This window comes from Bactrocera oleae, chromosome 3, assembly GCF_042242935.1.
Source record: "Bactrocera oleae isolate idBacOlea1 chromosome 3, idBacOlea1, whole genome shotgun sequence".
In the NCBI taxonomy this organism is placed as follows: Eukaryota; Metazoa; Arthropoda; class Insecta; order Diptera; family Tephritidae; genus Bactrocera; species Bactrocera oleae.
This window is the reverse complement of record NC_091537.1, coordinates 13,429,746-13,501,834: the sequence shown is the minus strand read 5'-3', so window position 1 is coordinate 13,501,834 and position 72,089 is coordinate 13,429,746. Positions and strand designations below refer to the sequence as shown.

The 72,089-nt window shown below is 36.0% G+C and overlaps 1 pseudogene; it reads left to right on the top strand.

Moving 5' to 3' along the window:
- The first annotated feature begins 35,600 nt into the window (after nucleotides 1-35,600).
- On the top strand, nucleotides 35,601-47,803 carry LOC138855902 (uncharacterized; annotated as a pseudogene).
- The last annotated feature ends 24,286 nt before the right edge of the window (nucleotides 47,804-72,089 follow it).

The following is a 72,089-nucleotide window of genomic DNA, read 5'->3' as shown; positions in this document are numbered from 1 at the left end:
TATGCAGACAAAGCAACTGAATGCGCTCCAACCACTCAATGTAATGTTGCAATATAAATCTGTAATGGTTTACTTGCTGAAGCTGTAATAAGTAATTGCGTTGAAAGCGAAAAATGCACAAAGTAGAACTGGAGCAGAGTTTATGCGCAATAAATCACCATTAGCTGGTGAAAGAAGTAGTCAAAGAGCGACTAGTTTGGCGAAGAAATTGTGAAGTTTTTAAGTAGGATTTGTCTGCTAAGTGTTTGAGAAGTACGGAAATTAGCTATGAATTAAAGGTTTTTTTTCTATTTTATTCCTTTTTTTGCGTTTAAGCAAAAATAGTTTGCGATGCCTACAATTCAAAGATTTCAAATCAGCAAAATTCTTATATATTTCTGATTATATAAATACAATACTAAATGTACTAAATGCCTTTTTGATTAGTATTTTAACCATATTATATATATTTTATTTATTTATTGGTTTAGGTAGCCTATTATAATTTCATCCTAACCTACTGGGTAGCTCTACAAATGCGAAAATGATTTGCAAAATGCTTTGTATGCATGTTTACGTGTTTTTATGCATCTTTTAGTCTGCTACAGTTATACAGCATTTTTAATCAATTACTGTTTACTCTTTTTTTCATCTAAAAGCAATTATTGTTATTTTTTGTGTGACAAAATAGTATGAGCTCAAGATAATTGGACAGGAAAAAGAAGTGAAGAGAACAAGGTAAACTTAAAGAAAAAGGTAACTACATTAAGCTGATAACATATAAAATTATTCATTTTCTTAAATAAAAAAAAAAATATTTGCCTAAAAGTATTAGAAATGTCACTGTTGCTCAGACAACATCTGAACAAAACTCTCTCACCTCCTCTATAGGAGGGATCTACTGAAGCTGATTTTATGTGCGGCCCATTATTGAACACTAAAATACAGCTGATTAGTATTGTATGCCGAATAGCTTAGCGCACGCAAAAAAAAAAAAAAGCACAGCTACTTTCATATATCAACTTGCTACAAACTAAAGAAGTTTCTGTTTTATTTGATATTTTTTTGATTTTCATATTTCAGCTTATATTGGAGCAATATGCTTTAATTATCCGATCTGAACAATTTCTTCGGAGATTGTACCGTTGCTAAAGACAGTAATACATGCCAAATTTTGTGAAGATATCGTGTGAAATAAAAACGTTTTCCTATGGCAGCTGTATGCTGTATTAGTCCGATGTGAAAAATTTTTTAAGAGGTGATACCTTTGCTTTAAACAATGATCTCTGTCAAATTTTGTGAAGATATCTTAACAATGAAAAATTTTCCATACCAAAAGTTGATTTTGAACGTTCAGTTCGTATGACAGCTATATGCTATAGTAGTCCGATCTGAACAATTTATTCGAAAATTGTAGCAATGTCTGAGATTAGAATCTGTATCAAATTTCGTGAACATATCTCATCAAATAAACAAGTTTTCCATACAAGAACTTGAGTTTGATCCATCACTTTGTATGAAAGCTATATGCTATAGTACTCCAATATATGCAGTTCCAAGAAATGAGCAGCTTCTTGAAAAGAAAATAACGCGAGCAAAATTTCAGTTCGTTATCTCAAAAACTGTATATAGACGGACAGACACGGAAATAACTAAATCGACTCAGCTCGTCACTCGGAACATTTATACTATATGCACTTTATAAGGCCTCTGATGTTTCCTACAGCATGTTTCAAACTTTGTGGCAAACTCAATAAACCCTGTTCAGGTATTACAAATAACTACTATACTTTTAGTGATGACTGTAAGCGTGAGTGCACAACTTCGGGCGCATCATGCGCCACCAATCAGTAGCTAACGACATATAAATTATCTCATTGCAACACAATATTCATTACATTTAACAAATGTTGCACGTACATATGCATGTGTGTACATGTGCTATGTGCATGTGTTTGGTACATATGTTTTGTTTGTGCAACTATGAAGGTATTGCAAAACATACCAACACTTCAAATGCAACATTTGCGCGCATTTCTTCATCTCTAGTACATACGCGTACATGTAAGCATGTATGTATGTGCGTTTGCAAAAAAACTGCTGCTCATTCATTTCGCGAACGTTTTAAGAGTTGTGCTGGCGTACCACCAACCAACGAACGAACCAATCTATAGCATTTTACTCGAATCCATTGCGCCACCGCAGAAGTACGTTGCAACATTTTGCTGCCAATGCCACTTTCACAGCCACCGCCACCGGCACCGTCATGGCCAACACATTTTCACTAGCTGCCTGCTGCCTGCTACGTGGCCTGCTGGTGCGCACAAACAAAGACCGAACTGAAAATTGAATGATGAATTAGCGTTTTTAGTGCGCACATTTCGTTACACTTCGCCATTTTCTGCTTGCTTGCGCTGTTTGTTGCAAGCGCCGTGCAGCACGAGTGTTCACAGTTACCGCTCGACGCTATCTGGCCGTCGCTTTTTGTTTTATGGGCGTCTTTTAAGTTCGCTTTAAATTTTTTTCCAACATAGTTGCGCTATTTTTCCCACTTTTTGCTGTTTGTGTGTGTGTGTCTTATTTTTATAACTCTCTTTGTATATATTGTGTGCGTGTGTGTGCCTCACAGTTGAAGGATGGCTAGATAATTTCGTTTCGCTGGCAAAAACATACGGGTTTCTTTGCAGCGCCATTTGCAGATTAGAGTAGCAGTATGTAACTGTATGTGTGTGTATGTGTGTGTGTGTGCGGTGTCTATGCAAAGGTGGCTATCAATTGATTCTTTCTTATGCTTTCGTAGCTTTTTCGTTTTTCACGTTCTTTTTATGCACACTTATTTTCGCCGTTTGACGCTAATGATGCGTAAACGTGCTGAACATTTTCGAGACGAAAAATATGGTAGTAAAAGTAAGGAAATGGAATATAAAGTTATATGAAAAAAATTGGGTATTGAGTGGTGTGCTTGATTTGCGGAGGAAGCCGCGTGGTGAATGCCGATCAAATGCGTTTTTTTGAAAGTAAAGGGCTTTGAATTTTTTTTTTTTAGCTTCGAAAAAAGACTAGAGTCTTTGAAACTTCTACTTACCGAAGAATATTAACTATAAGATCAATTTATAGGCTCTTTTGGTTTTCAAGGTCAGATGTTCAGTGTATAAGTGCGCAAAAATATATACAAAATATTTAATTTTTTGAAATTTTTTGGTCAAAAATACTTTATTTTTATTTTTCCAGTACTCATTACATTACGTGCATGAGCTCATCACAAAAACAAATAACGTTTTCATGGCTATCGGGGTCCACAAAGGGATCGAATTTATAGCTACATGTCTGCAATAGCAAAACCTGCTACGCATACAAACATACATACATTAAACATTAATCAAAGGTCTAAAGATACCTTCCTTCAGTCGAATAGCTTAACGCTTCAAGTGAATTCGCTCCGGTGGCCCAAAATGCTGCACACATCCTAGCGCCACTTGCATTGCCTGCATTTGCTGCATAAGCTTATCACAGTCCAATAAATACATCGAAAACAGCATTCCTATGACCCAAATGCACAAATTCATGGCAAATAGTAGGCAGAGGGATGCCGCTGCGTATACGTTTTATCGTCTAAGTGAACAACCGTGGGGAAAAGGAATAAATTTGTGTCGAAAAGAAATGAGAAAAGGTGACCTTATGTGAAAAAGTGCAGAGCAGAGCAATAAGAGGAAAATATTGGCAGAACTAAGCCCATATTTGGCATGCACACACACACACACACCGACACATACACATATCTATGTAGGCACGTTTGTATGTGGTGAGATGCTTCACAGTACTTGTCAGTTCGATAGCAGAAACAAAATTAGCGAAATGCAAAGAAAATCGTTTGACTGCGGGCAACATGAGTGGAAAGCGGAAAGTAAGCGCACTGCTTGTTAATATGCCGTCTATCTACGGCAAGTGCATTGCTCTACACCGACAAAAAGGCACTTACACACGTAGTTGCCTTTTATTGCCTCACAAGCTGGCATTGCTCAACTGCTGGTGAAACATTGCTCGCTGCCAGCATTGGTAACAGCTTTAATTATGCCAACAACATGCACATTCTCCTCCTATCCGCACTGCGCTGCGTGCTTCGACAACCCCTACTTACTGTGGCAGCTGTGTTGCAGTTCGCCTCTAATCAAGAGTGTCAGAACAACGCTGCAGTGTAGAATTTCCGACTGGACAATGCTGTAGTCGTACACTTGCACGCTACTATTTTGCATGTGAGCCAGCTAAGCAGCCAACGATCGGCAATTACTTGCCACCGTTGGAAAAGATGTTCCGATGCATAGCGTGCTTGTACTTCGACTTGCCACAGCACTCACATACTTACATATGGCGCATAAGCAACATTTCATATATCCAATTTGGCTAGTAGTGGTGTACAGTTGTTAGCTGAATTGCTGTGCGGGCGGGTGGCGTAGGCAATTTCGCTTGTTGGCGCAATCGTAATTTATTGAAACATAACGGCATTAACATGTTGTTCACTCTAATGAGCGAGCGTACATCGGTGCTTACAGGTGCGATTTCTTGTTTTGAAAGTCAAAGCTCGAGATCGCAACAAGCCAGTTTTGGTCAGCTTCTCGTATGTGTACGCTGTAATTTAGTACACGTGAGTGTTTGTTTGAGCATGTGTAGAGGGTGTATCGGGTTTATTATTAGATAATTGTGGCTTGGGTAGGAGGGTCAAGTGTTAGCCGAAAGCTGAAGTTGAAACACTAGTAGTGAAATTTTGAACATATGGCTAGTTGAAAACAAGAAAAACAAGAAAAAATGTTAACTTCAGTTGCACCGAAGCTATAATACACTTTACAAATACAAAGGTTCCTTACAAAAACTTGATATCGATCGTCTAATTTGTATGGCAGCTATATGCTATAGTGATCCAAACTCAACAGTTTCTTCGGAGATTACATTGTTGCCTTTGAGAATAACCCATACCAAATTTCGTGAAGATACCTCGTCAAATGAAAGAGTTTTCCATACAAGGACTTGAGTTGGATCGGTTAGTTTGTATGAATTACATCTAGCTCTAAACATATGCTATAGTTCTCCGATTTCGATAGTTCTGGCAAATGCGAAAAGAATGTTTGTAAAGCTTCCAGTCGATATATTAAAAACTGCGAGACTAGTTCGCGTATATACAGATGGACATGGCTAAATCGGTTCAGCTCGTCACGCTGTTCATTTATATATTTTTTTAATGAAATTTTCTGACGTATCCTTCAGGATTTTTTTCTCTCACAAATTTTGGTTCAAACTTAACTTCTTATGCCATTAACACACTGTATTTTTTCTTTTTAAAATATTACTTTTTTCTCTTTATATTAACATAATATAAATTATATAATAAAATTAATAGAAAAAACCCTAATTTTTAATTAAAAAAAAAACAGGTAAAAAATATCAAACTTTTTAAAAGTCAGCAGGCTTTATGTTCTTGAAAGTCTCTACTTTCAGATGGTATATAACATATATATCGCGCTACCGTAAATTTTCTTAGAAAATGCCCCACTATGGTAAACAGCCGAGAAACGACTAAAGGATGAAAATTATTATTTCGTAGTTGCAGCTGTAAAAAACAATGGGGTATTTTTTTTATCATTTTCTGAGCAATTTTACCATAGCAAAGTTTTACGTTTTTTTTTAACTACTTGTATAAGATTTTATTATATAATATATGTTTACTGACAGCTAGAAATCCTAACATTTCTTTTTAACTAGTGTAAAATGAACTGATGGGAACCTCATATTCGATATATGCGGATTAGAGGAGGAGGGTAAAGTGCATTATTGAAACTATGCTTCTATACTCCTGCGCCTATATTCGCTTCCATGCTTGCTAAATAAAAAAAAACTTTGCCTATGTATACATATGTATGCATATTTGGGATATCTATTTTTTACACTCTTTTTACATATCAAAACAAAAAAAATTTGCAATTTAAACACTAAAAAAAAATACAAAAATAATCTGCAGCTAGTAATAGCCATGCGCTTAAAGCCATAGCTACAAACATAAAAATTCCGAACGTGCAATGACAATTTGCCACATTTCAACGCGCTTGCTGCACAATTATGAAAATAGCCGCTTTTTTGTTTCGTTAAGCAATCTTGATTTCTGTTGCTGCAACACCTAATTGCCATGGGCAACGTTGACAAGCGTGCTGTGCTGCATTATGTATGTGGTGCGTGTCGGCTTACAAACACAACCGCCACTTCGTTTGTTTGCGTGCGTGTGTGCTTAACAAGGTATCAAGCGCGGCAAGTTACTGTTATAAAACTTGACAGGCGACACAAAAAATGTTTATGCAAAAAATTGTAACAATAGTGTGGTGTGTTGGCATAAGCGAGGCAATGCTTTTTTTTTTATATATACACGTATAACTATATATGGGGACGACATGGCGTATACGTGCTGGGGAAATAACTACCGCATAGTTGATAAACAATTTTGGCTTTGCATTGTTGAAGTTGTAATGCGAAAAAAGCAAAGTAATTTAATGAACAAGCCACCTTTTTTTTATTGTTAGTGTTTGATGTGTTCAATTAATACTTATTGATAGTCGTATGAATAACTGCCGGAAATTTTGTGGCGGCCGGAGGGGCATGCGACAGAAAGTGAAGTGTAGTCAGATTGGCGGAAACGCGGTTAGTGGTTTACAACAGCTGCCACAACAACTACAACACATAAATATATACCTACAAGTATGTGCTGTAATTGGTTAGGCATGTGTGTGTGTGTTGCATTGACGTGGCGGCATAATTAATGCACTTCATATTAATGAGCGCCCGCGTTGCAGTCACCAAAGTGACAGTAGGAGAAAGTAAATCTGCGAAAAAATGCAATTTGTAGTGTTGAAAAAAAAGGCCAAATATTAAAATAAATCACAAAACCATACACACACGCACACATCCGAAACAATGTCAATACAACATTTACAACAAAAATGTGTGGGCGTTTGGGGAAAAAGTGAAAATTAATTCACTTTGCTGCGGTAAAATAAGATGTTGTTGTGTTGGAAGCGTGCTGCACGTGTAAAGCAGCGCGTGACAAAGGGGCCAACCGCAACGGGTAAACAATGAACAAGGCGACACATACGGGCTGGCACATACACATACATACATACATATGTATTTATATTCATATTTAACGCGTTAAGCGAAATGAATAATTAAACTGTTGTGTGTGCGTATGTGTGATGTGTCCTGCACCGTTATTTTAACCGCAAAAGTGAAAAGTGTGCAACCGCAGCCGCAACAATGGGCATAAGATAACCAGACGGTGCAACGTTTTTGCAACTTTTTTGTATTGCTGCGATCGAATGCAACCAACTGTCGGCTCATTTGTAAGAGAGTACATGAAATGCTAAAAATGCAATATATTTGTGTGTTGGAGTGATATGGTGTTGGTGGCAGCAATGAATGCTGCGTAATAATTCCACTCATATCAATCATCATGTGTCTATCAAAAGATATTTGCAAGTATGTACTGTTTTTATATAACACCATTTTATAATTCAATTAATGATATTTTATTTTATTTATCCTCAGTAGATAATATATAACTTATTTGTAAATAGACTTGGTTGCCCCTCATATTCATAATAAAATGTTTCCGATCTTTGGGTTGCCTCCCAACTTGGCCCTGCCTTCCCATAATTCTCTTTGAAGTTTTGTATTTTAGAATTTATTTGAAATAATATGAAATTGAAGAACTCATATTTGAAAGTATGAACTTGCGAGTATGCGAAAAAAGAAAAGTGCTCTCTTAATGTATTCGAGCTTTTGGATATATCCAATTCGTAGCCAATAATTAAGTTAGAATTATGAAAAATGTAGCTCATCTGAAAAAAAAAAAATTTCAATTGTAAACTATCTCATTTCTATAAACATCACTATGCTAGTGGTGATTAGTCCTATTTTACAACAAAAAAATCTTCTAAGTTTTTCACCTAAGTCTCAATTAAAAAAGTTTAGAAATTTTACCGTAATCATCAATGAGTCTTACCGAAGTCAACAACCCCAAGCACCATTGACCGCTAAAGGTTCATGGCATTGCTAAAGGTAAATGAAAGGGTCATTGACCTCGGTTTATTGCCCTCGCTAAATGTAAACAAAGAAGTCGTTGACCTCATCTAAGGTAATTGACCGATGTTTGTTGTCAGTGCTAGATGTAAACAAAGGAGTCATTGAATTCACTAAAGGTCATTGATTTTGGGAAGTGCTAATTTCCTTAAAAGTTTAAGCTTCATCTCATTCATTCATTTTACATAATATTGTATAAATAAAGCACTACTAAAGATATCGGAAGAAAAATTTGCAAAAATAATGCCCTAAATCGATAAAAGAGTGAAGCTAAAGAAAAGTGTCATTGTCCTCGGGTTGTTCCCCCCTAAAGGTAAAAAGAGGGGTCGTTGATCTCGGGAAGAGCTACTGACTTTGAAATTTTAAGTTCCATCTCATGTCTTCACTTTACATAATATTGTACATAAAGCATCACTGAAGATATCGGAAGAAAAATTTGCAAAAATAGAGCTCTCGGCGGCTATCTCAACGACCTAAAAAAGGTGGAAATCGGACCATAAAATTAAAAATAATTAATAAAACTTAAAATATATGTAAGAGATTCAGACAGAGCCCTGCACCTGAACATACGAGTAGTCCTAAGGAGCAATAATAGCTCTAATAATATTTTCGTGTCCCCGGTTAATTTTTGTTTGTTCAGCATAGTAAATACAGGTGCTTGCGCAGACATACATATGTATATAGACACTTAGTAGAAATAACTGCACTTACTTGTCAGAGGTAGTAAAAGTTCAAAATGCAGAAATTTTGCTTTATTTTTTACAATTCAACGCAATATGAAAAGAAAAACTCGAATGCGAATCGGTGAGCAGAAGAAACACAACAACAAGATAACATTCGAATCGATTTGCTCGTTAGCGCAGCTGGCAACATGAAGCACGTAATTAAAATTGCATTGCAAAAATGAATCGGAACTTAACTGAACTGACCCAATCGAACAGCGAACAACTGTATGCACATCCGGTTGACCACCAACTCTATGCGAATGAAATAGTGGCACGCCGAGTAAAATGAAAAAAGAGAAACATGCGAAAGTTATGAATAAAAACTGAAATGATGTGAAAGAAAATGGAAAAAAAAAATAAAATTATGCAGTCTGATTTTACAACACCGCTATTTAGCCAAGTAGTCGTACATATTTTAATTGGCGGCATACTCTAGGACACAAATACTTAAAAGTCTACCTATATACGAGTATGCAATGGACGTAAATGACGATGGAACTTTTGACGAACATTGCCAACTATGTGACAGCGGCGACATATTGCTTCTTACTCTGTGAGAACTCAGTACTGAACATTTTCATGGCTGAACTTGGAATAAGGTTTTACCGAGTTTGGTTATTAGTCATACGTACTTCGACCGCAATCGGTTGGAAAAGTTAGTTTTGACATTGGTAAACGTGAGGCTACCAATCTGAATATTTGAGCTATCACGGTTATCAATTGAGCTGATGCGATGCATAAAAGAACGTACCTTTCGCTTAATGACCATCCTAATGCACATATCAACATATGTCTGTGCATGAAATTATATTTTTGTGAACACCAAACAAAATTTTTTTAAATGCTCTGTCCACATCAATAACTCATACGAATATCATTTACCAGAGTGCCCAGTCAAATGTTCATTAACATATTAGGGTGGAGAGCAAAAACTAAATTTTTTTTTGCTTAGCCTGAGGGTATAATTTTTAGATTATAAAAAAAGAAAATTTTTGGAAAAAAAAACTTTTTTTTAATATTTAGAGTCCCACTCACTTTTAAAGTAAATTTTTAGTTAAACTTTTTTTGGACAAAAAAAATTTTTTTGGTTTAAACTCTTAACATTTATATAAAAATTACCGAATTTGACGGTTTTTGACTCAAAATTTATTTTAACGCTTAAGGAAAGCATGTTGTCGTTTAAGCCTTTCTTTTAATACTCCAATAATGACCGCAAAATTTTTTTTTAAGTTGATAACTTTTAATTAGACAGAAATAGGACTCTCCACTTATCAAAATTTTTTTACGACGTAAAAATTTTAGTTCGGAATTTACTTTAAAATTGAGATGCCTCTAGATGTAAAAAAATTTTTTTTTTTCAATATTTTTTTTTATAATCCATACATTTTTTTTTTCGCTCCACCTTAATACATATTATAAGGTCGCCGAGGTCTGACATTAAAAACTATTTTTTTGAGTTCAAACAAAAAAGAAACATATCATAAATTCCATATCAATTGAATTCAGATAGCAATATCTTTTGAAAAATCTGTGAGTAACCAAAAACTAATGTCTTCTGGCGATCGTGTCAGACCTTAAAACTGTTATATATTTCAGTGCAGATATTTTAAAGATTTTAAAACAGTAACAATATTTCTATTGCATATTAATAAATATTATTTTATTTTTGAACATTTCCAATTGCCGCTTGCTTCAAACTTTAGCAACATGTCATTCCTATTCGGCAAACCCTGTTACACCCTGCGAACACTTAATACAGCGCGTATGTGTGGTGAGCACGCTAACATATACAAAAATGCCATAGAAGTTTGGCAGTTGACGGGCATTATTTTCAACTCAACTATGTCAACGAATATGAAAAATGCTTTTATGTCATAAACTAATGAAATTTCGGTGTAATTCGTTGAGCGAGTCCACAACTGACTGAGCGGATAAAAACGGGCAATACTTGATAGAATAATTGGCTGGGAAATTGTAAGAGCTTTTGGCCACTGCCAACTGCCAGGTAAGTGGACTGTCAACAGAATTATTTTAACGAACGGATTAAATGGAGGGCAGTCCAGTCAAAAGGCTGAGTACATTAGAGTAAATTTATACAACTCGTGAAATTTTAAACTGTGTTTGTGCCACATTTATTGAGCTAAAATAACGGTGAATAACGTTGAATAACGGTTGAATAACGGTTGAGTGCGGTGAAATAAAACTAAGTGAATTTCACAAATGTTAAGTGGCATACAGTAGCTATTAAGTTGTACATGTATAAACTGGTTGTATTGTTTTTGGAATGCTACTTAGTTGGGGCAAATACTAAATTATAAAAAATTTAATATTTTTCTAATACTTAGATAGAGGTAAAGTTAATTTCAGTTATACATGCTGCTAATGAAGTGTTCTGCCAAAAATTGGCTGATATGCGAAACAAGTTTACTGCTTTGAATGTTGCTTGGTGGTCCACGTAGATGTTGACTATGGAGTTAGCTGCTGATGGATTAGCGGTTAGCTCCGCGGCTTTTCTTATAGTAATAACCTCTGCTTGAAATGTTCAAGAGTGTTTATGTGTTGCGCGCAGCTAAGAAGCCTGTTTACTCTGAACTTTATGTCCTAAAGTGGGATCATGTAGTCAGTGCTTGTTGCTATATGAAAATTCACCTGCAGCCAGTAGTCGTGTCACCAACTTCGCCATGCAGTTTTTAGCGAATCGGTCTATGGGTTGCATATTTAGTTTAGCACTATTCCAAGGACCGCCGTTGGGGTGGCTCTTAGAGCTCGCTTTATGCACAGCACAGCAAGCAGCTGTACCATTTCCAGCCACCATTTCATGAGAGGGAGAGAAAGCCTTTAGGTTGTGCTAAGGATCTGCCTACATGCAAGCTACTTGATGTGGTTTATAAGAGAGAGTTGTATCTCATTTATCGAAGGGAGCTTACATGAAGAGATTTTATATTTTCTAGTGTAAGCAAGCAGATTCGTTTTATCTGAATTCTACCCCAGACCCGCTTGCGGTATCCAATTCTGGACCGTATTGAGAGCGAAGATAGCATTCTACCCTGCGGAGTTCCTGTACAGATATCCTTAATCAGTCTGTCGTCATTCCATTCCGCTCTTGTCCTTTTAGAAACGTTATTGAATGCTGCAGAAATATCCAGGTACACGAAAACAGCATATTCCTTATATATATATCTTCTAGAACCTTTTCGACGTTGAATACTCGTGTATGAAGTGAAATCTCTACGGACCTGTCTTTTATGTATGCGTTTTGCGCTTTGGAGTAACTTACCGGAGGCGCTGCGGCGCTGATATACACGCTCAAGATTTTTCAAACGATTTCTGCAGAAAGAAGGTTAAGCTATAGATAAGATATATCACATATAGTCAACCAAAATAACGAAAACCACTTGATTAAGTACGGTGCGATTTCTTTACATTTTTAGTTGATGAGAGTTGACACATATTAAAGACCATATTTAGGCGGATTTTTATTCCGCTGTTTGATTCATTTATTGTAAAGGGAAATAATGTGACTTTCATTTATTGTAAAGGGAAATAATGTGACTTTGCTTGAGTGGTTTCATATGATAAGTTTTACCTTTCTTAATTTCTAGTTTAGCTTTACTTAAGGGGTTACAGGGGCTTTGTCGTGCAAAAATGCCCTATTTTCAATACTTTTTTTTCTTATAAAAAATGAAATATTTTATTGCAACTCTTTTATTCGGAAGATACATATTTGATAAAGATTTTATGAAATTCTCAAAGGAAAATATTCAAAACCCAGTCATTACGACGTCATTTCCGGCAGTCTCAAAAAAAAGGTGCTTTCGCGTGGACAGCAGAACTGCTGACAAGATCATCAAAAGTAAAACAGAAAAAAATACGTGTTTGAACTAAGACCGTTGACTATATATAGGACGGAAAAAAATTAAGTAATCAGTATTATAAACGCTTTTCACATTTTCAGCCGTATGGCTTGCGTTTTCGCTCTTATCCTTTTTAGTACGTAATGTCATCGTTCTAACGCTATCTAGCCGAACTCTATCTGGCTTATACAACACGAGATACAGATACATAACGCCATCGATTTAAAAATAAAGGATTTCTTTTTACTACACTAATATTATTTAAATTATAAATTTTTGTCAGTCCCGCACAAATTTGATCAGATTATATATACATTAGGGTGAAGCGAAAAAAAAATGTATTTTTTCTTAGCCTGAGGGTCATTCCTGTAGATTATAAAAAAAAGAAAAATTGTGGACAGAAAGAATTTTTTTTTTAACATCTAGAGGCGGGCTACTCAGTTTTAAAGTAAATTTCGAGTTTTTTTGATAATGGCCGCCTCCAGATATTAAAAAAATTTTTTTTTTTGTTCAAAAGTTTTCTTTTTTTTTAATCAACAGATTTTATCCTCAGGCTAAGAAAAAAAAAAATTTATTCGCTTCACCCTAATATACATATATATGTTTATACATAAATTAATAAAGCACTCTAATATGTCCACGGCACTTTTCCTAAATTTATGCAGTTAAATTTCCGAACTCTAATTAAAATATTTAACAAGCAGCTATTTTAATATATTTACTACAACAGTTATTCCCAATTGATTAGAATCATAACTTTTATGAAGCTATATTGCTTAATGTTGAGCATTAAGCGCAAAGCTTCTAAATGACTGTTCATGAGTTTTAGTGGTTTTTAATGTCGAAATGTTGATATTCGTATGCATATGCGACTCTTGTCGGCTTTCAACACGAGTGTTTAGCTATGCATTTATGAGTATCTCCATTTAAATGCCACTTTTACATTTGCGTTGGTGATTGGCCATTTATTTTAATGATCGAACGCATACAACATAATTCATCATTTATGATTAACACTAATATTTAAATAGTTGTAGCGCACTTATAATGACAACAATTCGTAATAAATATCGAGAGCATACACTGTGATAACACTTAATTGCACACACACACATGTACAAGTGTTAGTGTGAAAGTTAATTAAATGCGCGCATTGGCATTAAACGCATCACACATGGCGACAACGCCAGGGGCGTGCAGTTCATTGGCGATAAATCAAAATCAGCAATTGCGTCAAAGTCAACATCAACATTGGTTGCATGTTGCACAAAACCAGCGCAACCACAGCCGAAACCACTCATAAAACGTTTTCAAAACATATGAGCTATAAGCGTATTTGTATGGCAATACTAACAAGTGCAGGCGTTACAAAATTTCGCTACATAAAATGCGCGTGTGGTTTCACTATAAACATGAATAAGTTTGTTCGTGTGTGTGCGTGCGCGCATCCTCGTTACTTTGTTATTTTAGTGAAAAGTTCTGTTAGCCACAGCTGCCACATCAAGCAAGCGCTATGTATTTGAAGCCACGCTCAGACTAGCTGCCGTACATGCAGCATATGTTTGCACATGTACATATGTATGTGCGTGCGTGTGTGTGAGCTAAAATGATGCTCGCTGAAACGAAATATGCTGCGCTTTCCGCAAGTATTTAGTTGCGCCGAGCTGTGGCCTCTCAAGACCCTGTACTCTATAATGATTAGCTGCCACGCTTAGCCGTAGACCTTGCCACATAGAAAACGTTGTTGCTTCGTATGGAATTGCACGTAACAGTTAAATAGAAATTGTTGTTATACAGCGGTTGTTAATTTGTTGAAAAACAAGGCGTGAAGCGAGTACTAGTTGAGGGTAAATGATGGCGCTGTTGTAGAAGAAGCCGCTCTGCTCATCCTTACATATACTAATATAATATATAAGTATCAATATATGTACTGCTTGACATCAGCTGTGGCATGTAGCTGATGTGTGTAGCAAGTTGGCGTGGTGCTGTGCGAGCATCAAATGCTTGTTGAATGCACAAACGCTTGCAAATTATAAATGCAACAACAACCGCAACAATGTCTGCTACAGCATAATGCAGCTGCGGGCAATCTCGTGACGTTGTGCGTTCAAACTAAGCAGCGAGTGCAAGTAAAGACGTGTGCTTGTTTACCGAGTTTTCACAGAGTTGCCAGATATATGAAAATTGTATTCGATTGCGAAGCAAATGTTAAGTATAAAAGAAAATTTAAGAATATGAGACAACAAAGTATTCACAAATAAAGTTTCCAATAAATTAGTCGGCTTCTCAAGAAAACCAGAAGAAATATAAACTTTGAGACAAGGGTAAGGGCAAGATGCAAAGCCTTTCTTACTTTCATACTAGAAATGTTTTCAAATATCATTCGCAAGAATGTATCTCCGTTCTCGAAGCTCTTGGTAAAAGCGTTAGCCCATATCGATAAAAACTTTTGACTGATATACGTTAAAAAAATAATTGGCTATTGATTATCCGTTTATCGATTACATCACGCTAAAATTTAGCAGAAAGTGACACTATCTAACTTCGGTATGCCTTTTTGGCGATCACACGCCACTTCAGGTGTCGAAAAACGTTGACCTCTTAGTTTATCTTTTAATAACTGGAATAGAAAGAAGCATTCGGTGCCAAGTCAGGATGGATTACCCATCAAATCAGTATTTTGAGTGCTCAAAAATGTTATTTCAGTCGATGTGTGAGAGCTCGCGTTGTCTTGGTGACAAAGGTTCGCCGGTTGGTTTTCGACTGTGGTTTACTTTTGGGCTTATACGCATAAATCCACTATGCATCACCTGTCACTATGTCAAAAACATGTTTTGAAGTACCGCTATCGTAATTTTTTGACATTTCCCTCGACTAACCGACACGAGATTTTTTTTGAGAGATTGACAAATTGTGTGGGATCCAATGTGAAAAATTTTTTTCTATAATGAAATGTTCATACAATATTACTTGTATGCTGGTCCCACTAAACCCGATATCTCAACTTCACGATAGGTCCCATGAAATTCCTGCAGTATTAGTTTACGCACGGCATCAATACTTTCCGAAACAATAACTGATTTTGGACGACCTTCACGAAATTCGTCTTGGAGTGTTCTACAACCTTGATCTAATTCACCATACCATCGATAAACACTCGTCTTTGATGGCGCTTAATATCCAAAAATTGAATTAGGTTCATCGATGCACTGTCGCTGAGTTGAATTGTAAAAAAAAAAAAAATGTACGCCATTTAAATCCATTTTTTGGACGAGATGAATATTTTAAGTTACTGTAAACAACACAAATAGCGCTCTTATGTCAAAATTTTCTAAGTATATAAAAGATAAAAAATATCAAATTTTACGATAGAGTTGTGAGTTGCAGGTTGCATTCCAAGGGTTGCCAACTGGCGAAATATAAAAGGAAATCTTATGTATTTATGCCGAATTTATTTCCGTTTAAAGCAGCTCTAAGCTCCAAACTAAGAGCAGATTTTACAGCAATTACCAATTATATTTTTATTGTTTATAAATAATTTGGAGTTTGGTCAACTTTGTCGCCAAAACTTTACAATTTACGTCTAACTGAAACTAATTTGTTCGAGGGTAAATTATTTCAGTTATTACGTGGCTATACCTATATTTAATATTTACTTCAGAATTTTCAGGAGACTCACTAAAAATTACTAACTGATATTTTCTTCTCTCTTTTCTCGCCCCTCTTCTTCTTCATTTCTTTCTGTTTCTATATCTCTATCTCTATCTCTTACTCTCCTTCTCTCTATTAATCCATCTCTCTCCTTTTTTTTCCTTCCTTATACAAGTATTTCATTTATAGCGTTCCTGTAAACTAAAATTTTCAAATACTATTAAGTAAAATATACTAACCAAAAACTAACTTCTCTTTTATTTTTTTCTTTCCTATTCCTGCTCTTTATACATATATATATTTCTTTCTTTTTCTTCTTCTTATTCGCTGTCTCTACACATATATATTTATCTTGGTATTTATATTTCTCTCTATACCTCGCTCTCTTTTTTTTCTCTGCTTCTATCTGTGTCTATCTTTTTCTCTCCTACTATCTTTATACCTATCCCTCTCTTTCCTTCTCGCTCTCTCCCTCTCTATGCAAGGCTTTCAAGAATACCGTTTCTGAGACATAAACAATTTTTTTTACGCACATGTCATATTTCCACTACATGGCATCTCTGTTGATACTATCCTCAGCTGCTCCAGTTGCGTTGTGGTGTTGGCTGCTTAATAAAAACACATACAAACAAGTTTACGCTCAGCACGCCGCTGGCGCTGCACGTCATTGTTTTCGGCTAATAAAACTTGTGCAACGGCTAAAAAAGCAATTGATCAAGCAACCAACTGGCAGCAGTGCGCGAGACGCACTCGAGTTGGTGGCGAGCAATCGCTGTCAGCTTGCCGATTTAGCGGTTCACCGCCGTGCAATTGTTAGTGCTAGTGGAGCACTTGCTTGGCACCATGGCTCCATTTTGATGGCGGCAAACAATGCAGTGTCGAGTCGGCGACCGCGTCGTCGACGTCCGTGCCGGAAGTGAATGCTTAAACTTTTACAATATAAATTTCCGACATGCACATTTTGTCAAAGCGCGTTGAAAGCGGCACAAGACGAGTTTCCTGTTTCTTACAACGCAACAACAACCACCAATGCTTGGAGTTCGTCTTCTGCTTATTCTTGGGCGTGCTGTACACGGCACTCAAAGTTTGGACGCCCACTTTGCAGTCGATGCGTGCCCGGCAGCCATACACAGGGTTACCTATTTGGCCAATTTGCATGACAGCCACTGCATGATATAATATTACAGTGCGACAAAAGCGGTGTGGCGCATATGTGTGTGTGTGTATATCCATGCATACTAGCGCTGAAGGAAATTGAAATTAAGTGTTTATGCGTGTGTGTGTGTAAGTTAGGTAGCGAAACAGTGGCTTTGCTCGTAAGCTGCACCCTTATACACCTTAACGCTCATGTAGAGCTTTGTGGTAAATGGCTTTTATCTGAAAACGCCCGCTAGTAGAAATTGCAACACATTTCTTGTGTGAACTAGCGTCGCAAAGGCAGTCTCGACTCAACCAAGCAAGCTTTTACTGCTATTTTTGCATTACGTAAGTACATAAGGAACCTGAAAGAAAATTTGTTGTTTACAAATTCTGAAATTCACGTGTGTTCCTCTTTGGAGCGCATTAATGAGCGCACAGGTGTGTGTGTGTGTGTGTGAAGGTACCTAAACTCCACTTACAACTATCATGTGACTTGTAGTTTTCGCATTCGTACAAAATCTATTGTTATGGAATTTCGACTATTCACAAGCCGTGAGCTCATGCCCCAAGGCGGCTTGACATCCCCTATCGGCACTTGTAGTGCCTGCGTCCAACTTTAACTGTCTTTAGTTGCTTGCTTTGGACGCTTTTGATTTGATGTGCTGGCCTTTGTTTTGCATGCCTGTGCAAACACGTGCGCACACACATATTACAGTCTAACACTAAGTACTAGAGTATCCGACACTCGCATGTTGCTGCATGCAACCTTGGGTTAGGTTGTGAATTGGCGAGCTGTGGGAAAATTTCGAAATTATCCGCAGTGGAATAGCCAAAGTTGCAGCGTGGCAGCAGCGGCAGCGCCAGCGCTTGTTTGCTTTGCGAAATTGATTAAAAGTTCCACTCAAACATTGTGTGCGAAGTAATAATGTTTGCTTGAATGTGGAAATTGTGGAAATTTCGGCGCATAGCGTGCGATGTGACATATTAAATTATGTAGCGTTGTTTGCTATTGGGAATTGCTGTTGAAATTGGAATTTCGTTAGCTTTATGTACATTGAATGACAACGTTTATGCTACACGATTTAATAGCTTAAAAGCGCACAAATCCGAGTGTGCTCGGGCATACGTACCTATTAAATGTATAACGGCACAGTTGTGACTTAGAAAGAGAAATTCAACATTTTTTAGCAGTCTGTATCCAATTAGAGCAGGATTATTTCTGCCCAATAAGATGCGCATTTGTCGGACCCGCCAATATCGTACCACTATAGCATATAGCTGCCATTCAAATTGGCTAATTAAACTCAGCGGTTGGAATCCATCCCTGTTGAGATCAACATGGAAATGCCATTTTTAATGGTGATCGCTTCGCAACAAGACATGACAAACTCCCGAAGGTATTTTTTTTTGAACAATAGAAAGACACCCCATAAAGCTCTCGAAAAGTTTGAGGTGAAATCGAACAACAAGCACCTCATATATAGTTTTGTTTGCAACAGAACGGTCGTGGTGGAATGGGGTAGTACAAAGGCATCCCGAAAAGTTAACAGGGACACCTCGCAGGGTGGGGTACTTTCCCCACTGCTTTGTATCTTTAAAGATTTCTACTACCATCTACGAGCTTACCCAAGGGTACACCTAAAGGCAATCCAAGTACAACTGAAACGGTTTATTTACCAGAAGGTGTAAAACCCCGGACATCCCTTTCCCCTTCTTCGGAGGCACATACCTTTAATCCAGGCCTTATCCTTGATAGAGAGCTTTCATGAAGGCCAAATATTGAGGAAAGTTTAAAGATTTAAATATTCGTACTTACAGGGGTGGGAACTCTCACTAATGGTAATGTTTTGGTTTTACGAAACTGTAGTCAAGCCAATAATGTTCTATGGTGCGTTCATTTGATGGACGGGGTCGGAGGGGCTATACTCGCTAAGAAGCTTAAACGGCTTCTCACCGGTATTTGCGTTGCACTGCGGACTAAACCAGCAATCGCATGTAATGTCATTCCACGCATAGCACCCGTGGATATTGGCGGCAGGGATATTGCTTCGAAGGTCGTTCTTAGGCTCAGATAAGCTGGGTATATATATACAGGGTCACGCTGCAATTCTCTCCACTTCAACTCATCATCACTCATTAACTGGCAATTCTTCGACAGGTTTGAACTTTTGAACTTTATAGATTTGTATTTTGGAGGCTAAGTCGAACTTGGATGGCACCTCCTTTTAAACCATCTGGTAAATGGCGGAAGTGGCTCGGTGCTTCATAATACTTGGATGTATGAATAAACTAAATTATAGTCTAAAGTAGGGGTGACAAAACAATTCAACTCCAGAGCCACACAACAACATCAATAAAATTACAAGAACATAGTTCTCTGAATGAGAAAAAGAAAAACTCTTGGACTTAAAACTATATTTCCACTGAACTAACAATAAAGCAATGCTTGCTATAGCTAAGTGTAGGAGAGCCAATGTCAATCAGCACTGAATGAACGAAAATTATTCCGTTAGTTTCGAGCGAACTAGCGCGAGTCAACTTGCTGGCTTGGTCTAAAGCATCTGAGATTGCCAAAAACGTTTCGCCCTCCATGTTTCCTGGCTACTTTGCAAATGATAAATGCTACATTGTACTCCTCCACATTTATAACAACGGCAATGTTACTAGGAAAATATTAAATTAGCAACGGAAATGATGGAGTACATTTATTGTCTGGCGAACAGATCTACATATTCGTATTTACAAATGTACGAATGTAATTAGACGACTGCTGCGCGCAGCTGAACTGCACCTGACCGCACCAAAAAACGGGAAAACAAAAACTGCTAAGCGAAGCGGCGAAAAGGTGCAGCCGAGAAGCAGTAATTTCTTGTCTAGACGGAAAACGTAGCGCAGACATAGTGCAACATCCGGCAGCGCTGGCAGGCGTGGTACTGCGCGCTGCGAACTCTGAGCACAGCAAACTAAATCCGGTTAAATGAAGTGCTTCGCTTTACGAAGGAGTGCCAGCGCGGAGGCTTACAACAAGACAGGCGCTTAATGGCGGCACGCACGGAAACTGCAGGAAAAATGCGCAACTGCAGTCGTGCACGAAAAACGTGCTGCGCCCGATTTGAGCATAATATTTATATACTTATGTCGTTTTATTCGTGCGTTTTATTAATTACTGCAGCTCGTAGCATCCACTGTATTGTGTTTGTGTGCATAAGCGCTTGAGTACAAATATATTATTATTATTATAACCTGAACAGGGTATATTAAGTTTGCCAAAAAGTTAGTAACACCCAAAAAGGAACGTTATATTATATATATATACACATAAATGATCGGCGTATCGAGCTGAGTCGATTTTGCCATGTCCATCCTTCCTTCTGTCCGTCTGTCTGTATATACGCGAGCTAGTTCCTCAGTTTTTGAGATATCGTTCTGAAAATTTGCACACGTCCATTTGTCGAAATCGCCGAATCACTATAGCATATAGCTGCCATACAAACTGAAGGATCAAAAGTAAGTTCTTGTATGAAAAACGTTTTTAGTTAACGAGATATCTTCACACAATTTGGTTTAGACTGTTACCTAAGCTACTGCTGCAATCTCCAAAGAAATTGTATAAATCGGATCTCTATAGCATACAGCTGTCATACAAAATGATCGATAGGAATCAAATCCTTGTGTAGAAAACTTTTTCAGTTAACGAGATATCTTCACAAAATTTGGCTTGAATTATTGCCTAATCCAATGTTACAATCTGCGAAGAAATTGTTAAAATCGGATCACTATTTCATATAGCTGCCATACAAACTGAAGGATCAAAATTAAGTTCTTGTATGAAAAACTTTTTTAGTTAACGAGATATCTTTACAAAATTTGGCTTAGACTGTTACCTAAGCTATTGCTGCAATCTCCAAAGAAATTGTATAAATCGGATCACTATAGCATACAGCCGCCATACAAACTGTACGAGCGATGTTAAGTTCAAAGGAAACTCTTGTGTTTGTGAAGGGTATTCTAGTTTCGGTGCAATCGAAGTTAACTTTGTTTATTGTTTTTATTAATATGAGTGTGCTTCTAAATGTGTACTTGTCTTTTCGTTGACTGTTTGTTTAATTAACTGTTGCGAATTTGTCATGTCTGTTTAGCCTACACACATACTGACACCGCTTTAATAGTCAATCACGGTGTACCCACGCTTGTTATGCAATTAAGTTATACCACAGCTCGTTGACACGTTTTAATATTTCACTATAAACATTTTTATACGCGTCGCGCTTAATGACTAGCTACGTCCTTTGTGTACTACGCGTTTGTGCATGTGTGTGTTTGCATTTTTTCCACCAGGCAGTGGTGTCGCCTGATTAATATAGAGCGCGTGTAAACATAACGAAGCTTGGGGGTGTGTGGCATAACTACTTAACTGAAACATAATCGTTTCCTCAATCAATATTCTATTGGTTAACATTTGTGGTCATTAGCGCCATTTACTGACCGTTTGCTTTCGCCATTGTTATTAGTTGTTTGCTAAAGTTTTTCTATCTGGCTTTGATTGTTCTTGCTGTAGTACTCACGATATTGGTTTTGTAATTACGACAGTTAATGAATTCGCCATCAATGGAAATGTGACGCAGACAAAACTATACGCACTACGTATTCACTTGCATATTTGTATGCTTGTATGTATGTATGCATAGTAATAATGTGTGTATTATAATACTGTATGTGTGTATTATATGTGCATGTATTGTGTATTTGTTGTGAAGAGTGTATGTATGTATTTTAAATGCATGTATATTGTAAATATGTCCACTGATGCGTGACTTTGTTAAATGACATTTCAATATGCTGATCCGATCATCATTAAATATTTTTTCCATATTGTTATTATGTTGGTAATTGTAGTGCAAGTGCAGTGGCAATCCTACATTTATATAAATATAAATACAAATACAAATATGAGTATAATATAATTACAATTGGAATATTTGTTTTGGTGAAATCAATTGTTTTCAATGAGGTTTTAATTTTCCTACCTAAAAATGTCACAAACTTGGCATATAAGTTACATTATATAATATATATATATATATATAAACACTCAAATACAGTTTGACCTTGTTAGGGAACTATTAAACAGCAACATTTTGAGTTTAGCAGGTAAGCGTGGGAATCTAAATTACTGACTTCGGTGATTGAAATTATATACTCGTACATTTTATCACAGCAAAAGCGATTAGATCTTTAAACGCGGTCAAAAAAGTAGCGCTGTCTTGTAATTTGTAAAAATATTAATCTGCAACCTTTATAAAAATTACAAGTCGAAGGCCACAGTACCTAAAAAAATGCGCTTCAAAGATTTTTTAAGCTTTAATTTGAAACCAGAAAACAGGATTTTTATCGGTCAATTTGTATGACAGCTATATGCTATAGTGATCCGATATAAACAATTTCTCCAAATGTTGTAGCGTTGCCTTAGACAATAATTCTTGCAAAATTTCGTGAAGACATATTGTCAAATAAAGCGTTTTCCATACAAAGACTTAATTTTGACCGGCCAGTATGTATGGCGATAGTGGTCCGACATTGCCGGTTCCAACAAAGGAGCATCTCCTTGGAGAGAAAAGGAAGTGTGCATAATTTCAGATCAAAATATCATATGCTAAGCGATTGATTCGCGTATATAAAAAGAGACAGATGGACATGGCTAAACTGACTCAGCTCAGCACACCAATAATTTATATATATATGTATATAGTATATATATACTTTGTAGAGTCTATAACTTTTCCTGTTGGGTGTTACAAACTTTGTGGTAAACTTAATATACCGTGTTTAGGGTATGAAAATATATTTCTAAATTAAAAGTTTTTTACTGAGTTACTTACGTAGGTTGCCACTTATATTTTGAGATTTGGCAATCTTAGTAAACATATTTAGAATGCTTTGTCATACGAGCGCTATTTGTGCTGTTTACAGTAACTTAAAATATTCTTCTCGCTCAAAAAAATAGAACTAAATCGCCATTGTGGCAAAAGTATTTTTGTTTTTAATAACAAGAGCGATTATACTTTTCTAAAACATATATTATTTTCCTTTCAAACATAATGTTATAAAGGAATATATCTGCAAAGTCATGTGCTCAATAACAATAAGAAATTAAATATCTTTAAAATCACTCAAAATTAGAGTTTTGTTGTGAAACTACCATTTAGCACACATAACTGCAATATTGCTTTACTTAAAAGTGTGCTGTAAACGCTAAAATATCCCACGAGGACAGACTTTCCGCTGTTGAGCGCTATTAACATTCTTCCAAAAAATCTCTTATACTTAGCACGCGGCGCGCATATCAGAAGCGAGCATAATACGAGCATATGCCGAGTGCTGCATTCCGCGCATCACCACAATTCACGCCAAATATATACTCACCACATTGCTGAGAGCTTTTCACCCATTGCTACTCTCACTTGAAGACTTCGCTCACCAGCACTCAGTACTGCTGTGCTGTCTTTAATTTTCTACAAAAAATGTCTGTAAAATAAAAGCAAACAAATATTGGCATGCGCCACACTGAGCTTACCACGAATGCTCCACTAATTAACTGCAATCGGCTATTTGACTACACCTCGCTTAGTTGGTATCTGCTGCTGCTGCTGCGAGCAGTCTACAGCAGAGAACTCTTACTGTATAAGTATCGTTTTGATACGTGCTCAGCAGCAAAGCAAACTTTCGATATGAATGCGTCTATATATATGCATATATGCAAATATATTTAAATATATGCAAATGCATGTTTATTGAAATTTGCGCGTGTTGCTGATAGGCGTAAGTTTTCATGCTTCAACACATATGAGATGTGGGGCAGCAAGCTTTTAGAAGCTTGTAAACAATGCTGTAATTAAATTTAAGTTATTTTTTCATCAAACATGTTGAGTTCAGTGACCGAAGGGAAGCTGTGTTAGGAACTTAAGTTGCTCAACGAAGTCGCTTAACGAAATTGAAATCTATTATAAGCTTTCTTTCCGTATAAATAAGCCTTGTAATAAGTTGCACACGTGTGTCAGCGAACTTGATATATATTATATTTTCTTTAGCCGCAACCTTTGTTATATAAATAGCAAAGCGAAAGCATACACTTGGATAATTTTTGCATGATCGATACAGCTGTCAATCAGCTTGTCAGTTAATTATGAACACGTGTTTCAGAAACTTTGCTCAGAACTTAATATCACTACGCGCACCAAATACTTTTTGCCAAGCGTCGCTATTGTTCTTCAACGTCGAACGTATAATACTTAGCAGCATTAGGCTGACGTACAACAATAACTATCCGAACTGAATGGCAATGAATGAGCGTAATGTAATTTTATTATATTAATTTTGTTGTTGTGCTTGCTTAGTATGTAATTGTGTGTAAATTGTGCATTATTGTTGTTGGCAATATACGAGTTGAGTTATGTTACGCATACGACATGTCGTACCAGCACAAGTTAAGTAGAAGGCTTAACATTTTTGTGAAAATATGTAATTTTTATTATGCCACGGCTACTTTTTGAGGTAATGACACTAAGAGGAGAAGACTGCGTTTCTTCCGGATCCAGTTCAATATTATTTTGTTAAAATTTCAAAAGTGTTTCTAGCGCTTTGACTAACAGATTATCTCCAGATTAAATTGAAAATAATACAAAATTAATATTAATTTGCCTAAAGTAGTTTGTGCATGCTGCAAAACGAATTCAATTAAATTTTCCTTGCATGTGGCATACAAAAACTCATTTAAGTCATTGCCAATTTGCTATTGCAACAACTGCTGGTTGCACATACCTAGAAGCCTACCACTTATTGTTAGTTTTGCATTTCAAACATTTTCTGGCGCAGTTTCAACGCAATTATTAATTTTTTTTTATGAGCTACCACTGCAACTGTCTATTTAGAGTTAGTATGCATATCTTCTAGCTAGCTACATACTCTTATGTACAATATATCCACAAGGTACTCATATGAGCCAAGATATTCCACTTCTATTACCAAATGCCTAAGGTGCAGAGATTACCCATGTTGTTTGTGTTCGCTTGCTAACTGCTGCCTATTTGCTGAACTATTAGTCATTATTTATCATCTGCAAACTCCGTTTGACTTCGTAACTACAACTTCGGAGAACGCTTAAGTACCAACATGCATTTACTCTGTTAATAGGTGAGTTGGCAAACAAGAGCTGCGAAAAGTTAATTTTAGTAATTTGCTGCTGCCTTGTAATTGACATCTGCTCAGGGCCTGTACTAGACTATTACACAGGTAATTGATAGTGGCTACATTCAGGGCCTGGACTAGACTATTACAGAGCCAATTGGTAGTCAACATTGATTTTGTTAAGCAAATCTGTTTAGTTGTTTCGTGTGCGGTTGATACTTGCAATTGCAACAGTTTGAATAAGGAGTTGAACCAAGTTGTTTTGTACATCGTAAAATACTGATATTTAAGCTTAAAATTGTATATTGTATGAACTGTATTTACAACGTTTTGTGACTTCCCAAATTCCTATTAGATGGTGAAACATAAAATACGCTTAGAGAAGTTATGTTTACTTTTCATTATCAGAGAGAACTCAAACCATTATTTTTTTGACTCAGTTGTTTACTATATTAATACATAGTATGACTGAAAATCATTTACTATAAAGGTAAAGATCAGATGGAAACATCTGGACATTTTCAGCTCCACTGTCTAGTCTTCGCTACCCCAGACTAAAGGTGAAGCATCTCGGTTGTCATACTTTTTACGAACCTGGCAAATTGGCTAGAATTGATATTAGCTGCCAAAATCAATTTGTGGCAGACACTAGGCACGTTGCATCGGTACAGATATGCGTCGGACTTTTTGATCCATACCGAAGAGCTATGGGCATCACAACGGACAAGCGTCTCTAGCTATCCAAGTGGGATTATTCGTAACCTCACAAGTAAGCAGCTTTTTTACCTAACCTAATATATCTTCAAAACTGATCTCAAACTGCTGTAAAAGTTGCCATTAATTTCGGTCATAGAGTCATTGAGAACATGTTGAAGCAAATTTTTGAGGTTAATCTTATGTCAAACGCTAAATGGTTTCATGGAAGATCAGTTCTGCTTTGTGGTTCAAAATGTATTCTCCTATATGAGTTGAACGGGAGTAAAGGAAAGAAAGTATGATTATATGATTTTATGTTTTCATGCTCCTTATTGCGATTGACAGTTGCCTCACGGCTCTCACGACTGAAGTAGGTATACCAAGGTGTGTTCGTAGATTTTGATGAATTCCAATAAGAATTTTAGAGTTAAGTCAAGAATGCTTTGACAATATTTTGCTCTTATTTACTGATATGTAATAAGAATTTAGTACATTAGTCGTCATTTGCTTATGGCTTGGCATATAAAAAACTAAAATATTTACAAAAAATTTTCGTTTTTCCAGCTTAGATTATTTTCTCTTCTATAAAACGTGTTAAAGGTTTGGCATTTTTATATTTTCCTAGAAAAGTACACAAAGTGCATCAGAGTTAAGTAATAAAAAAATAATTAAACTCCAACGAACCTTTCAGCAGTTTGTGCCACAAACGCATTCCAATACCATTCATTTTCAAATTGCAGCCGAATTTAAGCCACTGCCAGTTTTAACTCCTACCTGATTAATCTCTTCGAAATTGCACAGCCATTTATATGCCACTCTTCGCAATTTGTTGTTGCAGAAATTTACACCAAGCACTTTCGCCTCAATGCATCAGTGCAAATTTGTAATATCGCCGAGCGACATACTTGCTTTGTTGGTCACTTACAGTGATGGCGATTTTTACGATACCGAAAAACGAATGAAAAGCAGCAGGAAAGCAGACAGCAAACGCAAAAAAAAAATAAACTGCAACTTAAAGTGAAAACAAGTTTTCTTGCGTGTGTGTGCGTGTTTGTGTAAATGCATACATACATTTATAACCGATGTACAACGCTTTTCAATCAACAACACTTTTTGGCTATATCTCGGCGTCATCATTGTCGTTGGCGTCGTCCGGTTGCCAGTGTCGTTTTATATTGTGTGGCAGTTGTTTTGGCAGAAGTTGATGTTACATGAACTGGCATTGCCGGACCCGATTTTTATTGTTACGTTGGCATTGACGACGCTTGCGGGTTGAAATGTAAAAATGCCGCAGGTGAGGCAACAACATGTGCACACATACAAACATACTTATGCATGCATGAGTGCGTCAATTCTGAAAAAAAAAAATGTAGAAATAAAAGAGAAGTGCGTTTGCAGGTGACTGTAGAGTACATGTCTTCAGGTTGTTACAAAATTTGCAGCGACACCTGATGACACAAAAGGGCAGCACGGCCCAAAACTGTCATGGCTGTAAGAATATGCTTGTTATATTTGCAATTCGCGCGCAAAAACAAATCATCGTTTTACACGCACCTTCCGGAATATAACATATATATGTATATATATATATATGCTATATATGTATATATGTATATATGAAGCATATATGTAAATAAGTAGATGTGTGTGTTTTCATGAAAGCGAATGCTTTTTGGAATTGTCTGCTGGCTGAGGTCTTCCAGCTGTTTGTTCTAGCCTTTGTGTAAGTGTTTATGTAACGGCTCTGTTTTACATTGAAACCGTTACATATAAAAACATACATATATATGTGCGCATGCATTCCGAGCATTTTGAACCACAACTTAATAGCGCAGTGGCATGCCGGCAGCGCGAATGCAATCAATTTTTGTTTGTTCCGTTTCGGGTTTTGATTATTTTAGGATTGATTTAGCAATGCGACACTGCCACCACTGTTATTGGTTAGTTGCACAAAGTGCACAGAAAAATCGCATTTTAGCATCAGCATATGGCATTATTCGACAAGCGTGCCTTTGGTCATGACTGTGGGCGCCGAAACGCCTCGCAGTGACAATGTGCTCGTGCTTTGCAACATTGCTGCCTGATCGGTTCTTTAAATACTTGTATTTTGAAATGTTATAAAATTGTGTGAGTGTTTGTGGCGTCTCTTCATGCTGAGCAAGTGCTTTGATGCTGTCTCGTTGTTGGGCAAACAATTATTTTCCTATATATACTATATGTATATACATACATACATACATACATACATACATACATACATCCATACATATTGTATATAATGTACGAGCTGGTAAGCATATATCTAAATGTTCAGCGCGATGGGCTGCCTCGATTCTGCCATTTTTACCTGTCTGCCTGTATCTACGCGAATTAATATTTATATTTTCGAGATATCAACCTGAAATTTTACGCACATTCTTCTCTCACCTAGAAGCTGCTCATTTGTCGAAACCGCCGATATAGGACCACTATACCATATAGCTGCCATACACACAGGTCTGCCAAAATCAAGTCCTTGTATGGAAAACTTTTTTATTTGAAAATATGTCTTCACAAAATATGAGATAGAAAAAGATCTTTTTGTACCTTTTACGCTATAAAATATACAACTGTGAGGAGTATTATAGCTGCGGTGTAGCCGAAGTTAACGTGGTTTCATGTTTTCTTTTATGATTGCTGTGGTAATCGAAGTCTCTGCTGTACAATATAAGGGCTACCAGAGTGGAATAAATGCGATTTCTGCCAGGGGATATCCTCAAGTGGCCAAGGAGGGAATTATGCGCCAAGCGTTTTGACCTTGAAACCCAGCGCATTCGCAGATATATATACATATATAATTCACTATATATACTATATGTATTACATGTATGTACAAGCAAGGGTTCCGAGCATTCAGCGGTAATCGCATTCGCAATAAAGCAAGCAAGTTCAAGCCATTTACCCTTTTTTCGCTTAATAAGCAGAGTTGGTGCGAGGGCATAGATTCTTTTGCTTTTAAATTAGTTACACACACGGAAAACGAGTGAAGTGCATACTTATATACATACATATGTATGATATATAGCATGCTTGCAAATGCATTTCGCTGTAGCACTTATGCGGCAACTGAAGCGGCATTACGCATGCTCTCAGCAGAATGAAGGCATTGCGCACGCTTTCAGGCGTGATGGTGATTGCAAGCGAAGCGTGGGTGCGGCCAGTTTTTGCTGATGCTGCTGCAAACGTGAAAATGCATCAGCATGTAAAATGCTGGCGAGGAATAATTTGCCAAAAATGCACGAACTGAAACGATCCCTCACATGCCATATACGCGTATGTATAAATGTTCGTGAGAGGTTGTGTATTTGTGCATGTGTGTTTGTACATATATTTCTATATAAATGTGTATATTTCAAGAACCAGCAATTTTTCACATATAGACCAATGGTATGGTGTCGGTTTTGGTGGCTTAACGCATTGGCCAAAACTAAAAATCCTACACTAACCAAACATAAACGCTATCCTAACCGCCATTGTATGTGTGTGTGAAGCTTTACAGCATGTTCAATTTGTGGTATTGGCATTTTGCTGCACGCTCGAATCACTTTGAGCTCATTCAAATGCATGCAAATATTGATGGAAACAACTACTCGTATATACTCGCAGTATCGGTGCCGAGTAAATAGCGAAGTGTAGATGGTCTTCTGAGCGGGGCTGCAGCTTTGAAGGGTGTGGTTTTAGTATTCGTAGTTGTAGGTAGGATGTTCTAGCGTAAAAGCTTCATTACTCGTTTTTACCAAAGACCTACTAAGCGCTTGTGTTAACTTGTCTTTTAATGCGTTATTAGCAGCTAAGCTTACTTTTTGGGGCTTTAGTAGGAATACAGGACAGAGACCGCTATGTGCGGAGCAGCACTAATAAGTACATCACTTTTGTTAAATATTGGAATTAGCTAAGCCATTGGCGACAATATCCTTGTATATTTCTTTCCAATACTTTTTTATGCCCTGAACAAGTTGTAATAAGTTTGCCACAAGTTTGTTTATAAAAACCCAAAAGAAAATGTTGGATACCGTATAAAATTTACCATACATATATATACTCGTAAATAAGCAGTGGGACGAAATGAGTCGTTTTAGCCAAATTCCCGTCTGTATATACACGAATTATTCTCTCAGTTTTCTATATATCGGTCTGAAATTTTGCACACGTCCTTTCCTCATCAAGAAACTGCATATCTGTTGGAATTGCCGATATCGTACAACTATAGCATATAGCTGTCATACAAACTGAACGATCAAACTCAAGTCTTTGTATAAAAAACTTTGTTATTTCGTAAGTTATTTTACAGAAATTCGGCAGAGATTATTACCTCAGGCATCGCTGCAATCTCCGAAGAAATTGTTCATATTGGACTACTATATCATATAACTGCCATACAACTGCTCAAAAAAACTCAAGTCCTTGTATAGAAAACTTTTTTATTTATCAAGGTATCTTCATTAAATTTGAAGTAAATCATTTCCCCAGACCACGCTACATTCACCGAAGAAATTGTCTAGATCGGACTACTATAGTATATAGCTGCCATACAAACTACCAATCACGCTCAAGTCGTATGGAAAACTTTTTTACTTAGCAAGTTATCTTCACGAAATTTGGCAAAGATTATTATCGAAAGCATCGCTACATTATCCGAAGATATTGTTTAGGTCGCATCACTACGGTATATAGCTGCCAAACAAACTAAACGATCCAGATGAAGCAAGATAATGAAATTTGTATACCCTTTTATGCTAAAAAAAATGCACTTGTGTAGGTTATTATAGCTTCGGCGTAATCGAAGATAACGTCTTGCATACTTAAGTCGCTGAGAAGAAAATTGTTGAAGCGATTTTTCTTACATTCGGAAACAATCACACATTTGTGTATTGTAGTTGAAACTAACTTAAGCAGAAACATTAAAATAGCACAAACATGTTTCGCATGAATGCCGTTAAATGCACATCATATAATAGCATATATATTATAAAATTATGCATAATAGAAAAAAAGTAAAACAATTGCTAAACACAATAATTCATCATATATTTTATTTATATTCGCATTTTTGTTGCAAATTATAAGAATTGTGTTCTGATGCATTCATTTGAAAATTACAAATTATTAAAATATTTTTGATGTAATTCAAATGCATGTCAATTAAATAAATGTCACAGGTAATGGAATACTCAATTTAGTGAATACATTATGAATTTATATATTTTATTTTACATATGTACAAATGGTAAACTCACATTTTTAGTACGATAGGTTGGCATGGCCTGTAGGCACTATAAATTAATCGAAAATATTTATAAAAGCTTTCGTAAAAACAACAAATAAGGCAGAATTAAGTGCAGCTGAAAGTGAAGATGTAATGCGTTCGCAAAAATAGTATATTCACGTGCTGCGAAAATCTTTAACCGAATGAGGAAAAGCATAATGATCCGATTAATGGGTCGGGTGAGAGTTATATATTATATTAGCAATTCTCAGTTGAAACGCAAATATGAGAGCGCAATATTTCCAATATAATGTCATTAAGATGATGATAAGATGATAAGCTGTCTTTCAAATTCTCAGTTATAAGCAGGTTCAGAGTTAGTCAACAGGTGGAATGACATCTTCATATTATGTTTATAATGCTAGGAGGAAGATATTTAGTCTACACTTAGTTGTAAACCATAATATGCTAAGAAAGTGATATACAATAATTTTTATTAAAACTGCTTAGATATTATAGCTAAAATCTAAGGAAATATTTTAAGGTGTTCGTTAAAGCATATAAGATAAGATCAAGAGAAAAAAAAAATTAGTTATAGGGGAAGGCATACGTCATTCTTGATCTTTTTTTTCAAGAGTTCTATGTTTATTCTAGGTTTGTTCCGATAACTCTATTGATGCTTGCTGGCAACTGAAATGTTGTTATTGGCGTTATTGTTGCCATTGTCGCTCGTTTAGACACTATTTTGAATTGCAAATTTCTTGTGAAACACATAGTCTTTGTTTTTCGTTAAAGAGCTGCTACTCTGTACTAGTTTTATTTGTATTTTTTATACGAGATAACCCGATCGTGCCGGTATGCCCATTGTGGAGTAAGATGCTGACACATAATATTTCCAATAATGGGTGAATCTTGCGGCATTAATTCGGTGAAAGTTTAATATACTACAAGTATATACCCTTATATATATTTCATACATATTTTACAAGCATTTTGAGCACAAAGCTTTTTTACTCTTAGACAAAATGTTGCAGGAATGTGAGAAAACACTACTTTGGGCAAGAAAATCGCAAACAAACTGCAAAATTCTATATAATGTTCAAACAAAAGTCGTATTATATGTTAGCGATCATTCAAAGCATCATTGCTTGTATGCTAGTGACGCTTACAATGTTTGCAGGGGGAAATAGAGTCAAACCAAGTAGCAAATTTGAGCATCTGCTGTTTCAGTTGCCAGAAAATATCGATCTCTCGTTAGACTCATTTGTCTCATTTTGACCGATCTAAAAGTTGTGTCATATTTCTCAGCGGGCGGTTTAGCTCATGAAATATCGTTGCTATACGAGTATGTGCGGTCAGCGTACACCACGCTGTTCACTGTTAGTGTCATGGCATTAATTAAAGTCACACCACAATGCCGATATTATGTGAATATAACTCACCGCAAATAACAACCAAACACCGTTCGGCAGCATTCGGGACATGCAGTGGCCTACCTTTATGGTTTTAGTTTGCCTGCGGTAGCGTAGAGCAGGCGGTAGACGCCACAAGCAATCACATTGGACTAAAGTTGCATATAATTATATTCGCTGGCATTTATCACACGTAAAGAGATGGAGGTACAGCAACTACATGTTGGCGCAATAATTTAGATTTGATGTACAGTACATACAAATAGTTTCACATATATAACATAATAATAAATATTTGTTTCATAGCCAACATTTAGTTTACTGGCAGCTATTTATAGACAGGCTTTAGTTTTTTTTTTTTTGCGAAATGTGCTATAGTTATGTTTGCTTGTGGTTTTTGCACTCATATTGATGTTTTTGTACAAAAAATTGCTAAAATTGTTGGGCAAGTCCAAATCATTAATTTGTTGTTTTTCATTATTGTCTTATTGTGGTGATGAGAAAATTTTGAAAATATTAGTTAAAAAATTGTAAAATAGTAATGATCTCATTATTTGTTTGTGGTGTTGAAAAATACGAAACAAAAATGCATAAAAAAAAATTAAACTTTTTTTATACATTTTATAGTAATTCTATATGTATTTAGAGATCTCAAATGACTTAGATCTTTCTCAATATATTAACAAATTATAAAAAAGACCGTACTTTTTTCCTTAGAGAAATTTCGTATGCAATTTTAAAGCACCCTAACGTAGAGGAAAAAGTACAAGTTAATATAATTTCATAGATATTTTTATATAGAAACCTCTTTCTTACAAGGAATTTTCGTACACATATGGAGCACCCTAATGCAAGGGAAAGCAGTAAATTGTTTTATTCATTTTACATTCTTTTTTTTTTTCAGAGACCTCGAACTCTTTAGATTTTACTCAACACAACAGTAATTATAAAAAATACGGTGGTTTTTCTCACAGTGAAATATCGTAAGTTTTTTTGGACTACACTAATGTAAGGATCAAAATTATTATTTTTTGTTAATTTTATAGTACTACTTATATAGAGACCTCAATTATAAAGACTTCAAATATATTATAAGCAATTATAAAAAATACGGTAATTTTTCGAATTTTCATATGCATTTTTGTAGCACCCTAATGCAAATTTGCGGACTCGCAGGTAACGGTAGTTTGTTGGCATCATATTTGTTGAAAATTTTAATTGAATTAGCGCAACTAGGTAGCAAGCGCAAGCAGCACCACCTCAAATTGCCGACGTACGTAAATACGTAAATAGTTGTACGAACCGACCACGACGCCTACCACTTACCGCTCGCCTCGCGCTGAACATATCATAGCTAACAGCTTGTGGGCGCCTACATGTAGCTCTATAAATGCACTGCCAGCATGCCAATTGTTTGCTGCTTTGTTGTTTGTAGCGGTTTTGCTGTGCTGACACGCGCTGGGCGTTGTGACCAAATTATAGGCCGTGCGGATAAACAGCGGAATTTACAGTTAAAACATTTGGGGCATAGTTGCAGGCGTGTGTGTGTGTGTCTGTGTGTATGCAGAACATCAAAAAGTTAATTATTTCAATTTCCGCTACAAATTGTTTTATGTATTAGTGAGCCGGACTTATTTCATTAACACGTGCTTGCTTATATGACTTCCTAGTCGCAGCTATATCGCTTTAGACGCGCGTTTAATAGTTACATGTGTGCTCTATATTATTGCAGCTATAATGTGGTTTCGCTACTTTTGTAGTTGCTCACTATACGCGCTATCTATTCGGTGTTTTCGATTTTGTTATTTTTGTTTTTTTGCAGAAAATTTTAATTACATGAATTTTGTTAACAACGCCTGCTGTCCAAATATGTATCTGGCAATATAGCAGAAAGCACTATAAATTTTGCAACATCGCACCCAATGTTTTAATTTGCCACTAATTTTTTTTTGTTGCAGTTGGCAGTGCTCGGTACCTAAAATTGCAAAAAGTGCGAAATCGCAAAAATTTTATGATTTTAATTTGATTAAATTTATAACGCGAATGAAGTACAGTTTGTATTGCATAAATTTGTACTGGGTAGTTGCAGCAATATAATACTAATACTAATTAAACTAAGCTTACTAATTAGTAGCTTATTACTTACTAGCACTTTAAATCAAATTTATAATTTTTTTTTTGTATTTCCGTCGGCAAAATCCCAAATAGCTGTATCCTCCGCGCGGATGTCGACTGAGCAATGGGTGTCGTTGCTTGTAATGTCGTGGTTTCAAGCTGCCTTTGGATTGACTGAGTCATGATATTGCAGGTAGGCGTTATCCAGCGAGGGCTGTTGTATTTCCCCATTCATCTTCTTACGATGGACTGCTTTATATGCAAACTCAGAAAGCGGTGGATCGGGGAATACACACACCTGCAGTCTTGCTAAGGAGCTACCTGGGTGTAGATATAAAACGCAGGGAGGGTGGAGACCCCCCAAGTCAAAACTCAATATGGAGAAAAGCGAAGAGATGAAGCAGGCTAGGATATCAGGCTAAACGTTGGTGGAAAACGAGTCGCTAGCGGTCATACTCAAGACTCGGACCAAGAAAGCACTATGAGCTATAACAAAGAAAACTATGAAGAGCTTCTGCGGTCTCCTGAGTGGGTGATCGAGGATTCCAACTCCGACAACAAGAGAGAACGCCGGAAAATGCCAAGCAAGGAGTTGCTGAAAGCTAAACTGCGATACAGGACGAAGGTCGGGACATGTAACCGACTCGAGGGCAGGTTCAACCAAAAGGAAAAGGAGGACGGTTGGTTGGCCAGTGCAGACGACAAGTAGACAGCGTACAAAGCACCGGCGGTAGCCAGTGAGATTGCGGAACGACATCTAATCGTGGCATTCATCAACCGCAGTAACCCCCTGGAACAGATGACGCAGGAGCGATAGCAAATAGTGAAGATGAAGCTATTAGAAGCCCTTTCGAGGATGGACTTAAATCCATCCATGCCGTCATTTTTTGAATCAGAATGGTGTAATGGAGTCAAAATTCTGAAATGCAAAGATGATCCATCTCAGACATGGGTGAGGGAAGCTGCCAGGACAATTTCGAACCTATGGAAAAACGCAAAACTAGAGTTGATGGACCGCAGCTGCGGCCACTACAACGTCAGTATCAGAATGTGCTGACTAGCGACTAGACGATGTTGAGCGTGGCGAAAACTTTATATAAAGATGGATGTCAAAGCTCCATCCTTCAGATCAATAAGTAGGCAGATGACTATATCTACGCGAGGTTCGGTAAGATGGCATGGGGTGTTAGAAATGTCTTCCTTCGTCTTAAGAAACGCTACCACGTCGACGGCAACAAAAACATGCTGGAGAAAGTTGAAGCAGAGAAGAATCTCGGCATAGAAGAGATCAGCGTCATCACGTGTTCTACAGGAGTTGGAAAAGGTACTCACAAAGCATTTTGAGGATCAGAAACCGAGAGCTGAAGGTACTCCAGGTGCACCTTCTCAAAAGTAGGAGTGTTGAATGAAAAGGAGATTAATTTTATGTGCAGTAAGCAATCACCAAGATCACAGCTTTATATATTTGCTTTGTCTACCCTGAGCGACAAGATGTTTTAACGCCACAAATACTACTCTCACATGTTTCTCAATAAGAACTCGTCAAAACCACTTTCGCTTTGAGTCGCTGACTTCAAAACACCATATTTATCTACTCCTCTTTGAAAGACCTCATAAACTAGTGATACTTAAAATGTTTAGAGAGCCGATTTCAACAGCGATTTCTATGAGCTTACATATATTTTCATAGAGAATTGCAAACTAATCGAAGCAAAGTGATGTTTGCGTTTCAAATCCACAGGTGTAAGCTCGACGAACTTTGGTCGTTTGCACAGCAATTATAAGTTTTAATTAGCTAATGCGCGATGTTTTCATTATGTTTACGTGTGTGTGTGTGCTTGCAATTTCATATTTTTCACTTAAACTTTGTGAAAATCTGCAGTTTATTGAATCGCACGTCGCGCCCATATTGCGCTTACAATGAATTGCTGAAATTTTCCGAACGCATAACTTCAGTGCGTTATAAACGATTTCAGCCAATTTTCGCATTTTCTTAGCCGGCGTTGTGGCGTGTGAGGTGGGAAAACTTTGCCGCAACTTAAATATAATTTTCGGCGATGTGCTGCCAAATTTATGCGCGTAACGGTGACTTTGGCAAAAATTCGAAATATTTTTTTGCCCACATACTATTGATAATTATTTTGTTTGGAATTTTCGTTTAAAATTTGGTCGATTTTAAAAGGAGAGAAAGAGGTAGAGAAGTGATCAATTAATATATAAATATCAGTCAATAATAATTTCAATTGTAGTGAGCACCAAAATAGCTGTAATCTTGAAATGCTAAAAAAAATCAATTAAATAAGCAAATCAAGTAAAGAAGCGCTAAGTACGGGTGTAATCGAACATTTCATACGCTTTCAATTTGTAAGGATTAAAGACTAAACTTCATATTAAAAAATGTTGCCAAAGAATTCAACATTCATTATTCGAGAAAAGATTGAAGGGAATACAATAAAATTTTGTTCCTTATTAATTTACATTGAAGTTTATATACGCACTTAGTTTTCTAAATATATATTACTTCCCGTCAGCGAAAGCTCTTTTAAAATCATACTCAATTGAGTTATATGTGACATAAACTCAACTGAAGAGGCTAAATTTAATATATTACGTTTATTTGCAAAACGTCAACCAGAGCATCGGAATTCACTACATTAGGGATATGAAGTTTGGACCAAGGCCTAAACCAATTCCATTCATATTAAACGGTAAAGCAAATAATTTTTAAGAAAACTTGTGCATTTGAATTCATTAAAATATCACACTTTTTGAGCAACCTAAACGGTTTAAAGTCAGGTGGAATATCGAAAATCACTCTATATGGTATTTCAGGAGCAGCGAAAGTTCTGAGCTAATTGCATTAACTTTTGACATTCCTCTGCTAATTCGAGAACATATTTTCAAGAAATTTATAAATTTATAATAAAGTCAACGGAAGTACAAAAATCTTAATATGAAGTATATGGGGGCTAAGGGAAGTATTAACCCGACGCAACCCATTTTTGACATATATACATAATAATATCAAGAAAAGATTTTCTCCGAATTTCTATAATATATCTCACACCTTAACCGATATTATCGGTGAAAAGTCAACCATAGTCATTGATATCTCCATATTCGGTTTCTGGGGGCTTGAACAGTTTTGGTCCGATTTTGACAATTTTTAGACTAGAGATGGCATACCTTAAAGACTATATGGAAAATGGGCGTTTTTGTAGTATGATTTTGCCCATTTTAGCACTGTAACATAGAAATATTAATATAATGCTATTTATCGCCTTTCTGTTGTAATTGCAACCCTTCGTTCACCTTTGACATTCGCTCTTATAAAGCCCTCTTGTGCCATACCGGATGTGAAATTTCATGTCTCTGGCTTATTAAGTTATTAATTCATCACACTTTTAATAGTTGTTAACCAAACCGTTGTATGGGGAGTGGGCGGGGTTACTATCCGATTTCACCTATTTTTATATGAAAGGTGTTGAAAGTGAGCCTCCTCGAAGAGGATGATTTTTAAAAAAAAATTGCAATTGCAATTTGTAACTATCGTTCTTGCGTATATCTTTCCATGATGAAATTGCAAACATTACTGAATAAAATGAAATAAAATTACAGATCATGACATATAAAAAATGGCCGAAACGACACCTAGAAATCCTATCATCCCTATTGAAACACCCGATATATACATAATTCTATATATATCTCATTTATTGTTAGGTGATACATATTAGGTATACTAGTGTGACTTGCTGTCATCGAGGACTCTAATGCATCATCATTTTATAAAACTGAATAGATACGCATGTGCTACCTCGTTAATGTCAAATTTATAAATGCAAAGAAGTTCCTGCAGGACAAAGCAAAAGGTCATATGGTGCAAGAGTTTTTGTTGACCGAATCATGATGTGCGAAGCTAGCTTGTCCATTAGCAGCTTAGGTCGTGTGATGTGACTCCATTTAACTACTTTTCATTTAAACCGAAATTTGTGAGATAAAAGCGAGCTTGCGAAAGGTAGAAATATTAAATAGCGAATTAAAAAGTGTATACCGTAATAAAACACCTTATTTATATAAGTATATCCAGCATATATGATATTTTTAAAACCTTCAACAACAATCATTGACTGTTGCAGTTATTTATTTAAATTGATTGTTAATAAGCATCTAAATAGAAAAAGCTGCTGTTTACCGTTTACCTCAGTTTCGCCTACGGTTCAACTTCATTTGAATCAGTGCGCAGCCAGGCTACTGTACTTTTTGCAGTTCTGCTTTAAATGAGCATATAAATCTCAAACGCTTCGGTTGGCTTGGAATTTAAGCATAACTTCCTGTGCTAGGGTTTTGTTGCTTTTTAGCAATATTCTCCGTTATGCATTTTTTTACTGTATGGAATCTCGCCAAATTCCCTTTTCTCCATGCATTTATTTATATGCCTTCTCGCCGCGCACGGAATTTATTGAACGAAACAATTAAATTTACGATTAAAAAACTACACTACCACTTGCATATCTTGTGAAACGATGTGAAAAAAAAACGAAAAAAAGCGAACTCCAAACACAAGAGAGTTGAAATAAAAGGCCGCGAAAAGCGGAGTAGGGCAAAAGATATACGTGAAAGGTAGGAGCGAATAATTTAATTTGCTGTAAAATAGCGTCCATGGCCGGTAGTTGCCTAAAGTGTACTCTGCTGGGGTACTAACTCACCAACACACACACATACAAATATATGTGTGTGAGTATAAGCCCTGCAGGGAAAGCCCAACTAAGTGAAGTGGTGAGTGTTAAGTAGTCTGTGGTTATATACCATTTTACTATTGAAGGAGAATAATTAAAAATTAGTTGATACAAGATTTATTGCAGATCATTAGAGCTGATATTTGAGACTACTGGAAATCTAGTTTTTTAACATACGCACATTACTCCTTACTACAAAAATCATTAAAGTCCTCTGCTGTTGCAGATTTTAACAGTTTGATTGGGGCTAGCATATCTATACAATTCATCTGCATCTTCGACGCAACTTTGCATGTATTTTATATATAAAAATTGGATTTCTATGCGCTTGCAACTCATGACTTCCCACTTACGCTGTCCAACTACAATAAAACACATATTTACTTGTAGTTCAATCCACTTCAGTTCTCTGGGCAAATCATATATGCTTCCAAATACACCTGTCGTCCGTTGAATGTTTTCCCTAGCGGGTATCTGCTACAATTTACTCATGTACAGTATTGTGTAGCGCACCTTTCTGCCTGCAGCGTCCACCACAACCGCAACAATTTGAAGTCGTGCACAGCAAGAGGAGTTGCCAACTTCCGTATGCTTTTTGCCAACCAGCCAGCTAACCAGCCAACCAAACAATCAACTTGTGCGGCGTGTATGCACACTCGTAAGGATGCATGTAAATCATATCGCCTTTAGTTGGCTACACTAAGTAACTTAATCCGTTTGCGCTATTAGGGCGCAATTGTAGCGCAGCACCAGCCAGCCAAGTCAGGCCAAGTCAAGCCAAAGCAGTCGAAGCAGTTGAAGCCAAGCTCTTTGGGGGTTATTGCTGTTACTTAGGTGACCGGGTCTTAACACACATACACATACATATGTATGTATATATAAGTTGATATATTATTTGTTTGCTTGAGATTTACATCATATTAAGATAAATGTATATTCTCTCATATACTTGTCCATATATATATATATATATATTATATATATAAAATGTTAGTGCATGCAAATGTTTTACATGCTTATTTGATGTATATATATATATACCTAGATATATATATGTAAATATCTGTTATGATTGCTAGTGCCTGCAAACTTGCACAAAGCTTAGCGAGTATGTGTGGCAACACTATTATCCAGTGATAAATTTCATGCAATAAAGAAGACATTACTTTAATGCCGTCAAGCGATGGTTCCAGCTTGCCAGCTGTAATGTGTGTAAGTGTCTATGTATATGTATGTGTGTTTATGGAAACAGTCGCGAATAGCGGTATAAACGAGTATGTTTGCTTGGTGGCAGACATTAATTGCACATTTAGTGGTTTTCGTGTTTATCCAGCGGGTTCGGCATCGGGTTTTGAACTTTCTACTTTGGCGGAAACTTGTTTTTGCGTGGCTTTGATTGCTCGTCGTCATTATTTATATATTACATGTTATAAAATAGTTGTATATAGCAATTCTAATGCCTGTTGTGCCGACATACATCACTGTAACGAGTCTCTTTATAATATTCACTGTTTAGTTTTTAAATTTAGGTACTTGGGTAGCGAAATACTTTATAGAAAATTATTTGGTGTGCCATTTGAAAATAAAATCTGATCTAGTAACTAATTTTTGATTGAAATGCAGAATTGACTAGATAACATAGCACTGAAATCGCTAGAAACCGCAAGCCGAAGCTAACAAAGTATAATATATAGTTGTATTTAAAAAGAAATTTTAAGTTAAATAAAACAGTATCATATTGTTGCTTAACCCTTATGTTAGTAACCAACGATCTCAATATTATTATTATTTTGTTTATTTTTAGAAAACACTTTTTCTTCAAATATTAATAATCAGTGACAATTTAAAGAAAGAAAAATATAACAACGTAGAATAAAAAAATTAATAAAAAAAAATGAACTCACAAATAGCGTTCTTTTAAGTTAAAAAACGACGATTTGAGAGCTTAAAATGAAATTGTGGGGGGTACCCGGTTACTAACATAAGGGTTAAAGGCGAAATCTCCAGCAGTCGAGCTTTATTTGGGCCTAAAGAAATATAAACTTGTGTGATATTCAACATAACATCGGTGAATAACTATTGAGTGGCTGAAACTTCAAACTTCAAGAGCAACGCAAATTACTATTATTTTTTACTGTGGTACGTCAGTGCGTATGAGTGACATTTTGAGATGCTTTTGTATGCAAAATGTGTTCGTACAATTGCATGTTTTTGTTTGACTGAATAATGAAAATGAAAAAAAAAACAAAAAAAAACATGTTAACTGCGGTTGTACCGAAGCTAGAATACCCTTCACAAATGAAGAAGTTTCTATACAAAAACTTAATTTTGTTCATTCAGTTTGTATGGCAGCAATATAATATAGTGATCCGATCTGAAAAATTTCTAAAAATGTTGTAGCGCTGCTTTGGGCAATAATTCATGCCAAATTTTTTAAAGATATCATCTCAAATAAAAAAGTTTTGTATACAAGAAGTTGATTTTGATTATTTTGTTTTGTATGGCAGCTATACAGATTAGATGGACGGATACGGCTAAATCGCCTCAACTCGTCAAGCTGCTTATTTATATATACACTTTGCAGGGTCTAAAAAAATAGCAAAATGTCACAAAAAAGGACCACATTAACCGCCATAATTTATTATTGTTTTTTAATAAACATAAATCCCTTTATGATCCGTGGAAAAAATGTTCAAGCCATTAAAGGTCGCAGCTGCAGTGCTACAAAAAATATTAAATCGCGACGTTATGTGCATGAACGGCATACCTTCATAACTTATTCTTTTATAAGACTACATTTCTACTTTCTCTGCATCTCCGGCCCATCATTTAGATGTATTAAATTAATTCGAAAAAAACTCTTTTTTGATATGCAAATCAAAGGCTGCCTGCATACATTGGCACAATTATTGCTTAATCGCAAGTGAAATTATGCATTATAGATAATTGTGAAAAAAACCAATTAAAAAACTATATAATTATAGCACAAATAATCAAGCTGTGAAAAAAATAATATTAATAATGATAAGAAATGAAATTCTACGAAGCATAATAATGCAGCAACCGCGAACCGCAATCAAATGGAGCGCTGCAGGCGCATTGCATTAATTCATGAAATCTAAAACGAGTAGCGCATAAAAATTAGCAGAGCAAGAGAATCGACAATGATTAATATGCGGCGCGATAATCTCTGTGTTTGTATGTATGCGCTGTTGCGAAAGGCATTCGATAGAAAATGAATTTGTTGAACAATGAAATTGAAGCCTGCACATGCACAGGCGTCAAGATATAAATAAAAAGAAATGCTAAAAAAAATTAAAGAAAATTTAACAAAAAAAATAAAAACTTTAATTGAATTGAAACCAACAGACTTTTTCTAAAGATTGCATAAAGCAGCCACGCATAACGCAAATAAAAACTAAAAGCTTAATAAATATGGCCGCGAATGCAAGGCGCAGCAAGCAAGTATGCAATATTTTGTGAAATGTAGCTCCACAGATTTTAATGAATACATTCTTTAGTTTCTCATTTAAATTGCTGTGCGCTTCTTTCTTGCTGTATAGACTCGTATATCAATACGTTGGCACTTCACTCTTTTCATGTTTTTCGCTTTCTTGTGCACTCTTTGCAGTTTAAAACGAGAAAAAACGTTAGCTTTGGCTGCACTGAAGCTATAATACCCTTTACAAATACAACAGATTTCTAACAAGAGCTTTGAACGTTCAGTTTGTATGCCAGCAATATGCTGTAGTAATTTAATCTGAACAATTTCTTCGGAGATTGCAGCGTTGTCTTGAACAATAACCCGTGCCAAATTTCGTGATGATATCTCCTCTAGTAAAAAAGTTTTCCATATAAGCACTTAATTTCGATCGTTCAGTTTGTATGACAGCTATATGCTATAATCGTACGATATCCGTGGTCTCGAAAAATGAGCCGCTTCTTGGTGAGAAAACGACAAGTTAAACATTTCAGATCAATATCTCATAAACTGAGGGAATAGTTCGCATATATACAGACAGATGGACGGACATGACTTAATCGAAATATGTAGACAAAAAGGTTCAGAACACGGCCTAAATTGACGCAGCTCGTCACGCTGATATATATTCTTTATAAGGTTTCCTACAGGTTATTGCAAACTGCGTGACAAACTAAATATACCCCTTTTTACTAGGGGTTCAGCATTTTTAATGAAATTCGTGAAAATTTCATCGTGGAATATTTACCATACTAGAAAAAAACATATCGAAAGGAATCCTGTTTATCAATTTTGCTAATATTCTTCTTTAGTCACAGTTCCCTGGAGACACACATAGCGACATGAAGTGAGTATCTTATTCGCATCTAAGCACCAAGAATGCCATAAGGATCCAAAGTAAAATTTTTCTATATCCAAAATCTTGTTCAGTTCAATTTATTATTAGAGGGTTCTTCATATTATAAGCCGACTGTAAACAGCTGTGTGAATTTTCGAAAGATTTCTTTGTGCCAGAAATACTTTCAGATTTTGAAGCTTTTATTGCAAAGCAGAAGAGTGCTTTCACCCTATATATATAGTTTTCAGAGCTTTTAGTTTTACCGTGCAATATTTAGCGATAGAAAAGCGCATTATCTACGCATCTCGACGGCGCCTTAACTTTAAATAGTACAAAGAGCAACCTCCGATCTACAGGCTAGAAAGCGTTGTCTCAATTCAGCTGTTTTCAGTTAGTAATAACTTCAGGCTTTCTAAATACTTTACAATATACCAATATTGCAGCCTAGCTCCACCGAGTTCCTAGTCACGAGTAACTGCAGTCAGTTTGTTGCGCACTTCAGTCTTACCAATTTGAACACAACGCACCAAAAAAACTACTGTTAGGATATAATTTATGAAACCATTTTATATTTCGGTTACAAAACATGCCATTGAAAACGCTTGAAAAGCAGCCATAAACATAAATTTTACTTGCTCTTATTTGCTGTTAATTTTATGAATTATGCAAAAAGCTTGCACCGTGCAACACATATGTACAGGTAGCGTGCGGGCACGCTGGTCTACCTGTGTTTTTTGTGTTTGTATTGGTGTGTGTTCAGGTGCTATTGCAGCAATAAAATTCACTTACTTCCTCGAAAACGCTGCACTTGAGACGGCATTGCGACGTTGTTGCTGGAGTCGGAGTTGATAAAAAGCATGAAATAAATTTATGTTTGTGTTCTTGTGTATGCAACTCTTGGCAGTTGGCTGCGCTGGCACTTAACGTCTGCTGACTGCCCACCCATGTCGTCAGCCGACACGCCAGCTACCAACTGCTGAAATTCTGCATGTGCTGCATGCATGCCGCGCTCATTTATGTTGCATAATGATTACACGCCTCGTCATGCCGCCGGCAGGAAGGCAAAAGGAAGCAGCTGCTTCTCGCTGCTATTATTGCTGTTGTTGTTTTTTTTTCCTCTTTGTGCTTTAGTTGCGATGCTGCTGTTGTTGTTGTTGTTTTTGTGGCGTCTTTGTCTCGCGTTGCTACTTGCGGAAATGCAACTACACTTGTGCGCTTAAACTGCTGGCGCTGCAATTAATTCAAACGCTCGCTGGGACCTCAGGTGTCCAGGTAGTCAAAGTGCGCTGCAAGCAGAGGTTTACGAGGCGATGACGAAAAGTCAAAGCGTATGCAAGACATTGCAGCGGAGTGAAGTAGCGCGCACTTAAATGCCTATACATTTACCTATTTATAAATATAAATATATATATATGTGTGTGTGTTTGTGTAGCTGACGCTGGCGCGCCGCTTGCAGCTAGCAAGAAGTTGTCAGCGTTCGCCTCAGTTGAATGACTGCGGGAGTGTATGAAAATGAGGGAGTGACATGAGCAATGCGATGAGCCGAGTTGATAGACCTTGAAGGTGTATGAAGAAAAATGTTGCTTACCTATGTGTGTGTGTGTGTATTTGCGCAGGGAATATGCGAAATTCCCAAATACTTGACGCAGCCACACACACACATACATTTTTCATGCGCTCAACGAGTGACGTTGTCGCTGACAGCGCGCATTCATTTGCATATTTCTGTTAAACATTTTACAAAGTGTACATGCTTGAGATGCACAGCTGTGTGTGTGTGTGCGCTTGTTGAGTGCTCGAAATACATATCTTTGTAGGTGTACGCTTGCCGCCATTGAAAGCGTAAAGTTTTATTGGTGTGGGATACATAAGAAGGCGTACTGCTGCTGCTATGGTAACCGCGTAAGCGAGTTATATAATGTTCCGCTGTAACCTTGCTTAAAAAATGTTTACCGTTAAATCGAGAATTTTTTTTTTTTATTTATTACGCATTTGAAGGGGCATTAATGAAATATATGGTGGGTAGGCAAGCGGCTTAAATGAGTTTTTAGTGTAAATGACTTTCAGATATCTTAAAAGGAGAGTGCGTTTGAATTGAAAAGTTAAAAATTTGGAAAATAAAAGTACTGGGGATCATGCCGATGGCAGAATAGAAATTCAACAAAAGGAAGAACGTTAATTTCAGTTGCACTGAAGCTATAATACTCGATACATGTGCATTAAATTTAGCATAAAAGGCTTTAAAAATATCATGATCCTTATTTTTATAGGTTAGTTTGTATGGCAGCTCTACGTTAAAGGAGTCCGATTCAAAAAATTTGTTCGGAGATTGTAGAGTAGTCTTGAAAAATTATCTACCCCAAATTGCGTAAATATATCTTGTCGAATAAATAAGTTGGTTTCGACAAATGAGCAGCTTCTTACGCAGTGTAGGAGGCGTGCCAAATTTCGGATCGATATCTCAAAAACTGAGGGGTTAATTCACGTATATATCGGCGGACAGACAGATGACAATGTTTATATAAACTTAGCTGTTCACACTTATCATTTATATATATACTTTATTAGGTTTCCGATGTTTCCTTCTGGGTGTTATAAACTTCGTGTCAAACTTAACATATCCTGTCACTCAGGGTATAAATATTCCACAATTTATCAGCTATCATTGCTGTGCCATTTTCTGCATATCAGCTTATACAACTTTCAACATTTTATATCTTCAGCGACATTTTAAATTGCTGATAAATTATTTGAGTTCAATTGATTGAGCGTAATGAAATCCGTATATTTACGGCAGTAACTTATCAGCAACCGGATGTCAGTTGTGGAAGACAACTTTCATTAAACTTCAGTTTTGCCTTACTTAATTTCGCCTTGTAGTTAAAACCAGGTTTTATGTAGCGACAACTTTAGCTGATTTAATACCATAGCTAAATCAAGCTTATTAATTTATTTACTGAACTATTGCATTCTAAAAACTCTAAATAAATTTGATGGAGCTTAACATTTACAGAGTCCTCAATAAGTCTCTTTTGTGCTTGAAATACATTTGTTTTATTACTCAGACCAGCATGCGTCTTTAAATTCAGGTAATATCTCTTAACATAGCATACATTTCGGCTCTAAGATTTAAAATCTTGAAGATATTGTACATGCTATAAGAAAATATCACGTATAAGTCTCCGTGTACATTCACTACCTTCACACAAAACAGCAGCGACAATCACTGCTCAGCAGATTTCAGCGAAAGAATTGCCGCAAATGTGACAATATGAAATGCGCTGCAAAATATGCAACACCAGCGTGCAGATGATATATGTGTTCACCTCAAATGACACGTTGCAAGATGCTTGCATACTCCTACTCATGTGTGTGTGTGTGGCATTTACCTAGTCTACCCATACATACAAGTATATAACTCCAGCAATGTGGCATGAAAATATGATAATAATAATGAAAGTCTTGCAGTTTTCACTTCACCGCACCAACAGTCGGCGAGCGATGAGTTGCACAGCATTAAACAGGAGTCACGACGCGAAGATGTGGCAAAAACAAAAGACAACCGTGAAGGAATGTTGGCAGTAGCAAAGAACGAAATGCAAGAGTTGAAACATCTTGAACGCTGAAGTGCGGCGAGAAACGCTGTGGAGGCAAAAAAGACAAGCACAACTACAACAACAACAACGTTCACATTTTTTTTTTTTTAAAGTGTTGCATGCCTTGCTTCTCTTGAAAGAATTGCTCCTTATGAGTACAACATATACATACATACATATTTACAATATGCCATGATAGCTGCTATGTTGCACAGTGTAAATATGTTATGTATTATGCGCTGCACTTGGTACGTGTTTGGTTGTATGTCTGCGCGTATGAAAAACAAACAAGCTGAGGCAAGAAGATGCCTCATAATTGCGGCAACTCATACAAACAACTAGCAACTGTCAACAAGGCATACAACAACAGCAACATACGCGTCGAAATAGTGCCTACGCGCGCAGATTTTATCACCAGCAGTGCTTGGCCACGTTGACTCCAATGCAAAGTGCGCAGAGAAAAAATCCTCACAAGTGAAGCACGTTGTTCCGCTGGTGGCACATACATATTTATGTGCTGTGTAATAGTGTGTGTACTTATGTATGTGCATGTGGAAAACAAAAATCGCATCAAGTTCATTAAAAGCGCAAAGCAGCGCTTGACACTTCACTTCGCTTTGCGTCGGCTTCGTATGCGAACACACGCTAATGCACAGCTACACACACGAACACACATTTACAGCGAACACTCGCTGGTCTTTTGTTTATTTTGTCAGCTTTGTATGCGCATTTCTTAGATGAGCCGGCAAACAAAGGCATTCTATTGAGCTAGGAAGCGATATGCTTCTTCTTGCTTTTACTTCTTTTTGTCACAAAGCAACAAAGGTTTCTGCCGCGTGAATTAAATCGCCGCCGCTTATGTAGGATTTTAATTAACTCTCATGGCAATTGTAAATATTGTGCAAATATGCTGTTATTCACGTTGTGTACAGCCTTAGGCGTGAAATTGGTATAATTTAGCTGATTTATGATTTTTATATAACGTTATTTGCGAATAGCTCAATAATTGTGGGTTTCTATTTTAACGAAAATATAATTAAATTAATTGAATTTTATCGTTTTCAAGTGAAATCTTTTTTTTTATTAAATACATTAAAATCACTTAAATTTGAAATAAGGTCTGATTAATGATATTTGAGGTTTGCATATGGATCGGTTCAAAAATGCATTCACGGAATTATCACCGCCATCGTTTGGGTGAAATTTCATATTCACAACCCATACAACTGATCTTTTCCAGAAAAATCAACATCCAAGCAAATTAGAAACCACTGTTATTTATAAGATCTAGTAAAAAAAAATTTTTTTTTCGCTTGAAATTGAGCGTTTTATATAACATAATTAAAACGGTCCGATTTTGTGCAATTTTCATAATTTTTGTGATAACTTATTGTCATTTGAATGATAAAGATTTAAAATGCCACTTTCATAGAGACTCTCGTACCTATTAGAAAATAACTAGGACAGTTGATTTCCACAAGCTTTCCATGAGGCGGATTTTCAGTAGCATGATCATTCGCCATACACGCAAAACGGTAGTAATCACTTGGTACTAGATACGGACAATAAACGTTATGCATTTACCTCCCTCCCCTATCATCTGACGTTATTTTGATTGAACACAATTCCTCACGTTTTGGCCAAAGCCGCTCATTTCTGGCTGCTTGATTTCTTCAGATGTCAGAATCTTACCAAACACATAGCAGAAGCTTCTTGAACGTCAATCCTGGCTTTGCCACCGTTTTACGACTGTTTTCATCTTACGTTATCGTAAGTGACTATCTTCCCATGACTTTTAATAATCCGCTTCTGAAATGAATCGATTTTATTGCGATTCAGTAGCGATTTGCGGATGAAACTTTATTCTTGATTTTTTTTTTGTTAACTAGTATGGCCTCCAGAGCTTTTTAACGATTTCCATAATTTTATCGATATATTCGATTTCGATATTTTTATACAATTGACCTTCCAGAGCGTGATGGAAATTTGACTATGAAACTATTCTTATTTTTAGCCACCTGGGTTGCGTTTTCGCTTATATCGATGAAAGACTGTAAAATATGGCATATTTTCTGTTTTGGCGATGGTATAGCCGAGATCCACACCTTTGCCATTGGTCTGGATGGAATGTCATTCTTGTCGACCGTTACCAGCCTAGCTCAGGAGGTTGCACTGATCTCTCGTCGTCGTTTCGGAACCAGCCGGCATCTGTAAATTACGGTGGCGAACCAGGATTGCCTAATAACACTTTCAACGTCACGTTTGTCAGCGCAGCTTGCACCCACTTCCATTGGGCTTTATTAAGTTTTCGTTCGGTATTACTCTCATTCATGACACCAATGATAGTGTGGTTCCGGATCACATTAACAAAAGATTAAGCGGGTGTTACAACTTTTTGTTTTCGACCTTTTGTCTGACGGCTTAGCTTCTTCACCTGACTTTCGTCTTTTAGCTGACTTTACTGAAGGTTCAAGCTTAAAATTGGTTAGAGCCACTTTCGAGAAAATAATGGACTCTTGGATCACCAGCTGCATCTTTTTGAGCAGGTAGATAACATGACGCTTTTCCCAATTCCTTGCTTTTGCGGAGTCATTGACGGAGTACGACTTTCTCTGGCAGATGCAATACTAGCAGACTGACTTTCATCTCTTTTCTCTCTTTGCTTTGTAGCCATACTTTCGCTACAAGGTTTTCGAACTTTCCCATATTGATTGTTCATAATAGTAAAACTGATCTAAAATATGCAGACATAACTTGGCAACATTGAAGTTAGCGTCACCGATCGAGAGCAATTATCTGATAATCGTTATACTGCGGACCATCTACTCACCGCTTCGGGCCGATTTTAGTGCTACGTAAAAAGTTATTATGTTTCCTTTCAGTTCGTAATATATCCGAATGGTAAAAAATTATTTAATTATGTTTATTCCCCAGCGGCAGATTCGCATTTCTTCTTAGTAATTTCCTCTATAGCATCTGCGCAATAAATTCAATAAACGAACATAAAATCGAGTTCGAACACACAGCAAAGTGTCGCGTCGTAGCCGCAGTGTAAAAGTCTCATATATACATACATACTTACAAATGCTTTTTATTGAGATGCAAAAGCAAGCGTCATGCAGTAATGTGTGCTTTCAGCGCTTTGTCGAGTGAACTCATAAAAAATATGTCTACACTTCTGTCGCTTTTTTATTATTATTTTTGCAGGTGCGCAAATACAAGCGTTTTATTGCTATCGCAGGCGCACAAACCTCTTAAGCCACATTGATTGTCGCCAGCTTCGGTATTGAACGTAATTTGAATTTTATGTAGCTGCTGATTTTTTGCTGCAATTCTAATTTTATTTATTTTATTATATTTACCGGCACGCATCATGTATTCGTTTTGCATGTCAACAAAGCAGTAACCATGTTTTGGGGTTGTTGTCTGAACTTTCGCTCAAGTCACCTGTAGGCTTGCGGCTGATTGGAGCAGCTTAAGCGAATTGCGAGAATTGATTTTCAACGAAATAATTTTATATAGACTTTTTTAAATTGAAGCACTTGTCGCATGATTTGAAATTTTATAAAGAGGAATGAGCGAGAGCGAGACAATTTCAGATAATAAAGAGAGAGAGAGAGAGAGAGAGAGAGAGATTTGCACAGATTTGTTATTTATAAACTTATATATTATTAATTGTAATACTCAGAGGGATGAAGGTATACATTAAGTGTATTTGTAAAAAACAGATTTTATAGGATAGAGAGACAGCACAAAAGTCGTACACTCCTGCTACTGTTTACTCGAATTTGTTTTAAGGACAGTTTTGATGTTCTACTTACTTATCTTACCAATAGCGTCCACATTGCTTCGCGACTTTTTAAAGTAATCTCGATTTTGAAGTTATCTCATAAAAACAGTTCAACTTATAAAGTAATGTAACTTAGTCGTAGCACTTGACCTGGTGGCCTGCTGTCAGTTTTATTTCCTGATATGTTTATACAACCAAATATCGTTCTTATAGAGGTATGGTTACACGCGCTTTCTGGCTTGTTGCACCTTTCTGTGTATTGCATTTCTGTTTTAATTTTCCTGGATTCTTAAGGGGGTATTCTGGTCTAGAGGCATGATTTTTAGGTATTTTTTAAAGTGCTGTATAAAATAAGCAATTAATATTTTTACCATCCATTTTTTTATATGTTATTTATTAACCTTTTAAGAGTACAGAAAAAAATTAAAATTTTTTTTTTTTCAAAATCCAAAATTTTAGCAGCCGATGAAGTGGGGGGTCTCGAAAAATTGGCAGGTGGCCATACCCATGATTTCATCCCTTCCAGTGATATAAATTGAAAAAAATAAAAAGATTATTAAGCTACATAAATGTCGCAAGGTCATGAACTAGGGACAAGTTAAAAAAAATTTTTTTGATAAAATGGCGACTGTTTGAAAAAAAAACATAATTTTTGGACCATTTTTTTGACATTCTCAAATTTTTTAATAATAATAAATTTTGGAATTTGGGGATGGGGCCAGTTCATGGCCGAGAGGAGTCTATGAGAAAGATTCCCTGAAAATTTCAAGTCAATCGGTCCAGTAGAACTTGAGATATCATGGGTATCAGGTTGAAAAAGACAGTTTCGAGAAAAACGCGTTTAAAGTTTTGCCCGCCGTTCGTTTCGTTTGAATGCCGCGCCAGCAAAATACCTATATCTCCGAAAATAGTTAGAATTTTCAAAAATCCCCTCGTATACACATTCTTGAATAGTTAAACTTTGAAAATATGAAAAAAAAAATTGATTTCTTGAAATTTCTAGACTAGAATACCCCCTTAAACATTATTTTCTTATAGGTTTTCACATGGTAGTTTGTCAAAGTCTATTGGAGATAAATGTGAAAATGTCGTTGGATTTTACTTTGACAACTAACTCTCTAAGAAACTCTTTATCTCTAAAAAACACCCCTTAAATTTCATACGCAAAGTGCACAGAAGAATATTGTTGTATTCCTGTTTTAATTTTCTTGGATTTTTAAACTTTATTTGCTTATAACTTTTCGCATGGTAGTTTGTCAAAGCAGACTGGACATAAATACAAAACGACTGGGTTCACTTTGAGTGTGACAGCCATCACTCTAAGAAATTCTTTACCTTTGAGATAAATGTCAAACGAATTTGGTTTACTTCAATTGTTTGACAGCTATATCCCTCTAGGAAATTCTTTACCTCTGAGATAAATGTAAAATGCTTGTTTTTATTTTGACAGCTGGTTTGACAAGTAATCTTCTAAAATATTATTTACTTCGGAAAAACATCATTTAAATTGTATATGTACTTTTCATATTGACGTAGCTTTGATATTAAAATTTAATTGAAATGCTGGTGGATACGAAAGAAAATTTTACATTTTAAACTCAGACTGTTGTCTATATTAAGCATTTTCGTATTCTTCTTAACGTTTTAACTTACTGAACGATTTTTTGTTAGCGCTTTGATATCTATTTCTCAGTTAGCTCAGCTGCCTGCTTTTGGCATATAATTGCAAATAAAAGCTTGCACGAGCACTGCGAACTGCTATGACTTAAACACTATATAAATTAATATGGTTACATTAATTTGCAATACATTCATTAAAATTATATTGTCCTTCTCACTGGAAATTGATATACCGGGTGTATTATTATCATAATTGCTAGCTGTTAGCTTTAAATATTTTTAGAGTTGAAATCGAATGCGAGTTGAAGGCAAGTTTTCTGGAAGTTGTCATGCAAAATGTAACAAAGTGTCTGATTCAGAGCGCCGTGCGTTATATGACTATGCAAATATATATATATATAATATATATATAATATATATTATATGTAGGTATACCTTCTAAAACTGGCTTTCGTAGCTTGTTTTATAGTAATTCGATACTTGAGTTGGTCATTGATTCATTGATTGCATCGGTGTATATAAATATGAGCATGCTTCCTTTTACTTGCTTCGATTTTATAGAATTTGAAGCTTTCAAAGCATTGCGTGAAATATCAGTGTGAATGCTTGCACAGGGCGGCATGTAAATTATAATATTTGCTTTGTGGAAATGTAGTTATCGATAATTGCAAATTTATTACTTTTCGCATAGCTGCACATATGTATATATAATGAGTTACGCTGACGTTATGTGGTGCTGTTGTATAGAAAAGAAATGAAAGCCAGATTTTGGAAACCACTTTGAGCTGCAAATCGAAAACATGAAATATATTTTATTATAAAAATCAGTACTAAACAATATTCACAACTTGATCGCAGCTATAAAATATATTTCATGTAATATTTTCCTTTTAAACGCACAGAAAACTCAACAAGCAACTGTTTTGAAATTCAAATTTTTTGCCTTTCTAAGTAATGCAGTGCGCGCAGCACACATAATTTGCAAAGAAAATGTCCAACTTTACTCAACTCAAAAGTGTCATCCAAGCGTATGCCAGTGCGCACATACCCGCGAGACAAAGCGCAATAACAAACGACTAAGTAATATCTTCATAATTTATCATGGAACTTTTCGTACGCTCTGCCGTTCGCCGACACCTCAGCGCCACGCCTGCTTATTAACATGCTTATTGCCACAAATGAAGCTAATGCAAATGACTACGGTCAGATTTTCCCGTGCTGATAGCACGGGGTGACAGTGTAGTTTTTTCCCACCTTTTTACGCTGTTTGCTTTGGCTGTGCTCCGCCTCACGCTGCCTCTCTCTCTTGCGCTCTGGCTGTAATTGAAGTGCCAGCGCTTTAACGACGAATTCACTGGTGTATTGTTTCGCTATTGCCACACGCTGCACGCAGATATATGTTGTGATTATGCCTTTGCATGTTTAATAGACGCACGCATGTTTGTAATTGCAATGTTAATGATAAAATCGCGCATACGCCGTGGCGTGCCTACGCAAACGACGCGATTGGCAACTTGATTGCGCGGGGAACCACGCAAACGTTGTGTTGTATTTGCATAAACGCTTGCTGCACATACGTTTAAAAATATACGATAAATTAAGCGCTGTAAAAGAAAACGGTAAATATTCGCTGCTATGGTGTGAGTGGCAGCAGAGTTGTTGCTTGAAGAAAAATTTAAGTACAGCAAAACTGTTGAGTTGTGTGCTTTAAGAAAAATTAAATAATATTAAAAAATAAGAAACATAATTTTTTTGAACAATTTTGTTGTTTTTGTAATTTTTATAAAAAATTTAATTGTTTGTTGTTATACTTTTTATACTTTTGAATGATACTTTTCATACTTGATGAAAAGACGAGTTGAAATCCGAGTGACTACCTGTCCGTCCGTCTACCCATCTTGAGTAAAAATCGATGTATCTGAATCAAACTTGATACATTTGTTCGTTGGCATTCACGCCCACAAAGCGCCATTGAATGAATACTTATAAATTATTATAACTAAGCTTAAAATTAAGATAAAAACTATAATTTGGTACAGAGGACCAAGGTAGCAATAGACATCGCCCACCCGTCGCCTAAATGATTTAAAGTATATATATTACTAACCGCTATAGTCAACTAAACAAAGCTTGTTGAGAAGAAACCTTTTTAACATTTCTTCACATACTTCGAAAATGGGTAAAATTAGATAACAACCACGCCCGATAACTCACCAATTAAATGCGCTACAAGCATTAAATTTCGCAACCAAGATGGCACGGAAAAGCTTTATAGTTTCGGGTGTAAATATTGGACAAGAGGCATGGTACCGCTTACCTTTGGATCTAATCCTATAACTCAGAAATAACTTAATCACTTTTAACCAAATTTGATGTGTAAAGTTACAACACTGCTATCATACACTGTGAAAAATCCGTGGCGAAATCGGTTGACAACCACGCCTACTTGCCATATAACATCTGATTCTTTCACCTTACAGTATACAAATCAAACATCAATGAAGTTATCAGAGTAAAACTTTGCACAAATAGTGCCCTCAAGGTATTTCATCTGATGCTCAAAAATTTTTCTAGGACTCAGATAACAAATGTGTGAACCACAGTGCATATTGCTTACTTTTTTTGAACATATCAGTCAATCTGTGATGTCTATACAGTATTAAATTCGGGGAGAATATTTTTATGATGTGAGGTATTTCCTCCGGTTTTGATCCTTGCAAGCTTACTTTTTTACATTACTTTTATTTTGTTTTATTAATAAATATTAAGATATAACATGGAGTTTAAAGCGAAAACATTGACTGACATTTATACACGTGAGCGATTCCAAACGTTTTTGAATAAAACTGCAAAATATTTGAGACTTGGACTAGATATTCGCTTCGCGACAACTTGATTATATAAAATATTGATGTTATTACAATAAAATAAAAACAATATATAAATTTGAGGGATGTTTTATTTACCTTTGTCTCGTTTTCAGCGTCTTGCTAAGCACTTTTTGACTCTGACGAGTTCTCTAAGTACTCTCTATTCCGTCATATATACATTAGGGTGGAGCGAAAAAAATTATTTTTTGCTTAGACTGGTGGTAAAATTTGTAGATTATAAAAATAAAAAGTTTTTATGACAAAAAAAAAAATTTTTTTTAATATCTAGAGGCGGCGCGGCGCACTCAGTTTTAAAGTCAATTTTCGAATTAAAATTTTTATATCATAAAAAAATTTAGATAAGTGTTCTAGAAGCTGTGAAGAGTCCCCTTTCTGGCCAATTCAAAGTTATCAACTTAAAAATATTTTTTGTGGTCATTATTGCAGTTTTAAAAAAAAAGTCTTAAACGACAACATGGTTTCCTTAAGCGTTAAAATAAATTTTGAGTCATAAACCGTCACATTCGATAACTTTTATATAAACGTAAAGAGTTTAAACCAAAAATATATTTTTCTTTTCCAAAAAAAGTTTTTACTCGAAATTTACTTTAAAAGTTGGCGGCCGCCTTTAGACGTTATATTTTTTTTTTTTGTCCAAAAATTTTATTTTTTATAATCTACAGATTTTACCCCCAGGCTAAGCAAAAACATAAAAATAAAAAAATGTCTCGCCACCCTAATATACATATATATATTATATACCATACGCGACATATAGTCTAAACTCAACGAAAATATTAAAACATACTTGTATATATTTTCTAGTTTCTTAAACACCAACAAATGACGGTAACTTTATTATATGGTATACCCCTTACGAAGCCAAGTTGTGTGAACAATAAAAATCAGAACTTTGCAACTATATAACTTTGAGTTGTTTTTGCTGTGACTTTCATTTTTATTGGCAATTTGTGCCGCATTGTTTTACTTTGCGTGAGTAGTGACATTAGTAAAAACAACAAAAGCGGCAACTGCTGCAACAAATGCCGTTTTATAACGAAATAGTAAACTGACAATAGAAAAAATCAAACAATTCCACAAGAAGGCCATGTGACATATGTTTATGCAACACATTCACAAAATTAACTACAATTTGAAATTTTTGCTCATAAATGCACACAACTCCGTCGAAGCAATAAAATCGGTGCAGTTGCCTTGACACACCAATGACAAGTGCTGTTCAAGTGCGCTGCTGAGTTGGAAGCGGCAGCACATATAAAACGGCGGCGTTGCCAGCTACACCGTGCGACTGTGTGAAGCTGTGTGCAAAATATTTAAGTCAATAAACCGAGCTGTAATGCGAAAGTTTAGTGCCAAACTCTCAACTTCATTAAACTGACAAAATACTGTTAGAAGCGTTGCTTTTTTTGTGTGTTAAAACTCGAAGATGACAGTGTTGCCTAGGCATGTTGCAAGGCATTCCAAACATAAAACTGACTTTTTCCGTAAGTTTGGCGAAATAAAATGGCGTATATGCTGAGAAAATAAAATCTACTAAGGAAACTTCTAGCATTTTGATTACTTTCATTATTGCACAGCTTTGAAGAAATCATAAATTTGTTTTAATTTCATTTTAAAAAAGTTTCCACATAATTTGATGACTAAATTTAGGTTTTCTTCAGAAAATACGGCGCATAAAAACTATTGCTGAGCATAAAACTCTATACTCTATCTAAAGAACAGAAAAATTCCGGAAATTGTTGACCTACAATTCCGGCCGTTATGACGGATGTTTCGTTTATAAAATAATACTACTCAGTGACAGCCTGTCCGATTGAAACGAAGTCATGATGTATCAAACCGCGAATATCGAAAAAAAAAATAATTTTCGGAAAGTTTCTGTTCTTAATTCAACAGAGTATAATAAACGATTTTAAGACCAAAACCTCGTTAAATACCATCGATCAACCACCGTATTCACCGGATTTGGCGCCATTCGACTTTTTCTTGCTTCCAAAACTTAAGTGAAACCCGTTTTGACTCGATTGAGGCTTAACGAAAATTCGCAGAGGGAACTGAAAACGATCCCGAACAGCGCCTACAAGGCATGTTTCGATGCAATGGAAATCGAAGTGGCATATGTGTATCGCTTCAGAAGTGTATATTTTGAAGGCGACAAAGTAAAAATTGATGAAGATTAAAAAATAAATTACTAAATTGATTTGTAAAAGCAGTTCATATAATCTAACAGCTGTATGTATATACATACAAAATATTGTATAAGCAAAGCATAAACATATATTATCATTTTGCGACAAGAAAAATTTTAGCAAGTCAACTTACGCCCTTTACAAAATGCAGTGACTCCCAAATGTATGCTTTGCAGACGAGCACACATTTATGAATTATAATTCAGCTTGTGTGTGTGCGCGGGTGTATGTTTGCTCGTTGATAAGTGTTAACAAATGCCCGGCAGCGCAGAACAAGCACTACAACACAAAATTTCGACATTAGTTAGCAACATCAGCAACATCAACAACAACAACAACAACAAAAAGTTGGCATCAGTGGGAAAAACAAATACTAACAGCGCTGGCTGTAAAAGTTCAACTGAATTCACTGAATTTTGCCCGTAGAATTGTAGTCTTATTTCTAATTTATACGTCAGCTGTTCGGCACTGTTGGCATGTTAGTGTGTTTGCGTGTATTTGCACAGACAAACTGACTGGCAACATTATAGCAAATAATGACAATGTAAATAATATGATGAAGTAACTGTGAAGTGCTAGAAAACCAGGAAGAGCGAGGAGCTAAGACGGTGAGTAGAAGAAAAGCATTGGTAAGGCAAAAGTTTTGCAGCGCATTACTTACATACATATATGTACGAGTATGTATACCCTGAATCAGATATTACATTTACTTCTGCTGTTGGACTGCTGAAGAAGAGACACTACTAGGACATGTCGAATATGTTATCTTCAACATTATATATGTGGTGGGGAAGAAAAAGCTTGAAAACACGTGTCAGTATTTAGCAGTACATTTATTTATGATCTAATGAATATACTGAATTTTATATTTGGTCTGATACCAAGCTTTTCGAGGTCACTCTGATTAGCTCTATGGTATAATAATAAAAGAGAAACTAAAAGAGAGAAAGGTTTTGTAAAAATGTAGGCGGAGAATATTTAGCTGCTTTCTAACAGTTGATAATTCTAACAAGGGAAATCTTTCGCTTAATCTCATCTATTAGTTCAAGAAAAACAAGAAAATTGTGTATGTCAAGTTGCAATTGTATATTATTCCAGCAATATTCGTAGAATTATAAAATAAATTCGAATATGTAAAGAATTTTTATAAATACTTCAAAAAGCACTGAAGAAAAAAATATTGAACTTTTAGGTGTTATATTTTACCATTTCTTTTTTTTATTTTCACAATTGCAGTATGAGTTTGTTTCGAAAAAAATTGAATATATTTCGAACACTTAAACGATAATAACACTGAGCATCGAATTTATCTCTAAAGATTGGAACTCTCTTAGACCAAGAAAATAAAAACATAAAGTGGACATTAATAAAACAAGAAAATACTCAGAAAATAATTTGAAATTTCGTATTCGATCTAAACTTCGAATGTTCGAATTATGATTTCTCATTTTCGAATTTTAATTTCGAGCTACGAATTTTCTAATTTTGATTTCTCATTTTAGAATTTAACTTCGAATTTTCGAAAATAAAATCTCAGCCATAATAATCGTTACTCTTTCTCCTTTTAAAAGCTTAACTTGGGTAGTTTGCCAACGCTGAAAACTTCGAATTTTCGATTAACATTTCTCATTTTCGAAGCTTACCTTCAAACTTCGGATATCGAAATTTTCGTGTTTTAATTTTTTATTTTCGAATTTCCTATTCAAATTTTCGAACATTAAATCTCAACCATAATACTCGTTACTTTCCCTACTTATGATAGCTTAACTAGGGTAATGTGTGAATGCTGAAAATTTCGAATTTATATTTCTTATTTTCGAGTCAACTTTCGAACTTTCTAATTTTAATTTCTCAGTTTCGTATTTTCGAATTTCAACTTCGAATTTTCGAAAATTAAATTTCAGCCCTAATGGTCGCAACTTTTTCTCCCTTTAAAAGCCTAACTAGGGTAATGTACGAATGCTGTACGTGAATTGCAATTAGTGCTCGGTAAACAGAAAGAAAGAAAGTTTATAGCAACAACAACGAATTTATTAGTTTGACCACTTTCGGAATGCTATGACTGCCTTAGAACATTGCAACAGAGAGAAATGAAACAAAATGAGAATTGTGCGAAATGAATGGCAACTACATGTACATATACATACATGCACTGTTATGGTGACAGCACTACCACGGGCGTTGTAGCTGTCGCTGATAATGATGATGACGATGACGGCAAAAACAACGACAGACAGCCTGGGCGCTGACTACGCCAACAACTGTAACGAATTACAATACAAGGAAGAAGATAGTATTGTCATTGCTGGTGTTGTTGCAGCCGTTGGAGATGTTGGTGTGCGGCGATAGTTGTGGTTATCACATGGCTGACGATGTCAGTGATGTTATTGCTGCCGGCTGATAAAGCACCGGCATCTCGTAATATAATACCGATGGAGTTAGCGTGAATTGCTGGTTCGTAAGTTGTGTTTTTTGTTGCTGTTGTGTTGTGAGTGGTTGCGACTTTGATAGGTTGAGAGCTGTAAGACGCAGTGGGAGCGTCTTTATTTATCTAAGCTGTTGGGTGCTTTTTGGCCTGTTGCAATCACATTGTCGTAGAACAACCGCAATATATAGCTCAACATGCATATAAATGCCAATCCATTGGCTGGTCGGACAGCAGTGGAATGCGGTATTACTGTACAAACATTTGTAAGCCAAGATGAGCCCTCGCCCCCCACCACTGCGTACTACCACTTTGCAGCGCACAAAAATAATAAAGTTTCGCTACTCAAATATTTACTTAATTGAAGTTGATGTACTAAAGTGGCCAACAGCTCATTCACATACAGCTATACAAATGCACGCATACCATTTACACACACATACATAAATATGAATGGCATGCACTAAGCACACGACATAAGCGTTGTCTAGAGACTACTCGTGTAAGCTGACACTTAGACAAAAATCCTTGCCCAGTTGTTTTCCATTGCTTTAACACGTTCACAACACATTCATACACATGCATATGCACACACACACGAGTAAAATAAATATATGCACTTTCAGTTTTATTTTTGTAGTTCGTTATGCTTTTTTACTTTTTCGTTTGGTTGATTGCTAGCTACTTCGCGCTTGCTGAGCGCCTTCTCGCTAACTACATTCACTACGTCTGCTGCCCCCGTTGCGCGCTGTGTGTTAAATAAATGAACGCCAAAACAACAACAAAAGCCAAAGCATTGCTGTATTTAAAGTGAGTGAAGACAAACATGGAAAATATAACTAACCGACTAAATGAACTGAGGTCAAGTGAGAATTCTAAAAGCTGCGCAGCGTCAAGGGTGCGAAACGCTATATGGCGCTGAGAGAGTGAAATCACATATATGTACATATGAGAAATTCTTGCCTTAATTTTAGAAGTATGTTATATAAAAAATAATAATTATGAGACTAGACTGTTAAAAATTTCGAAAATATATTTTAAAAGAAAAATTTTTCGCCATTTTTGTTTTTTTTTGGAAATAAAACGTCAACACAAATTTTTAGTTCTTTAATAATCAAAAATTTTACAAGTAGATTGCAAGATTTACTGACTTAATTGCAAACTCTCTCATTTAACAGTATTCTGCCTCCAAATTTTTTGATCATAAGAAAACTTGAAATTGTTGGACAGCGAAAAAAATAGTAATCGCCTTTGAATACTCGAATTTTGCTTGCTTATTTTTTTTGTGGCTATTTTACCTAACATGTAAGCACATACATATATACTAGGGGGAGCGAAAGTTGTTTTTTTTTTTTGCTTAGCCTGAGGGTAAAATCTGTAGATTATAAAAAAAAAGTTTTTTGGATAAATAAAAAAATGTTTTAACATCAAGTGGGTAGCCTCACTCACTTTTAAAGTAAAATTTCGAGTTAAAATTTGTATTTCGTAAAAAAAGCTGTGAAGAGTACTCTTTCTGGCCAATTAAAAGTTATCAACTTAAAAAATAAAAAATGTTTGCGGTCATTATTAGAGTTTGAAAAAAAAGTCTTAAACGACAACATGCTTTCCTTAAGCGTTAAAATACATTTTGTGTCAAAAACTGTCATATTCGGTAATTTTTATATAAGGTAAAGAGTTTAACCAAAAAAAAAAATTTTCCTTTTTTAAAATCTAAAGATTTTACCCTCAGGCTAAGCAAAAATAAAAATTTTTTTTCGCTCCACCCTAATATATACATCTACCATATTCATACTATTAAAGAGATTTTCTACAAGTATTGAGAAAAATGGTAGTAGCTCAACATAAGTAGCTTGTGTATGTATTTGTGTTTGACAATTGGATATGAAGTACCTATTCATGGCGAGGAAAACACGAGTTAATTAAAATATAATTTGCTTCCTCTCCTATTTCACCAATGAAAATGAAATTGAAGAAGTACGGATAGGCAACTTTCGGAAGAATTCGAAATTAAAATATTCACATAAATTGAAAAAAGGGGAAGGGGGGACTCCGCAAATTTAAAAAACGTGTCTCCGAAAGCGAATATTTCGTATCTAGCGAAGTTATTGAGCCATTAAACCATTGGCATTTTATGCCACCCCCACACTCATACATATTAAGATTCTTTGAGTTTGCTCGTCTACCGCACGAAGAATGCCTGTGTAACTGTGAGCCGGTAAGGCGTAAGTTTTTTGATTTTATGGTGATTTGAGGCAGCTATGGTATATAAATGTTTTACTCAATTTATTCGTATAATTTTAGACAGCAATATACTTGTAGTATATACAAAACCTGTCGTAAACAAGCAGCTGCTGAATACTTACTAATTGACATATGGAGATCGAACTTTACGCGAACATAAAAAAGGATGTACCAAAGTAGAAGTTTTTTCGCTAGATGAAAATATACCCGTCTCAGATTTGTGTTGTTTACAGTAACTTAAAATATTCATCTCGGCCAAAAATGGATTTAAATCGGCAACATTTTCTAGCGATTATTTTTTACAATTTTCAACGTGGATTAACTTATCAGAACTGCATTCACGAACTTAATTAAATATTTGGCGATAAAGCTTCATCTAGAACCAGCCCATGTCAAATTTTGTGAAGATATCGCGTAAACTCAAAAAGCTTTCCTTGCCAACACTTGATACCGATCGTTCAGTTTGTATAATAGCTATATGCTATAGTGATCCGATATCAACAATAGCGACAAATGAGCAGTTTTTTAGAGAGAAAAGGACCTGTGCATATTTCCTGATTGATATCTCAAAAACTTAAAGACTTGTTCGTATATAGACAGACGGAGATATCTAAATCGACTCACCTTATCACACTGCTCATTATATATTTTTTATACGGCCGCCGACGTTTCTTTCTGGATGCTACAAATTTTGTGCCAAATTATATATAACCTGTTCATGGTAAAAATATAAAATCTGATTTAGTACAGTTAAGAATAGTTTTCAATGGTGTTTTTCTATAAGTGGAAAGTGCCAGAGTTCTTTTCAAATCACTGCTTAGTCTATGTATCCTACATGCTTATTGCCAATGACAAATTTAATCCGATCAAGTGTATTTCACAATATTTATATAGCTTTCTCAGAACGCTTTGGTGCAGCAGGTGCAGCGCTGAATATATGTATATATGTATAAAGCTGTGTTAGCCTTAAAAGCAAGCAAAAAATGCAAGCAGCAGTTGCATAATACTTATACACACACATATACACATGCAAACGTGAACTCAACTCAATATGGCAATAGGAGTGGCTGCCTTATTGTTATGCGCTTCTTGGCCCATGTGGCATATACATATTTAAATACATATATATATATATTTTGTGGACACATGCCGTAGCTATGCACTATTTACCTACATGCATGAGCTAAATATATTTATATGTGCAACTATGCATGCACAATTTCAATGCACAAAGGGAGTTGGAATGTTTGCAAAAACATTTGCCTCGATTGTTGCACGGGGACAAAGTTGACATAATCCTCAAGTTGAAAGTTTCAAATAGCAAAATTCTTTAAAAATAAAATTCACCGCTATCTACAGTAGCAGCAGCTGGCTTGCAGCAAGAGTGTGTGCTGTTTACCAGCCGAAGCTAGTGCGTGCATTTCATATGTTCGTGTGTGTGTGTGTGTGTGTGGCAAGTGGCTGCAATGCTTGTTTATTATGCATGAGTGTGTAAGTGTAGGCGGCATAAATGCAATTTATAAACATTTTGCTGCAAATTTTTCGTTTGATGAACGAAGTGTTTAAATATTGGCATATGTATGTGTACATATTTTCTATGTAAGTACATAAGTAGTTGGGTCAATATCAAGTTTTCGAGCTAATCCATCTTGTCGAAGGCAGTAAATTTGTTCGCACACAAGTGTAAATGCTTTTAAGACTCGCTTTATCCGTTTGTCTATTTCTCTTTTTGTTCGTTTTTTTTGTGCTTACTTGGCTCTACACCGCTGTTGCGGCGCGCTGTACTTTGCTGAAATGTGTTGCGTGTATGTGGATGTTTGTGTGAAAACGCAATCGCTTGAAAGCTTAGCAAGTGTCAATGTGTCAAAGGTTAACGACCACGAAAGTTTGTTAACTTTCTACATTGGCATTTGCATTCATTTCACCCTTCTTTATCTCGTTGGCAACTTTAAATCGTTGCTATTCGTTGCTTTTTTCACCACTTCAATGTTACACATTCTAGCTTCGAATCTGCTAGAATTTTGCCGCTCAATGCTGTCGCAGCAACAATCTTTTCGCACTTGCCATTTGCTATTTGCCACTTGCGAATGATGTACATATGTGTGTGTGCGTGTGTTGCGAAATCGGGTCAATTGCTTTGGTCCACTACTCGTTTATAAATGGCTATATATATTAAATATATATGGATGTACATATATATGTTTGTAAATGTTGGAGTTTTACGTAACCGACAAATTTACTGCTTGTCACAATCATTTTAATGCGATTGCTGACCAAAGCAGACCAAGCCAGTTAAAATTCACAAAAAACCAAAAAAAAAAAGAAAAGTGAAATGAATAAATCAAAAACAAATTGACGGGTGTCGTAATTGCTAAATTCGCTACGAGTACCAAAAGAAGGTTCAATAATAAAGTGAAGAAACTTCACAGCACTGATTTATTAAAAAGACTTTAGAAGCTATGCTGAAGAGGTTTTGAATAATTTTTAATTTTTTTTATTTTTATTTTGAATAATTTTTATTTTTTTTTATTTTTATTTGTAAAATGGGGTTAATTAAGGGGGTATTCTGATCTAAGGGCATGCATTTCAGTTAATTTCTGATGTGTCGTAAATAAAAATAAATAATTCATATTTTTATTATCCATTTTTTATTAGTTATTTGCTAACAAGACAAGTATACCAGAAAAAATTAAAAAATAAAAGAAAAATTAAAAATTTCAAAAATTTGCAGCTGATGAAGTAGGGGGGTGTCAAAAAATTGGCATGTGACCATATCCACAATTTCAACGCTCCCAGCAATCTGAAACCACAATAAAAAAATTATTATTATAGAATAATGTCGCAATGTCTGGTTCTATGAAAAAGGTGGACATTTTTTTACAAAGTGACGACTGCATAAAAAAAAAATTTTTTTTGTGTAACATTTTTTTACTTTTTCGAATTTTTTAAAAATAGCAAAAATTCAAACAAGGAGCATATGCATAGTTCCAGACATAGACAAGTCTATAAAGAACACTCTCTCTAAAAACTACAAAAAAATCGGTCCAGTAGAACATGAGAATTTGTGGGCATCTTAGGAAAAAGGCAGTTGCGAGTAAAACGTGTATAAAGTTTTGCCTGAAGTTTTTCACAGTCTCGTTTGAATGCCGGGTCAGCAAAATATCTATATCTCCAAAAATAATTTGAATTTGGAAAAATCGTCTGGTAGACATTTGCTTTAATAGATAAATTTTTAAAACAAAAAAAAAATTTTTTTTTTATTTCTAGACCAGAATACCGCCTCAGATACCTTTCAAAGTATAAACCAGTATCAGTGTGACGAGCTGAGCCAATTTATCCTTGTCCGTCTGTCTGTATATACGCAAAATAGTCTCTCAGTTTTTGAAATATCCATTCCTTAATAGAAAGCTGTTCATTTGTTGGTCCACTATAGCATATAGCTGGCATACTAGCTGATCGTTCAAAATCAAGTCGTTGTATAGAAAACTTTTTTTTTTAACAAAATATCTTCGTTTACACAGATTATTACCTAAGCAGATTATTACCTAGATCAGGCCACTATAGCATATAGCTGCCATACAAACTGAACCATCGGAATCAAGTTTTTGTATGAAAAACTTCTTCATTTCAGAATATATCTTCATGATTCATGTCACAAAATAGTGCAACCGAAGTTAACGTTTTTTATGTTCCTTGTCTTCTTGTTTCTTAAGTCAAGGAAAATATATTTTATGTATTTTTTAAAATTCTTATTGCCACTGAAAGGAATTTTCAATTTTTATTCTCCATTGGCAATACATAAAACTATTGCAAGTTTAAAACAACCTTAAGCTAAAATAATAACAGTCATAGTAAAACCATATTTCTTAACACTGTTACCTTAGATTTATTTCATTTCAATGACCCTCTTTTGATTTGCTTCATTTAAAGTTTTGAAGCGTCAAGCAATCAGCGTCATCCTGAGATATGATGCAACCTATAAAAAAAACTCGCACACTAATTTTCTGCTTGCTTTTTATTTTCAGGCAAACCGCTAACGATTTCTAGACCACCGCTGAAGCAATTTGCCAAAAGCTCTCGTGCCCACACCTAAAAGTATACGCGATAGCGGAATCAAGTGTGCACCAGTACCATTGCGGCTAAAATCAGTCATTTATTTATTACATATTTTTGACACACCCATACATATACAGACATCTACTGTGCGAAATGAAAAATATTCACACCATTTCGGGGAATATGAAAGCAACAACAAATACCATAACGCAAACAACAATAAGCTGCATGAATAAACAGCACCACAGTTATAAATTCAAAAAACCATACATCAAATAGCAGTTGTAACAGGGCCACTTTTGTCCTTTTGCAGCGGCAACACGCTTCACTCATTCAAATTCAACCATTTCTCTATTTATTTAGTCATTTGTCACTTTTAGCGGAGCAAACCATGACCAATTTGTGCAAGCGCTTATTCAAATATATACATAGCGACAGCGGTTTATGCATATACCTGCATACATACATATTAACATCGACAAACTGTCAAATTTATTATATGAACATATGCAGCTCGTTATGATGCTCGGGCTTTTGCGGCATCCGCGGTAAGTGGCAAATGACGGCGACACTCTCAGCTTGCAGTTGTCGAAAGAGTGAAGGAGCGCGTAAGTGCGTGAGTGGCTGTGTTTGTGCGCCGCTCTCCACTCGTTACATTGATCGCTATCTCGACGTAGCTGTCAAAACTTCTAACAAGCCTTTTGACGATGCTGGAAATAATAAAGAGAAAAAAAGGTGGCAGCAAACTTCGCACAACGCCAGACGCACTGCGTGAAGGACGGCGCTAGTGGGAGGCAATTTTATTAGGGATTTCTAACAAATTTATGAAGTAAAAGTTCTGAATGAAGGCGAAGCCAGACATGAGCGGGCGAGAGAGTGCGTGTGAGAGCGCAAGTGAGAGATAGCAGGTTAGTGAGGTTATTGGATTTATGTGAGGCAAGCTACGTTGATAATAGGTAATATTTAGTGGAAATATATATATCTATATATATACGCAACTTATCTGATATTAACGCTTTTTCTTTTCGAATAACTGTTACACGATAACTGTTACACGAGATATTCATATATTTAAGTGTAAAAGCAAATACTATTATTTATAGCAGGTTAATTGCGAAACGATAATGGCGACATTAGCTCAGACACTCGCAAACCATTTACAAATTTATGAGAAGTATCAATCAAAAATATTAAATGAAATCTTTTAGTATAGATTCTAACACAGCCTCACACAACATGTTTATATATTTTATGCTTTTGTATTGCGTGCTTGGACTCGCTGTGAGTAATGAGCGAACATAAATAACTGGGAAAAGTGACGTCGTTAAAAATATAGAAACTGTTTTAAGGGAGAATAAGCGACTGAATGAAAAAGAATGTAAGTGATAAGAAAAGTAATTGTAAAGACTATTTTAGAGCACTGTGAATATTACTGAATTACAGAGATTCTTCGTTAAGCAAATAAGCCAGCCGATGCAATGTAAAAATCCTGTTTGTAACCTCTTCGAACGTAAAACTTAACAACTTTGTACTTCGTTCTATTTTAAGGCCCTCATTGCTAGATACTTGTCCGCCTGTTTGTACTGGGCGTCTGGCCATGCTTATAAACCTTTCCACCGAAAAACTAATTGACAGCTTTTCTAGAATGCTTGTAGACCATTTCCGCTGCAACAATTATACTCGATATCTTATTGTCGTTAATCGCATTAACTAGTATAACTAACAAGTAATGAAGCGCTGAAGTTCGGGTGTAACCAAACATTTTATACCCTCGCAACTTGCAAGGATCAAATACTTTTCGTTGTTGCAAAATTTTATATTAAACTAGAGAAAGTATTGCGCTGATTTCAGCCATTTTAGGCCAGAGCATACATTGTATTTAGAAGGGACTAAGGGTATTATTGACTTGATTTTACCAATTTTTCGCACAAGTCAAAGCTATTAATAAAAAATTATTCACTCTTAATTTCAATACTACAAGTAGACCTCACATATTGACCGATATTTTCGGTAAAAAGTCAGTCATAGGCTCTGGCGTCTACAAATCCGGTATCTGTTTCTTTGAAAAGTTATAGTATGCTTTCTATACTTTTTGGGCGTAAGATCAAATATCTTGAAGACACTATTTGTGTAAAGTTATATTCTGACAACTCCATTGATATTTAACTTGTATACTGTAAAACGAAATAAGCAGATGGAATAAGTTTGTTAAATGGAAAGTAGGCGTGGTCGCTCATTTTCACCAAATTTGGTTAAAATTGCTGCTGAGATATATGGTTTCCTCTAAAGATATATGGTTTCCCCATCGTCCAATTTTTACAGCCGAACCTTTTCTTAGCATCTTGGTTGTGAAATTTCATGCTTGTGGCGCGTTTATTCAGTGAGTTATCGCACTTTTAGTAGTTTTTAACGTAACCGTTATATGGGGAGTGGGTTATTATCTGATTTTACTCACACAGTGTATGAAGAAATGCTAGAGAGACTTCTTGTCAGTAAGTTTGTTTGATTTAGCTACAGTCGTTTGGAACACATGTATGGTATATTAAACCTTTTGGGAGCGAAGCCACGCCCACTTTAAAATAATTTCAGCCCACAGATGTCTCTTGGCACTACAATCCTTAGTACATGGGATTTTTCGCACAATTTTGTAACTCTATTGAATGCTTAGTTATGGCCCATTATAAAATATAAACGAAAAAGCGTTTTGTGGGCGTGGCAATGATTCTGTTACCATCTGCAATACCAACGTCCGTTGTTTCCAGAGAATATGTGCACCAATTTTCATCAAGACATTTAAATATTTACTCAAATTATTGCTAGCACGAACAGACGAACGGATAGACAGACAGTATTCCGTATACGAGTTCAACTCGTCTCTTCATCCTTAGGTGAAGAAAACTATTATACTCTGTAGCAACATGATACAAAAGCATAATAAGGCTTCTTGGTTTCTAAAGTACATACGTATGTACTATGCAGGCACATCAATCAGAGCGACTCGGCAAGAAACAAAAGCAGCAGCCACAATGTCGGCGCTGTCATTCCGATGACATATTTCATCCGCTGAATAATGCTGGCAATGCAAATGAGCGCACACAATGTTAATATTTCACAAATATAATATATTTGACATAGAATGTATAATGATATGTTGTTGTTGTTGCTGTAGATGAAAGTCCTACAAACACACACAGCTAACAGCTTCAAGCTTTTTGTTGCCTTAGTTGTGTGTGGGTGTAGTTGTTGTTCTAAATTTTATACAATATCTGAGGGCAAAGAACAAAGTTTCAAACCGCTTTTTGTCTCTATTTTGACTGACTGTTTGTAAATTGGCCACATAATGTTGTCATCACTCAATGGACGCTAATTAATCAATTTATAGAAAACAGAAATACCGTAATGCCATAAAGCGTAGCGGCCTGCACAGCAGCTGCGCCTGGGGCTGAAAGCTTTGTGTTTTTGCGGCTATTAGGGCATTTAAAAGTTGACGCTTCGTTGCTTTCAATATTATCGAAAATTAATGCGCACAAACACTAGCACATACACACACACGCACTCAGTTTCGCTTAGCTGAAACGCCCAGCAGTGCTTTAATAGTTGCGCTCACCGAAATTCGTAGTTAATGGCGTTTTAAATGAGCTCCTTATTAACGCACTCATGCACACGTGCACAGGCGCACAGGCGCACACTGTCATTATCCCCATTTCGGGGTGATTACGAAAAATTACGGATTAAAAGCATTATTAATTCGATTGTGCGTCCCCCACACAAAATGTGTGTTTTTGCTTGTTCTTGTTCTTGTTGTTGTTGTTGTCTTTTTTCGTTGCTTCGTTTCGATTATTAGCGTAATTTTAAAGCACATTTGATACTTTTTGTGCGCCGTAATTCAAGTAGAAAGTCGAATTAGCCATTTGAGTTGCGGAATTAGCTGCCGATAACGGTAAAAATGTTTATGGGTATTAACGATAGCCTCCGTAGCAATTTCAAATATATATTATTTCTGCTTTTGTTAATTAAATTAGTGTAATTGCTGGAATTTTTTGAGCTTAAAATTATTCGCTAATGTCCAGAGTTTAATGCAATGTTGTATGAAATGTGATTACAAGTAATTGCAAGCCCTGCTAAGGCTGATAAAATGGTTTACAGTGGTTTTTTGATTATTTCGTGTAAATTAATTATGCATTAGCGGAAAGTGTTAGCGCTTAACACTGCCACCTAGAGGATTAGTGATAATATACCAATAAGGTAGGCAGGCAAATTAAATTTATTTATTTATTTTCTATATTTCTTTTTAAAAACTTTATATAAAAAAGTTGTATAAACAACTAAAATAAAATTAAGAAATCTGGAAAAATCTGAAAGAAGACGAAGTCAGATTAGATTAGGTTAGATGGCTGATCTCTTAACAGTCTAATCGCATGAATCCCGTTCGAACAGTGCCAGTTAGAACTCCTAAAATCATTGAAAGGTGAAACTTGCTGAGAGCAAAGAGCTCTTCCGATTTACCTTGAGCCAGAAGAACCTTCCGCAGAGGTGGAGACTGAAGTACCTGTCCTAGCAAGCTCTTCAGCCTAACAGTTTTCTGCAATACCGTTGTGTCCAGGCAACCAAACCAGTCTAATCACAAAACAACTCGATGTTAGCGATAATAAATATAGACATGCTTTCCCTAGTCTAGAGCGCATAGTCAACGAACTCAAGGCTAATATTGCTGCACTACTATCGGAGTGGATAGTCCACTCTGAAAGGGGCTTTGCTCCGAAGCAGTAGATCCACTGCTAACTTCATGGTAGCCACCTCCACGTGGAAGGCGCTGCAGTGGTCAGGAAGCTTAAAACTGGAATTGAAATTTACCGACAGTGTACTCCTTTACCACCAAGTTTTGATCCATCCGTAAAAAATCTCATCGCTCCTCACTTCCTGCAAGTCATTAGCTCTCATGCTCTCCTTGAAGGTATGTGGTAATCCAAGTGTTTTGGAATGAAATCAAAGTGTGCGAGGATTTCAGAGTATGCAGGCTCGTAGTTATCTAAGTACCCAGATTCTCTGAGTTTGCAGGCAGCTTTTGTCGCCATACACCTTGCGTCTATTTCCTTCGGTGTTA